General features: G+C 31.8%; 3 protein-coding genes across 3 annotated transcripts; 2 read left to right on the forward strand and 1 right to left on the reverse strand.

Annotated features, from left to right (window-relative positions):
• Positions 1 to 14,218: 14,218 nt before the first annotated feature.
• LOC136987946 (alpha-tocopherol transfer protein-like) lies at positions 14,219 to 40,274 on the reverse strand. The gene is made up of 6 exons (XM_067285713.1): positions 40,037 to 40,274; positions 28,546 to 28,648; positions 27,187 to 27,429; positions 18,165 to 18,358; positions 14,733 to 14,846; positions 14,219 to 14,554 (listed from the first exon to the last, which is right to left on the reverse strand). The coding sequence occupies exons 2-6, from the start codon at positions 28,640 to 28,642 to the stop codon at positions 14,219 to 14,221; spliced, it is 984 nt and encodes a 327-aa protein (XP_067141814.1). The 5' UTR covers positions 28,643 to 28,648; positions 40,037 to 40,274.
• LOC136987947 (uncharacterized) lies at positions 32,521 to 33,375 on the forward strand. The gene has a single exon (XM_067285715.1). It carries the CDS (start codon positions 32,521 to 32,523, stop codon positions 33,373 to 33,375), a length of 855 nt encoding a protein of 284 aa, XP_067141816.1.
• Positions 40,275 to 51,534: 11,260 nt separating the features above from the next.
• On the forward strand, positions 51,535 to 56,270 carry LOC136987976 (alpha-tocopherol transfer protein-like). Its single transcript, XM_067285746.1, has 5 exons — positions 51,535 to 51,649; positions 52,402 to 52,644; positions 52,791 to 52,984; positions 55,589 to 55,702; positions 55,859 to 56,270. Exons 1-5 carry the CDS (start codon positions 51,562 to 51,564, stop codon positions 56,192 to 56,194), a joined length of 975 nt encoding a protein of 324 aa, XP_067141847.1. The 5' UTR covers positions 51,535 to 51,561; the 3' UTR covers positions 56,195 to 56,270.
• Positions 56,271 to 72,089: the final 15,819 nt, after the last annotated feature.

The following is a 72,089-nucleotide window of genomic DNA, read 5'->3' on the forward strand; positions in this document are numbered from 1 at the left end:
AATAATGTTATAACAAAAAGACAAAGTTTAATATATTCTTTCTAATTATTAATTTGCAATAATAAATTTTACAATTTGTTCTAATATAGAAAGTAAATTAAAACGGGACAACTTGAAATAATAATATAACAGTAAGGCAAAGTTTAATATATTCTTTCTAATTATTAAATTAATTTGCATTAATAATTTTTACAATTTGTTCTAATACAGAAATAGTTCAATATAATAATTATTTAAATTATATTTCTTACTTATTTATTAAATACCTATACAATGTATTCATTTTGAAAATAGCTATTTTTTGTTTAAGAATTGTTCGTAAGATAGAATATTGCAAAAAGAACATTTCTTTTTAAAATATTTGTGGTAATAACAATTTTTTAAAATATTATCCAATCTTAGACATCCAAAGAAGTTCGATGTCTAAATAATTGTATTTGCATTAAGAGAATAAAAATTTCTATCTGTCCATTTTTTGCCAATATTTGAGGATTTAGGTACTCCCAACTTTTCAATGTCAAATGATGGAACTTTTTATGTTATATATTGTTTCGGTTAAGTTTAAAAAATTAAATTTGCCCTCTCTTGTATTATATCGTACTTTTTATATAAATTAAATAAAATTTCATATACCTTACTATGAAAATTTCCAACATCCAAAATTATATTTTTTGTATGATAAATACAGCTCATGAAATTCACAAAATTAATTTTTCGAGTAAGATTACAAATTATTATTTAATTTAATTAATACATTTTTATAATTTAAGTACATTTCGAGTAAATTAAGATCACAAATAATTTTTCAGGATATAAATAATTTGTCGTGTAATAGTTTTATTGTCAATACTGAAATTAATTTTCTTGATTGATATTCAGGTACACAAAATAATATAACATTGAAATTATTTTGAAAAGGTTTTTAGGTTACAGTTTATTTAAGTGTTTCCACTGTTTTCTTCAGTTTATCTAAAGTAAGACATATTTCTGCATGTAAGTGCAGGAATAAAGTTTCGCGACGGCTGATGATAATTCTCGATTTAATTTTTGATATTTTGGAACTCGTCAATAAATTGTTGGTCAGGTTTTTGGTAACCAGAAACAAAATTCCAGTTTAAGTAATCTTGTAATTTGCTTAGAGTTGTGGTTTTTAATTTTTGGTATTTTAAAACCTAACTTGGTATTTTATATCTAACTTATGTATGAAGAGGATAATAAAATTATCTGAAAGAGGTTGGAATTTGGCAACTTTATTCCAATTAAATTTTAAGTAAATTAATTTTTCAAGAGAAATCTTGATCACAAAATTAACTTTAGATGTCCATTAAATTAAGATTACAAATAATTTGTGGTGTTTAATTTTTTTTTCAGATTATAAATTATTTTCAGTTCAGAAATTTCTCGGGTAAATTACAATTATAAATAATTCTATTCTCAAAAAACTACTCAACCTGTTTTTTTAGTTTTCATATTTAGAAAACTTTTCACTTCATTTCTTTAGTTTTCATGTAAAATCTTGTACCAGTGTAACAGTTAGGCAAAGTTTAATATATTCTTTCTAATTATTAAATTTATTATTATAAAATGAATTTGCATTAATAATTTTTACAATTTGTTCTAATATAAAGAATAAATTATAACGCGACAACTTAAAATAACATTTAGCAATAAGACAAAGTAAAATACAGAAATAGTTCAATATAATAATTATCTAAATTATATTTCTTACTTGTATAATTAAGAATTGTCCGTAAAATAGAATATCGCAAAAAGAACATTTCTTTTTAAAATATTTGGGGTAATAACAATTTTTTTTAATATTGTCCAATCTTAGACACCAAAGAAGTTCGATGTCCAATTTTTGAGGATTTAGGTACTCCCAACTTTAATGTCAAATGATGGAATTTTTTATGTTATATATTGCTTCGGTTAAGTTTAAACAATTAAATTCAATTTGTTTTCCGTTGTAATAAATTATATCGTACTTTTTATATAAATTAAATAAAATTCTATATGACATTCCCAACTTCCAAAATTATGTTTTTTATATGATAAATGCAGTTCATGTAAAAAATTTTCCAAATTTAACAAAATTTTTTATCTCGTGGTGATAAATTATCAAAAGTGATGAATTCATTAGCAGTAGGAAAATTCCCTGTTCCTGAGGGGAAACTATCGGCATATCATTCTGTAATTTTATATAAATAAAAAATAGGATTAATATTATTTTATATTTAATAAGAAAATAACGAAAAGATTTCATACATAAACATTTCTTACCGACCATATAGAATGTTCATTGATGTACAGTACCAAATGTTGTCTCGTCTTCCTATTTTTGATATTATATCACTATTATATTCAATTATTTCATCCATTTTATCAAATTGTTAATGTGAAATCTATAAAAATATAATTTTAAAAAATTTATATTGTAATTGAATTGAAATGAAACTTGTTTTTAAAATTTACAAAATTTAGTTACTATAATGAAATGAAAGTAGAATTAAAAGATATATTACAAGAATTTTACTCAAATTGTACAGTAGCAATAATGATAATAATAATATTACAAAATGGTCTTTCTTCAAACCAAATTTATACTGTGTGATCCAACTTATTAAACTTTGAATTTCTTTGAAATAATATTTATTTAACTGATAAACTCTAATTAAAGTTATTAAATTTATAAAATGAAACTGTGATTATATACATTTTTTTATAAACTCATTTCATCTCAATGAAAATTATTACATATCAACGAACTTTAAGAATAAATTTTACAACAGTAAGGTGGTTTATTTTAAAAACAACTTATTTAATTAAGCTAACTAAAAACATAATAAAATTGTAACACTATCTGTATTAGTTATATATTATAGTATGTACAATTAGATTAGTTTTAAATATATGTAAAAAATTCATATATAATATGATTACATTTATTTATTTAATATTAACTTATTATCAATAACATTATCATTTTAATTAATTTCTATACATTTAAATTTATATTACTGAGTATTTATTTAAATATAATTAAGAAACAGTTTAAAGAATATTAAACTCCAAGAAAATGAACCTCTGATTGTAATTCCTAAAAATTTGTTTTTTACATGATAGATATAAACCCTACAAATAATTGCTGAATTCTTATGTCTAACTGTTAACTTTTTAAAAATAATGGATTCGTTATAAAAATGAATTTTGCTGAACTTTTCCCTTCAGTTTATCTACAACATGACATATTTCTGCAAGTAAGTGAAGTAATTAATTTACATAAAGTCGGCAAAAATTTTTCATATTTCAGAAATAAGTTATATAGTACTTTTAAACTCTATCACTTAGCGCCTACTCCCTAAAATTTTGTTTCTCATATGATACATATAAACCGTGCAAATAATCTACAGATGAAAAAAAAGAAATTATAAGTCATTTGAACAGTTTATAATAAATTTTATTTTAACAATAAGTTTAATATATTGTGTTTAGCTATCAAATTTATCCTAATGTCAGAGTAAATTAAAACACGACAATTTCAAATAATATAACACCGAAATTTCTTTAGCTATACTAATCATAAATCTTATTGTTAAAATAAAATTATTTTAATTAAGGCAAAGTTTAATATATTTAGTTTAATTATGAAATTAAATTGTGCTGATTTGCAATAATAATAATAATTTTTAAAACAGCAATTTAAAATAATATAACATTAAAGTTTTGTTGATTGTAACAAAAAATTACAGCTCTATTTATACTTAAATTCATTAGATATTGACAGGTTTTTTTACTACAATAGTTATAGAATGAAGCTAATAAAATTGTTTGTGGAATAACATGGTTCATCTGAGTTTCATATTTTATAAACTCATCAATATAGTTTAAAATTCTACCACCTTCATAAATTGATGTTAAACTTGTGAATTTTTGAAAGATTTACTTTTATCTAGAAAAATGTCTAAGCCAAACTTTTGGTCTAAGGCAAACTTTTGCTTTTTCAACTCGTGATTTTCTATATTTCTAGGTTTGGCCTCGTTTATTACTGAAAATTGTAAACGAAGATAATATCTATATCAAAAACTATATTATAATACACTGTATTAATTTTAATGCAGGCCATTTGGGAATTTTTGAGAGTTGAAATCTAATTTATATTAAAGTATCTCAATTAGATATAGTCATACGAAGAAAAACGATATTTATTATAAATTATTTTAATACTTACTACAGGAGAATTTTATAGTACCAGAATATATTTTGTCTAACTGTTAAAATTTAAAAAATGATAGATTCATTATAAAAATGAATTTTGGTGAACTTTTCAGTATATCTAAAACATGATATATTTCTGCAAGTAAGTGAAGTAATAAACTTTTGCTGACTTTAAGTAAATTATTCGTAATTCAGAAATAAATTATATAGCATCTCGAAAACTCTATAGCTCTCTAAAATTTTGTTTCTCATATGATAGATATAAACCACGTAAATAATTGTCAAATCTTACCAATTTTTTATGTCTAACTGTTAAATTTAAAAAAATTAATAATAGACTCATTATAAAATTCAGTTTTCCCGAACTCTAGAATATCTTGTTACAATCCTAAACTCCCAGAACTATGTGTTAACAAAGATTTTCATTGTGAAGCGCAAATGTCTCAAAATCAATAATCACACATATTAAATAATAATAATAGTAATAAATACTTACCTTCAAAATTTATTAAAACAGAATTCAATATCACATGAAACTAATTCAGTAATATTTCAAAATAAAAAGTTATAGGAAAAAAGTTATGCATATATTAAAATAATAAGTCAATGAACTTTACTAAACCTCTAAAAGACGTATTTTAAACATTTACACAATTGTCTAAATGGTCGTACATTGCATTAAATTTTACCACCTTAAATTGATTCTTTTATATTTCTCGATGTTAAACTTGTGAATTTTTCGAAGATTTACTTTTATCTAGAGTTAGGTCTAAGTCAAAGGCAAACTTTTAAATAAAAATACTTACCTTCTGAAGAGGATGATCTTGTATAAGAGGTTCTTGCAAAAGAAGTTCTCGGCGAGGTATTGAACCAGTCTCTTATAACCAGTATTTATACCATCTCTTAATGCAAAAACAGCGGAAAAAGGATATATCAAAATTAGCAACTTTGAAAAACAAAAGATATATAATATTAATACAAAAATGAAATTGTTTTATTTTTAAATTATTATTGGAAATTAACTGTTTTTGATTCATTTTTATATTTCCTGTTTATCAAGGTATGGTCTAAAAATATATATATATGTATATACCTTGTTTTTCAAAGTTGCTAATTTTGAAATATCCTTTTTCCTCTGTTTTTAAATTAATATTAGAAATTAATGTTTTCGATTCATTTTAAAATATCTTGTTTTTCAAAGTTGCTAATTTTGATATATCCTTTTTCCGCTGTTTTTGCATTAAGAGATGGTATAAATACTGGTTATAAGAGACTGGTTCAATACCTCGCCAAGAACTTCTTTTGCAAGAACCTCTTATACAAGATCATCCTCTTCAGAAGGTAAGTATTTTTATTTAAAAGTTTGCTTTTGACTTAGACCTAACTCTAGATAAAAGTAAATCTTCGAAAAATTCACAAGTTTAACATCGAGAAATATAAAAGAATCAATTTAAGGTGGTAAAATTTAATGCAATGTACGACCATTTAGACAATTGTGTAAATGTTTAAAATACGTCTTTTAGAGGTTTAGTAAAGTTCATTGACTTATTATTTTAATATATGCATAACTTTTTTCCTATAACTTTTTATTTTGAAATATTACTGAATTAGTTTCATGTGATATTGAATTCTGTTTTAATAAATTTTGAAGGTAAGTATTTATTACTATTATTATTATTTAATATGTGTGATTATTGATTTTGAGACATTTGCGCTTCACAATGAAAATCTTTGTTAACACATAGTTCTGGGAGTTTAGGATTGTAACAAGATATTCTAGAGTTCGGGAAAACTGAATTTTATAATGAGTCTATTATTAATTTTTTTAAATTTAACAGTTAGACATAAAAAATTGGTAAGATTTGACAATTATTTACGTGGTTTATATCTATCATATGAGAAACAAAATTTTAGAGAGCTATAGAGTTTTCGAGATGCTATATAATTTATTTCTGAATTACGAATAATTTACTTAAAGTCAGCAAAAGTTTATTACTTCACTTACTTGCAGAAATATATCATGTTTTAGATATACTGAAAAGTTCACCAAAATTCATTTTTATAATGAATCTATCATTTTTTAAATTTTAACAGTTAGACAAAATATATTCTGGTACTATAAAATTCTCCCGTAGTAAGTATTAAAATAATTTATAATAAATATCGTTTTTCTTCGTATGACTATATCTAATTGAGATACTTTAATATAAATTAGATTTCAACTCTCAAAAATTCCCAAATGGCCTGCATTAAAATTAATACAGTGTATTATAATATAGTTTTTGATATAGATATTATCTTCGTTTACAATTTTCAGTAATAAACGAGGCCAAACCTAGAAATATAGAAAATCACGAGTTGAAAAAGCAAAAGTTTGCCTTAGACCAAAAGTTTGGCTTAGACATTTTTCTAGATAAAAGTAAATCTTTCAAAAATTCACAAGTTTAACATCAATTTATGAAGGTGGTAGAATTTTAAACTATATTGATGAGTTTATAAAATATGAAACTCAGATGAACCATGTTATTCCACAAACAATTTTATTAGCTTCATTCTATAACTATTGTAGTAAAAAAACCTGTCAATATCTAATGAATTTAAGTATAAATAGAGCTGTAATTTTTTGTTACAATCAACAAAACTTTAATGTTATATTATTTTAAATTGCTGTTTTAAAAATTATTATTATTATTGCAAATCAGCACAATTTAATTTCATAATTAAACTAAATATATTAAACTTTGCCTTAATTAAAATAATTTTATTTTAACAATAAGATTTATGATTAGTATAGCTAAAGAAATTTCGGTGTTATATTATTTGAAATTGTCGTGTTTTAATTTACTCTGACATTAGGATAAATTTGATAGCTAAACACAATATATTAAACTTATTGTTAAAATAAAATTTATTATAAACTGTTCAAATGACTTATAATTTCTTTTTTTTCATCTGTAGATTATTTGCACGGTTTATATGTATCATATGAGAAACAAAATTTTAGGGAGTAGGCGCTAAGTGATAGAGTTTAAAAGTACTATATAACTTATTTCTGAAATATGAAAAATTTTTGCCGACTTTATGTAAATTAATTACTTCACTTACTTGCAGAAATATGTCATGTTGTAGATAAACTGAAGGGAAAAGTTCAGCAAAATTCATTTTTATAACGAATCCATTATTTTTAAAAAGTTAACAGTTAGACATAAGAATTCAGCAATTATTTGTAGGGTTTATATCTATCATGTAAAAAACAAATTTTTAGGAATTACAATCAGAGGTTCATTTTCTTGGAGTTTAATATTCTTTAAACTGTTTCTTAATTATATTTAAATAAATACTCAGTAATATAAATTTAAATGTATAGAAATTAATTAAAATGATAATGTTATTGATAATAAGTTAATATTAAATAAATAAATGTAATCATATTATATATGAATTTTTTACATATATTTAAAACTAATCTAATTGTACATACTATAATATATAACTAATACAGATAGTGTTACAATTTTATTATGTTTTTAGTTAGCTTAATTAAATAAGTTGTTTTTAAAATAAACCACCTTACTGTTGTAAAATTTATTCTTAAAGTTCGTTGATATGTAATAATTTTCATTGAGATGAAATGAGTTTATAAAAAAATGTATATAATCACAGTTTCATTTTATAAATTTAATAACTTTAATTAGAGTTTATCAGTTAAATAAATATTATTTCAAAGAAATTCAAAGTTTAATAAGTTGGATCACACAGTATAAATTTGGTTTGAAGAAAGACCATTTTGTAATATTATTATTATCATTATTGCTACTGTACAATTTGAGTAAAATTCTTGTAATATATCTTTTAATTCTACTTTCATTTCATTATAGTAACTAAATTTTGTAAATTTTAAAAACAAGTTTCATTTCAATTCAATTACAATATAAATTTTTTAAAATTATATTTTTATAGATTTCACATTAACAATTTGATAAAATGGATGAAATAATTGAATATAATAGTGATATAATATCAAAAATAGGAAGACGAGACAACATTTGGTACTGTACATCAATGAACATTCTATATGGTCGGTAAGAAATGTTTATGTATGAAATCTTTTCGTTATTTTCTTATTAAATATAAAATAATATTAATCCTATTTTTTATTTATATAAAATTACAGAATGATATGCCGATAGTTTCCCCTCAGGAACAGGGAATTTTCCTACTGCTAATGAATTCATCACTTTTGATAATTTATCACCACGAGATAAAAAATTTTGTTAAATTTGGAAAATTTTTTACATGAACTGCATTTATCATATAAAAAACATAATTTTGGAAGTTGGGAATGTCATATAGAATTTTATTTAATTTATATAAAAAGTACGATATAATTTATTACAACGGAAAACAAATTGAATTTAATTGTTTAAACTTAACCGAAGCAATATATAACATAAAAAATTCCATCATTTGACATTAAAGTTGGGAGTACCTAAATCCTCAAAAATTGGACATCGAACTTCTTTGGTGTCTAAGATTGGACAATATTAAAAAAAATTGTTATTACCCCAAATATTTTAAAAAGAAATGTTCTTTTTGCGATATTCTATTTTACGGACAATTCTTAATTATACAAGTAAGAAATATAATTTAGATAATTATTATATTGAACTATTTCTGTATTTTACTTTGTCTTATTGCTAAATGTTATTTTAAGTTGTCGCGTTATAATTTATTCTTTATATTAGAACAAATTGTAAAAATTATTAATGCAAATTCATTTTATAATAATAAATTTAATAATTAGAAAGAATATATTAAACTTTGCCTAACTGTTACACTGGTACAAGATTTTACATGAAAACTAAAGAAATGAAGTGAAAAGTTTTCTAAATATGAAAACTAAAAAAACAGGTTGAGTAGTTTTTTGAGAATAGAATTATTTATAATTGTAATTTACCCGAGAAATTTCTGAACTGAAAATAATTTATAATCTGAAAAAAAAATTAAACACCACAAATTATTTGTAATCTTAATTTAATGGACATCTAAAGTTAATTTTGTGATCAAGATTTCTCTTGAAAAATTAATTTACTTAAAATTTAATTGGAATAAAGTTGCCAAATTCCAACCTCTTTCAGATAATTTTATTATCCTCTTCATACATAAGTTAGATATAAAATACCAAGTTAGGTTTTAAAATACCAAAAATTAAAAACCACAACTCTAAGCAAATTACAAGATTACTTAAACTGGAATTTTGTTTCTGGTTACCAAAAACCTGACCAACAATTTATTGACGAGTTCCAAAATATCAAAAATTAAATCGAGAATTATCATCAGCCGTCGCGAAACTTTATTCCTGCACTTACATGCAGAAATATGTCTTACTTTAGATAAACTGAAGAAAACAGTGGAAACACTTAAATAAACTGTAACCTAAAAACCTTTTCAAAATAATTTCAATGTTATATTATTTTGTGTACCTGAATATCAATCAAGAAAATTAATTTCAGTATTGACAATAAAACTATTACACGACAAATTATTTATATCCTGAAAAATTATTTGTGATCTTAATTTACTCGAAATGTACTTAAATTATAAAAATGTATTAATTAAATTAAATAATAATTTGTAATCTTACTCGAAAAATTAATTTTGTGAATTTCATGAGCTGTATTTATCATACAAAAAATATAATTTTGGATGTTGGAAATTTTCATAGTAAGGTATATGAAATTTTATTTAATTTATATAAAAAGTACGATATAATACAAGAGAGGGCAAATTTAATTTTTTAAACTTAACCGAAACAATATATAACATAAAAAGTTCCATCATTTGACATTGAAAAGTTGGGAGTACCTAAATCCTCAAATATTGGCAAAAAATGGACAGATAGAAATTTTTATTCTCTTAATGCAAATACAATTATTTAGACATCGAACTTCTTTGGATGTCTAAGATTGGATAATATTTTAAAAAATTGTTATTACCACAAATATTTTAAAAAGAAATGTTCTTTTTGCAATATTCTATCTTACGAACAATTCTTAAACAAAAAATAGCTATTTTCAAAATGAATACATTGTATAGGTATTTAATAAATAAGTAAGAAATATAATTTAAATAATTATTATATTGAACTATTTCTGTATTAGAACAAATTGTAAAAATTATTAATGCAAATTAATTTAATAATTAGAAAGAATATATTAAACTTTGCCTTACTGTTATATTATTATTTCAAGTTGTCCCGTTTTAATTTACTTTCTATATTAGAACAAATTGTAAAATTTATTATTGCAAATTAATAATTAGAAAGAATATATTAAACTTTGTCTTTTTGTTATAACATTATTTCAAATTGTTGTGTTTTAATTTACTCGACAAATTTTTATTTTAAAAATTACCAATGCAACTTATTTTCTAATAATAAAATATTATTTCAAATTGTCATGTTTTAAATTTACTGAAATATTCTCAACCGCGATATTTTTAAATTTAAGTAAAAATAAAAAGTAATTTTTCATTAGAAGTTTCAACACGATGAATTGCAAGTATATATCTAGTTGATATATTTTAAAAAGAAATTTAGTTACCAGCCTGCAAAAATTGAATCATTTTAACTTACTCAATAAATTTTTATCCATTTAATAATTAATACAGAAACTTTACCTTATTGTCAAAATAAAATGAATTTAATTCAAATTTGTAATTAGAAAATTAATTTTGTGATCAAATATTGTTAAAATAAAATTAATTTAATTCAAATTTATAAAAACATTTAATAATTAATTTAAATTTGTGATCAGTATGTCTCATGAAATTAATTTTGTGATCAGTGCTACTCAAACCACTACTACTGACATTTCATCTGTTTTATCTGAGCACAGGAGCTCTTATATACTTACTGTGAGTAAGTTGCTGCATAAGATCTGTTCAGTGTTTGTCACCTGGTCCTCTGTTTATACGCGGATTCTGTTTAGGCTGTTTTACGGTCATTATAATTGTCAAAACACATTGACTCATCTACTGAAATGTTTTTTTTAGTTGATGTATATTTTCGCGTTTTTGTTTTTTTTGTTTTCTATATTTTTATTTTTTATTTCATTATCATTCACATTGTCGCTTCTTATGCTCAAAATGTAACACTAATGTATTCCATGTATTTCTACCCCGACTGTGCCTAGCGGTGTCGGGAGAAATAAAGTTTATTTTGTCTGTCTATTTGTCTGTCTGTCTTTTTTTTAGGAAGCGGTGCAGGTAGCATTTGAAGGTTAGGAATTTTAGTACATCGGAGACAATAGTCAAATTGTCAATCGGTTTCAGGTGAAGCATTCAATGTGTCACCTTCAACAAGGAAATAAGTCCGTGGGAAACAGTTTTAATTGTCTCTAATACTTTTTTTCCCCATTTTGTCTCCTTAAATTTCTCTCTCGAAAAAAAAAATTAAACAAAATATTTTCACCTCTTTTGGCTCTCACATGAATATAAAATTACTAGATTTAGTTTCAAAATTAAAAATAACAATGTTACACATTTTTTCGTTTATATATATAGAAAATTTACATAATAAATTCTCAAAACTTGTCATCACAAATGCACTGATTTCGTCAATAAACAATTGTAAAAAGTCACCCCTCAGAGTTTTTTAATAATAAGTACTATTGTAAATTATTAGACATTAATACTTTTTTGTTTTTATTTTTATGAGGTATTTTTTTAGTTAAATATTATGTCAGAGATGATTCTTCGTATTGTAGAAGAACAGTTTTTTAATAATACTTATTACAGCAAACATTTTTCAGGTTTCACCCAAAATAAAATACGAGAAAATTCATAAAACTTTTATATTAAATTGAAATATAATTACACTTTTGACTATGCTTGTAAGCCATATTCTCATATTGAACAATTGATTTCCTTAGGTAAATAGGATACTTCTGTTGCAAATGCAACAAATGTAATTCGTGCTATGATGCTTACCTTCGACCTCATATTAAATTTTCATCGAACTCAGAGGTATGGTTATAATAACGAATGCTAGTGGACTAACACTATTACATTTTCTGCAGACGTCAACAAGTTTTATCAATTCATTACTGAACATTCTATTGGTAAGAAATTATTGATTAACATTAAATTTTGTAGTCTGTAATATAGGCCTACACGTAGTAAAATAAGTTATAATGGGAACACAGCTCAATTTTTCATGTACTTAAAACACATATATTGAAAATTCAGTGGCATAGATTATTTTACTATGGGAATAAGTCCAGTTCTTTTATTTCATAATTACATTTAGTAACGTATTGCAGAGTTTCTTAAACGGAATAAAGACAAAATATATTCTCTTACAGACAATACATGTTAAATGTGTCTTTATGAAAAATCTTTTTTTTCTCTCTCTCTCTCTCTTTAAATCAGTCTTAACATATGTCCTTCCAGACCGAAATGGACCGTTTTCAATTACAAACTTATTGTTCCCCCAAATCATTTAGGAGATAATAAGTTTCTCAATAGAAGTCTTCAGAGACAAATAAGATTTCTCTTCTGTCAACGAGATGTTGTTCATAACTTACTTTATGATAACATTACTTAATTATTCATTTTATTCTAAACAACATGAATAACAAATGAAAGTGCCTTTGTCTCGTTGTCCGTTTGGATGAGCAAGGCTCTGAAATAAAAATTTTGGATTAAAATCACGTATTTTCGGGTCCAGACGAGAAGTTAGTTAATCGTGGCCTCCGGCGTCCAAAGTTTCTATTTTTAAATAACTAACTTCGTTCTCGAAAGTGAGTGGATACGCATGTCTTCAATTTGAAAACTGCAGCGCAATAATACACCAGTATAGAGGTGCAAAACAATAGATGCGGTTATGGGATAAACATACAGAAAACACTCTCAAAATTAATTCTGATATATAAAAAACAAATAATAATGTAAAATAAAGGACAAGTAACAGATCTGTGCGCCAAACATGTGTATTTTTTATATTCACAGCTGTATATCGATTTTCATCGTCATAAATCATGTATTCATTTGGCTATTTGTAAAGCAATTTAAATCACAAAAGCATCACTTAAAATTTAAATTAATGGAATTCTTTTTTGACTTTTTTGCAGCGAAATCCTGTAGCTACTACACATTCTTCGTGGTGCCACAATTCAAAACGTAATTGTGGTGTTTGAAAACTTAACACGTTGCATAACTTTAGGTTTCAATTAATATAAACACTAAAATAATAAGGTTGAGATGAAAAATTATAGTAATAACATTATAGAGCTTACTACCAAAATATTACGTGATGATTATTTTAAACGAGACCCACTTGCTAGGGTATTTCTAGATGGTGATGAATGAAAGTTGAACAGCAGGTAACAAAGAATTTATTTATTTGTTATCAATTCCATTGTAGGTTGGACTATACGGGTGACAAGAGACATGGTCCAAAATAGCCGAGACGAACAATCACAAAAAAATTTTACAAAACAAAATGTCAGCTTTAAGATTTGTGTTAGTGGATTGACGATGTAAGAAAACGGAACACATTGGTGATCTGCCAATGGGATAATTTCTAACAGGACTTCCTATGTGTAAACTGCATTTTGTTAGACACATAAAAAAAACGTCAAAACACAGCATGGTGGCCAGCCCATTGATCAGGCACGAACGAATGACCAACTAACAGTGTTTAATGGTTTTATTTAATCGGCTACTGGTATACTTGATTTATGTCACCGTATGGAGCCCTTTGGGAAACCCTGTAGATGTCAACAGTGTGATGTACGAAAAATCTCTTGTGAAAAAGAGGACTACCTGTGTTTTTACTTCATTACGCTTGATAAATGCAGTAAGATTTATTTGTTAAATTCTTTTAATTAATAAAGAAGTATTTAAATATTATTTCCACACATAAATTAAAGTGACGATACAATTAAGAATTATCTAATTTTGTTAGTTTAATTACAACTAATTTGAGAAGAAATCTTCTACCTTAAAAATTATCAATATCAAATTTGAAATTCTCTTTCATACAAGCCATAAAAGCTTCGGGATTATTAAAATGGTATTCAAATATTTCTTCCGTCTTATTAATATACTCGTCAATCTTCACATCACTGTGTGAAGATGTGTCTTCATTGTAATCTTTAATTGATTTCTCGTATAATTCCACGTATTCTTCGTTCCTTCGGAATAATTCTTCATTAGATTTAAGCATTTTATTAGCTTCAACCGGGTCGAATGGTGGCAAATTTCCACCAACCTGTGAAGGCAGACAATCTGGACTGATGAAATCGGCCAAAGTTTTGATATCAGAATGTAAATGGATCTGAAATTTACATTGCATATAAGAAATTGGGAATAATGCTCACAGGCAAAAATGAAATTACTGAGCTTTTATGAACAATTAAAGCAAACTAAAATAATAGAGAGCCTTAATTCAAATTAATGAAAGTACAATATTAATCACACATTCATATATTAAGAACGAAATTGAAAATGCTCACCGTTTTCTTGGTTTCTTTTGGTAGAAGTGGAATGATAACACTTAACATTGCTTTGAATATGACATTCATGTTCACGTAATGTATTTCTTTAAATCGTAATGGATAAGAATCTGTCTGTTTGAAAAAAATATAGAAATGATTAATAAAATATTTAAAATGTTAACAATAGTTATTGTTCTCAACACAATTTCTTTATTATTAAATACGTTTAATTATTTTTTCAGACTATGAAAAGCCATGTAAACGAAGGCATAACAGAAATTCAGATAAGCCTTATAATAACTAATACAGTATAATACTTAAGACATTAATACAAATGTTTAACTTCAAATCAGAATAATTTCCCTGCATAATTAATGAACTCCAACAAAGAAATACTCTATATCAGAGATGGGCAATTATTTTAAGTATGTCTGCCAATTTTAAGCATTTATTACGTTGCCAATCAAAATTCTTATGAAAATATTGTTATTTGGTGTCTAATAGATATTCAGAGATCTTTTCCAAATAATCAAAAATCCACATATATAAATTTATAAATGCTTTACGGAAAACACACAAAAAATCTAGAAACGAGTAACTTAACTTTCCCGGCAGTATTTAAAACCGTGTGTGGGGCACCATTTGTTGCCTCACACACGGTTTTAAATGCTGTCGGGATAGTTTATTAAACAACAACTTTTTGTAATTTTAATTACCATAAAATGGCCAAAATGCTTGATTTTGAGGCTACGGATAGGTTTTGTAAAATATTGTAAACGCTAATAACGTGTAAAATCGTCTTTAGATCCGACGATACTCGATATATGACACACGACCTCCTTTATCTCTCCATCTTGTCGATCTTTCATCGCCAAAATTTAATTTCAAAAATCCCTCTGACAAAGAATCCTGCAAAATTTCACAAATTTTTGACAAAAAGCACAAGAGTTATTAAGCTTCAAGTAGAGTGAACAAAATAGTGCAACCCTCAAACACATACATAAGCATCATATATACAGAAAAAGTCCAGGAATTTTTTTTTTTTTTTTTTACATATTTCGACGTTTCAAATCTCCCGAGTGAAAAATGTAAAAGTGTTAGGGGTCTTGTTTTTGACCGATTTCCATTCTTATTCTCAGTTATATATAACAGAGCTGGAATTGAGGATGAAATGTGTAAATAAGGATAAAAAGCGGAAATGGTTATCAAGAAAAATTTGATGAACTGCTTAGGAAGGTTTTTGTAATTAACAGGCAATAGCTGATGTTATTGAAATTTAAAGTTCATATAAAGGATATATTTCTGTAAGTAAATGTGGTTCAGAATCTTTACTCTTCCTTATATTACTGATATAATTATCTTATATAATGCATTTTTGTTGTACATCCTGAAAACAAAGCGCACATTTCTGTATTATACTTTACATCATTTATTCATCTAATTGAGCTGCAATTTGAAAAAAAAAAAATTGTAGAATTATAAATTCCCACTGTCGTCCGTCTGTTTGTCTGTCTTTCCATAACATCAAGAAAGGAATTAGATGAAAGTCGAGACCGGATATTTCAATAGCCACCTATGCTTTTTACAAACTCCTTCTGTAAACTTTACAAAGCTCAGGGCATAAGGCCTCCATTAACCATATACGATTAGGCTATTTTAATTCAAAAATATTCAACTGAAAGAGTTACATAGATGACCAGCACAACTCCATTTTTAATAGGAATGTGTGATATACCGGGGTAAGACACTACAAATTTCAGGTGAAAAACATTTAACTTAAATTAAAAACAAAATTGCAGCCCTGCATTGTGAGGATGTCACAATAAAATAAATGCTCGTAAACACTTCTTTAAACATCTATTGGCATTTACAAATTTTTATAAAGCCCAACCCTATCCTCAAAATTAAGCTTTTTGCTATTTTATAATAGTTAACAAAAATTTTAATAAAATATAACAGATGGTGCCACAAATGTTGTCGCGAAAAGCTAAGCAACTCGTTGCTTGATTTTATTTTCCTACAGTTTCACACACCGATAAATAAATACGTTTATTTATGTGACGACCGGGTAAAACCGACCAGTCCGTTTTACATTTGATTGTTCAAACCCCTCGGGAGATAGCGATCAAGATTCAAAGGATGTGCAGTCTTCCGCCGGCAAACTCACTTCCCTCCTCCCCGGATCTAACCTCTGAGTCAAGGAACTGGACTCATCCCCTCCGTCGCGATTGGTGATCGCAGCGGATGAGACCGGGAGTATAAAAGGGGGGGGAGAACGCCGAGAACGAGGTCGCTGAAGGTCCGCACAAGACACCCGATCCGTAGGATCCGTCCCGATAAGCGAGGGCCGAGACACGAAGTCACCGAAGCCCGTCGACGACGAGCCGCCGACCGATCCTCCTGCTTACCTCCACGACCAGAGAACTGAGAAGATTAATCCTACGATTACAGCTAATCCTACAACTAATCCTAGGACGAGGTATGATCCCCCCTAAATTTGTAAACTCTCTCTCTCGCGGTTAGAAACGGAACGCGTTAGAGCATTTTGTATCTGTTTACCGTCTAAATAAATCTTATCTGTGTTGTCCTGTTACTGCGGTTATTGCCGTTTTCTTATCGACGACCCCACACTTCCTCCACTCGACCTGACAATTAATTACCGATCCCGATAAAACGGGAAATTACGATAAATTTAGCCATCCTTGACAGTGGGGTAGGTCTTGCCGACCTATTCGCCAAGAGAAAGGAGGTACGACTCCGTCCTACCTCCCGGCGTTTCCCACATTTACATAAATTTATTGCATATGCCTGTGCTATATATGTTTTTTGGAGACCTCCTGTAACCCATTACGAACGAAAGAATGAAAGCGTAAGTAGATACGAAAGAATGAAAGCATAAGTAGGCATAAACTCTAGACTAGGGCATATAATACCGTTCTATCACCTGGATAAGATGACATCGGATCACAAAATAAATATAGTCTACTTATATTAATTTAATCATGTTTATTGAAGTAACAGGCTTGTACGATACTTTCAGTTACAACGCCAGTCACCTTGTAAATAACAGTTCTACATTTTCTTAGATTATTCATTTAAATTCAAACTAAAGTTGATGTGTTTTCTCTCTATAATTTATAAATCTTGGTGTAAAACTATAAGGAACAGAACAAGAAAAAGGCAAAGAAAAACAAAAATTATCACATTACATAGAGTGATGGCTGCCATGACCATATTACCTACACAGCAGTGCGACATCGTTATTTTAACATGCTACCTTAATTTTTTCTTCTACAGCAGTGATTAATGTCCCTGCTCTGTGCATTCACTCAACGACAACGTAATTTGCAAATACAAGCATCAGAAAGTGGCCAAAAATTCACGCCATTTCGTATACTCAATTCATTAAACTTAACGTATATAAGTTTCACAACACAAAGCGCTACTCACAAGAGCAATTGTGGCGAAAGCACTCATGACTCTTGGCGTAAAATTTTGGAAATGTGACAGAGATAATCCCTCGCCGTCTACGATACAAGTGATTTTCTTTTCTTGAGTTCGATGTAAATTTAATTGAAGGTCCCAGATAAGCAGTATATGACGTATTACATCAATTCCATTTGCAACAGACGTATCCCAATTGGCTGTGAAAGAAATTAGTTTTAAAAATAATTCTACACTAATATTATCAATAATATAATGTACAAAAAATTAATTAATTAACCTAATAATTTTTGTAGTAAAAAATTAAAGTAAGAAACTACAACAGTGTTTTTTTTAATTACAACTTGACTTGTAATCGAACAAATGAAAAAAAAAATTCCAAAATGTTTAGAAATTAACAAATATACGATGAATCATTTCATAAAGTTGTAATGAATAATAAAATTTCCCGTACAACAGTTTACTAATAATTTATATACCCACCTTTTATATGGTGCTTCACAAAAGTATAGAACCGCTGTAAATTTATTATACGGAGGTTAGGGGTTACACGTATCTTACCTATCTCTACCTATCTTATATTATTTAGGATTTATTAGAACTCATAGTTTCCTATATTCAGGAAACTTCAGAAATTATAAAACTGATTTTGAGCACCACAAAAGTATAGGATCGACTAGTAAATAAATGCAAAAAGAATTATATACTACAAAATATATTAATTTATTAGTTTATTTCCGCACTTTATTTACTGATAAAATCGATAATGCACTTTGGCATGCTATCAACAAGATTTTATATGCTCGATGCCTAAAGGGAGTTTCAAGCAGTGACAATTGCTTGTATTAAGTGTTCAGCGTCGATATACTGATGATTTTGTTCATAAATTCCGTCAACCGAGACCCCCAAAGTCTTCTATAGAGTTGCAATCAAGAGAATGAACTGGACAATCCGTTTATTTTCAAACCAGTTTCGTGTCTTGTGATACATGGATATGCATTTTCGTGTTAAAAAATAACAGGAATTCTTCTGAATCTATGTGTTTATGGCAGCAATTTTGTTCTTCAGAACTTGCTGATAGTTGGCACTGTTCATTCGACAGGTGACAAATGCCAAGTCCAAGTTTATCAATGCAGAAATAGCATCCAAACCATAATACTACGTTCGCACACAATCCTCGACTAACTTCGATCTCGATTTACCTACAATCTGGATTGTGACTGTCGCTATTCAAACGTCGTGCCGTTCGCACAGGTAATTCGCTTGAGAATAACCCGGCTATTGTAAGCGATGATAAAACTGGCATAACTACTCGGTAAGTCACAAACACCAACACACAAAATGGAAGTTTTGATTAGAAATAAATACTTTATCTTGCCATATATCTAATAATAGACAGATGTCATCGTCTCTCCAAACATCTTTTTTATTTCTTTGCCGATAGCCCGACACGTGTTCTGTAGCCATGTTGTATTTTCTCATGCGCGTGGGATTGTGGGATCTCTCTTATGACTGGATCTAGTTTCAAGAACTCTCTCCAGTCAATCGCGATTGAACGTCGTTTCAGTCGAGATTGAAACGGTCGAGGGTGTTCGCACCAAGGCATCATGTCGACAGGTGACAAATGCCAAGTCCAAGTTTATCAATGCAGAAATAGCATCCAAACCATAACACTTCCAACACCCACCGCCGAAGTTCCTTTAAGAAAAGTACTTGGGCTTTCTTGTAAATCATTCCAGTAGAACGCTAAACCATCTGGCCCATCCAAATTAAAGTTTTTTTCTTCTGAAAAGATAATCTATACGAAAAAAAATTGTTATTTCTTGTGTTAGCACGATAGGTCAAAGGAAAGAAAAAAATTGCCTTATTCCATTGAGTAGCCGTGTTTTTCCTAGCAAAATTGAGTCAGGCAGCTTTCTGCTCGGGTTTAAGAGCAGGGGCACTTCTCATTCGAGACCGAATAATGTTGTTGTTGCTGTGTGAAACCTTTTAACGGTTTAGTGATGTACTCGAATACTTAAATTGTCCCAAATTTTAGGAGTGGACACTGTTTAATAAGAAACTGCAACTGCGGTCTTGCAGAGTAAGCATTGAAGGACATCCACTTCTACGCTTTGGTCCATAATTTGCAGGATTTGACAAATGATGTTGAATGACCTTTTTCAAACACTTGATGCTGTTTGCTACTGCCCGATGACTTAAACCAGTGCTTCTCAAAGCTACAATTTGTTATTTCTTAAAGTCCGTTAAATGGGTACCATGAGGCATGATGAAAAAAAAAAAAAAAACACTTTCGTTCTTCAAACTTGCAAGTGAGATGGAGTTTCTACACTTATTGACACCCTAGCTATTCCGCAGTCAGTCACAAATTAGTTTCCTAAAATTATGTTTCAATAAGTTAGGTGCTGAATTACGTTTCAAAAATCTATTTGTATCTATCAGTTCATGTTCTAACCTTAACAGACCAATTTTTTCAGCGGTTCTATACTTTTGTGCAGCACCTTACTTTCTGGTTCTTTTTAACAGAAGGAAAGTACGGCGATTAAGTCACAAAATGAATCACCCCCAACATTTTTATATTTTTGGACTTGGGTCCTTGAAAAAAAATAATAAAAAAAAAATTACGGAGGGCTTTCGATATTAGGGTGTGAATGTGGGGTCATATTTTGTCCACTCTGTCAAAAATTGTTCTTTCTGTCAAAAATTTCTGAAAGTTTGCAGGAATGTGTGCGTTTTGATACTATTAAATTTTGGTGGTTAAAGGTCGATAGGGTAGGGTGATAAAGGGGGATTCGCATGTCTTACCTTGAGTAGGGTTATACTTTAAATGACGATTTCATAGGTTACTAACATTTACAATTTTTTAAAAAAGCACTTCTCTATTCTCAAAATTAAGCTATTTGCTATTTTATAATAATTAACAATATAAAATTATAACAGATGGCGTCACCAAAATTTTTAATTTTGTCGGGAAAGTTAAGCCACTCGTTACTGAATTTTTTACAATTCATTTCAGGGTTTGATTACAAACAGGGAATTTCTTGTATGCAATTACCATGCCGATCAGATCTGAAATGAATCAATCAACTAGTGAGAAATATAAAACAAAATGTTAACTTAAAAGGACTTGGATTTGCTTGAAATTCAATCCAGAAACACTAGAATGGCTGACTTGTGCGTTAACGTATATGCTGCACTCTACCTCAAATTAGTAGTGCGTTGTCTTTGTACATCATAATTTCCTGCTAGCAATGGAGTCGTGCCGGTCATCTATCTAATACGTTTCAAGAAAAATTATTAAATTGAAATAACGTTCAATGCCAATAATTTTTCAAAGCGGGAGTTTCTATATAGTTAACCCTGGGCTTCATATCCCGTCGCTTTCCAAATCTTGTTTTGCTTTTCATTTATCTCATACCGTTCTACAGATGGAGGATGAACAGACAGGCAAACCGTCGGACAATAGCAAAATTTTATAGGTCAGCAATTTCTTTTTATATATTGCAGCTTAAAAATACAGAAAAACAAATAAGTCCAACCGGAAACACTTAACATTAACAATCAAATACTTTTATCGAAAAATACAGTAATTAGTATAGCACTTATAGAAAATTCTTATGTCCACATGTTACTTTAAAGTTAAACACTGCAAATATACAGAATTACAGCAGAGATTTGCTGTTACATGTACTACGGTTTCGATACTGTCTTCTAATACTGGATGTTTGTGGTGTTCTATTTTCATATGGCTAGCTGTTCACGTGGAGTATTTTTTAAACTTTCTTCACGTTTATAATAAGTAAATAGATTTTTCTAGAAAACTCTGAAAAAACTTCCGTCAACAAATCATTTGAGGGTCGAGGAGATAAAAATGTTGCGTGTCATATCTCCAGAAGGGTCAAACCTAACGAAGATTTTCATCCTTATCGGCATTTACACTTTTTTCTCTCTTATAAAACTCATCTTTATCCTAAAAAAGTAAGTTTTTCCGACATTTTATAAGAATTAATTATCTATAATATTTTGAATAAAATATGTTGAATAAAATATCATAAAAATGTAAACGAGAAAGTTAAGAAACTCCTTATTAAATTTTAATGTTAAATTAGAAGCAGGATAAATTTACAATAAGTACAAAACAAGTATTGAAGTGTAATGAATATATGTACTAAATTGGATTGATAATGAATTAAATTTGTTTTCTATTATTCATTAACATTTTTGCATTATTCGATACTTGTAAAAGATGTGACACTTCCAGTTTTACAGCAACTGTAATGGCATTCTCATTCTCACCGTTTGTTTTTATTGCTAACAATTCAGAATTGACAATGGTTTATCTTTGATATTAAATTTTTATTAGACACAATTACATGTATTACAAAATTTCATATAAATCGAAAAAAAACGACATTAATTTTAAAGTAATTTTTCAAAAAAAGGCGAAAATTTTCAACAATGTTCTCGATGTAACAATTTCGAATAGTTTCAATTGTTGAAGCGAAGTGAAGAAAAGTTTCGTTTGCTATTTTCGAGTGAAAAAATGAAGAAAAAGAGGTAAATTTAATCAAAAGTAATATTTACGAATGACATTTGTTTGATAATTATTTAAAATTTCATCAATTCAGTTATGATAGAAGTGATGGCGCTGAACCTGACAGTCAGCAAAATCAGAATTATTGGATTAATAATGTAAGTTATTCAATTTCATTTATGAACTTACAAATAAATTTTTTAATTAGAAGTCAATTAATAAGTCTTCACTCGATTTTGAAACATGTATTAAGAATAACAAATATTATTATTTTGACTTTTCGTAGAAATTTAATGATTTCCCTGCCAATGAGTGTTTCTCCGCTTACAAAAGAGATTCACCATTGCAGATGAACAAAGCCAAGAAAATTGGACGATTTTCAATTTAAACTTGAACGTTTAAACAATACAAAAGAGAAGTACGAATTCCAAGAAATTGGTAACGGAACTTTTGGCACAGTCTATTTGGGTCGGTCTAAAAAATCCGACGTAACAATCGCTGTCAAAGCCATCAAAAAACAACGGATTTTCCTAAAGCAGGTCAGCATTGAGCCTTGTTTTCGGTATTATTTCTATAAAAAAAACAATACAATGTCTGTATAGGAATTGGTAGAATCCAACAATGTACTACTTTATTTTATATTATATCTTTTATTTAATCTTTATAACATTATCGGAAACCCAAGCTAAGACGATCGGTGCACAACTTGCTTCGGCCATCATTTATATTCACGATAAAGGTGCTTTATCTAAATATATTCATACGTATAAAGTTCCTTATGTATATATACACTGTGTGACAAATTATTTTACTTTCTCCGATAGAAATTATTCACAGAGATATAAGCTCTAACAACATCATAATTGATAAAAATAACAAAGCCCGTTTGATTGACTTTGGCCTGTGCACAGTAACTACTGTACATCTCTTACTGTTTTTCAACTGTACTTTTCTTATGACGTGACGATTTTATTTATTACTTTTTTTCAGTTCGAACGCCGTCCAAAAGAGTTCTGTGGCACTCTGTTTTACAGTGGTGCCTCATATAACATACTTAATCCGTTCCAGGTGCACGTCCGTTAAGTGAAACGTCCGTTATACGAAACGCATTTTCCCATAGAAACACATGTTAAAACATCTAATTCGTTCCGCAGCATAAAATAACCGTACTGTATCATTAAAAAAATGAACTTGGGGTGCGTTCTTTTATGCCTCCGCGTAACTCTTCGCGAGCGACATCCGTTTAAAAACTCCTGCGGAACGCGTTCCTAAATTCCGGTGGGAGTGCGCGCCGTCGAACGGCAAAAACGGCCGCTTGTAGCAGTAGTTTATTGTGGAAAGCAACATGGCGTCCTCCATGGCTCAGATAGTTTCGTTTCCGGGTCCATTATGTGGTTTTATGAATGAGAATTTAGAAATTGCGAAAGCGCGAGTTAGCGCACGCAGTGATGTAAATGTCTTTACGAATTTTTTTCGAGGATATTCAACAATTTGAATGCTCTTTCAACAAATAATCCATTTTATGGTTAAATTTTACAATTGGGCCCCTTCTTTTGCCTTTTAAAGTTCATATTTTAGAATTATAGATTCTTCCATCACGATACTATTGATAGCGCGGGCGCCGCTATCTTTCTTTCTTTCACCATCGTTCCTAAATGCCTACAAACAGCAGCGCACTCCCGTAGTAGCGGAGACGCAGAGCGACCGCTATTAAAGAACGCACCCATGGAGCAGTCACCAATTATGCGGGAAAGTCCGTTGTTCGCAGCCAGTCCTTTGCTCGAGTCACGTAACGGCCAAACAGAAAGTCCGTTGTTCGCAGCGTCCGTTATTCGCGGCGTACGTTATACGAGGCACCACTGTATTTATGCCCAGAAATTCTTCAACAGAAGGAATACGGTAAGAAATGTTATTTATTTTTAATGGCTTTCTTTTATTGGTGAAATCAATATATGGTTTACAGACGCTTACTGCGATTGGTGGGCGTTTGGAGTTGTATTATACGAAATTTTGGTTGGAAAAACTCCAATGAACATTTACCTGGAAGAAATTACGACCATTGAAGATTTCCTGTCATTGCCGGTAACCGAAAAAGTACAAAGTAAGTATCAATTCAGAAGTCGTTAATACAGGAAACGAGGATTAATACGAAAATGTCATTGCAGTTGCTGAACAAGTGGAGTTGACGTATCCTTTAGAACTACCGCAGGATGCGGTAGTTCTAAAGGATACGTCAACTCCACTTGTAACAATCGCTTTGTAATCTAAGAAGGGATTTTTCGAAAGTTTATTATGCATTTTTTAATATTTCTTATATCTCGTGTTGTTTTATTTCTATATATTACACGTTTTATATTACCTTAAACCGGACAATCTTACATGTTTTATACTTAATGTGAAATGCAATTGTTGGTTTTATGAGACAAATGATTTTTAAAGCATTTTTAGATTTTTAACTGAATCACTTCACTATTAGTTAATTACGTTAATTGTACATTGAATTTCAATTTTCAGTAACTGACTTAATTACATTTTAATCATTGATAAGAAATTTAAAAAGTTATCGACGTATCACGCCTTACTTGTTTGTTTCATTGCAATTTCTCTGATATAGTTTAAAAAGACGAAAGTATGATAATTGAATAGAGAAGTTGGAACAAGTATAATTAATTATTGTTATTGTTGTTCATTTCAGAATCCTGAAGAACGTCTCACAGAAAGAAAAATCGAAAATCACAAATTTTTCGATCATGTGCCGTGGCCTATAATGCCGAAGACTTCAGTCATTATTTAAGAGATGCCACAGAATTATTTGAAAGGATTATTTCTGTCCTTTCATTATTTTTATTATTATTATTTTAAGTATAATATTCACATTGTATATACACAATGGTTTTGTTTTAACTTCATATTTTATTTGTTATGAATAAAGTGTAATTAATTACTAATGGTGTCCGCATTATGTTACCTGCCTGACCATGATGTCATCCGCATCTTAAATATATTTTTATAAATGATATGTAATTAGGAATCGCTGAATGACTTATGAATGAAAAAGGGGTTTCGAAAGAAAATCTTATAAAAAGTATACGAGTAAAACGAGCAATTATTTATTGTGACATGATCACAATGCCGGTGTGCGATTTTCAATTATAATTTTAATTTATTTTATTTAAAATGCATACTTTTCACCACAAACGCCAGTGTATATCATATTTTTTCTCTAAAAAAAAGTCGTACCGGTCATCTATCTGACACCTTTCACAGGAAAAATGATGAAATTGAAATAACATGACATCTGGTTCGCATGTATAAGTAATTAGGGTCTCCTGCCACTTACGTTTCCATATCTGATCTCGTCGTCGTTCGTCTATGTAACTCCGTTCTCATGATTTTAGAGAGACAAACAGACAATCAAACGGACGACCAACGGTGGGAATTAATACCTACAATTTTTTAAATTGCAGGCCAATTAGCTTTACGAATTCATGCTGGCTACTTACTTATGGTTGTGAAAACTCGAAGAATTTAGTGCATTTTATATGAGTCAAATTTTAGACCCAGAGACAAAGAGAATATGACAATTAGTTAATAGATTTAACACGTTGTGACACTAGTTAAATGAACGAGCAATTATTTATTCTTGACATCATCACAATGCTTGGCTGCAATTTTTAATCGTATTTTTTATTTATTTACCGCTTCAGTCATTCGTGCCCAACACTCCTCGAGACAATTGTGTTTCTGAAATAACGATAGAAATAGGCTTCTATTTGTATATATGAAATATACAAATAAATTGTATTCTGCCTGCCTACGGCTTATAAGCAATATGACCCTCCAATCGAAAACATTTGGCGTTAGCTCCGTAAACGAATCACGGTTAATTGTATGGTTATTGACAATTAAAATGTTAAATTTATATGTATAATCAAGACGAGTTGATAATAATAATCAGAGCAGAGCCCAAACGGTTAGGAGTTAAAAGTTGAAATTTGGTACAAAGTTAGGGTACGTCACGAGAACGCACACTAAGAAGGGATTTTTCGAAATTCCTCCCCACGGGAGAGAGGGACAGGATTAAGTCTTAACGCTTCCATCAACAATAAAAGTGTTATGTAACAATGGAAGTGTCAAGTAAAATGGAAATGTTAAATAACAATGGAAGTGTTACGTAACAACGTTGTTAAGAGAAAGCGACGTGCAAGACGCAGATGCAGTTTTTTTCCTTTTTGCGGGAAATCGAACCCATCGAAACCTTTCTAGACCCATCTAAACATTCTCTAATTAGTCTGAAAACAGGGGATCTCAATTCTTGCATTCTGTGAAAACGGGTAAGGTTGACTATAATGTAATAATCTTAATCTTCACTATCATTAATTTTGCCTGACAACGCCGGGCCCACCCGCTAGTAATATATATATATATATTTAACATTTTATATATTTTTCTGTAATTCTGAAAAAAATAAAAGGAAGGAAAATTCCTACTTACCATATCGGAAAAAGCAAATATAGCTTCCGTTCTGATCAAGTTTTGGTAAAAATTGAAAAATATTCATGTTCAAAACATCTTCCATTTTGGAAGGAAGAAGATTTTTAATGTATTGCGGATAATTTACTCTCGTGTTATAATAATTCTTAAGCAACTGAAGAGAACTTGGCAAATCAAATTCCGTAGCACGTAGAAATCCGAGAAGGAAAACGTCATCCATGAGACATGTAATGCGTTGGTCTCCTGATAGGAATCAAGAATATAGATATTAGTTCATTATGTTTTCATAATTTGGCTGTGTATAAAACATATCAAATTATTTTCAAAATATTCTTTAAATTAATGTTACGTTTTCACATATTTTTGAAAAAAGATGTCACAAACATGATGCTTATACTGTACATTGCTACTATAGGAAGAGAAATTCACCAATCCTTGAATACAGTATCATGAATAACGAGAGCGTAACATGTAGAAAAGTATTATAAAAAGTAATAACATTGGAAAATGTAATTAAATAAAGAAGTAACAATATAATAGTCAACCTAGATCAGCGTGTAAAGACACCTTTGTAAAATCTTCAATTATTTAAGAGATTTTATCTTTTTATACGAGAATATTTTAAAAAACCTTATGTTACGATTTTTTAGTGATACTTTACGTCTGTGTTAGTGTCGTATTAATTGTAGACAATAAAAGACCAGTAAGTAATTTTATCTTAAATATCATTGTCGGATAGAATACTGATGTTGTTTAAAAAAAAAAATAAAAACAACTTTTAGGAATCGTGATAGAATATTTCAAACCTGCTGAAGAACGGCCTTCACGTCCGAAACACAGTGTGTAAGCAAAATACAAGATATTTTGTGTTGACTTTTGACAAAGATCTCCTCTGTTTGCTTAACGCAAACTACAACAGTTTAATAAGTTCTATTAAAAGACATTGTATAAGTAGTCAAGCATACTAACAGTTATTTCGAAGAGAACATAGAGGATAAATGGTTTACATCATTAATTTTTTTCACGTAGGATTAAATTGAATATCGATAACTTTTTCTCCAGCCTGGACTCCCACAGTCAACAAAAATGTCCTATCGTATGTTCAGATTGAAGACTTTTGGTTAGATCAGTGAATAAGACATTGGAGTGAAATGAAGGAGCGTAGAAAGTTCCTTCCTTTTTTTAACAATGTGTAAAAAGATAAATGACTATAGGAAATCCCTAGTAACGTGACCGTTACGGATAGAATAGTTTAGATCTAAACTTATGACCTAAGCTTTTCGCAAACTTAAACTACGAGCTGTTGATATACTAATATTAAAACGTGTATTCTATCAATGAAAAAAAAACTCTACTTACTGATAAGATTTTTGAAAGATTTCAAGGCATTTTTGTCCCAAGGAAATTCTTCTTTCTCTTTCTCAAATATCGAATCCTTTATCGTCATTTCACTCATTTTGGGCTATCAATTTAAAAATACAAGTATGTTAAATTTTTACTTCATGATCATACAGATTTTTCTAAATAAGAATCTCTTTCAGTCATAAGGAACATATTTCGACTAAAACTACACCCGCTTTCTGTTCAACACCCTTTGTGAAATATAAAATAATACATGTTAAATAATCCCACATATAATTGTAATAAATAATTAATATTAACACAAGTCAAACCTTTCTACTTACGTATTCCTTTAGAAAAGTGACTTTAAATTAGGATTAGTAGCTATAATATCTAGTTATATCGAGATTCTCATTCCATTGGATGTTATATCTTATATATCTTTCTAAGGGCATAATTACGTGTCAATCGGTTATTTTCATATACACTTTGCGTTATTTAAACTAAATAATTCGCACTTATATAACAGATGATTTATAAAATGCAAAATATTATATAAACTGATATTCTGAATTTACCGGCATTTCAATGAAAAATTACAGATCACCTTTTATATAATAGAGTACAGGCGACCCACGACTTTCGCACATTCTACTTTCGCACAATTCTCTATTTCGCACATTTTTAAAAATTCAACTTGTTTAATGTTTTTATGGATAAAAAAAAAATTTGCTTCCATGCAGAACACTCATACACTACGAAGCGCGGTAGCTCTCTCTACGTTCTCGGACACACATTACTTCCTACAATAGCGGACTTCTCGGAATCCTAATCATTACTGTGTTGTTCCGAGCAAGAGTTCAAAACAGTTTCATTCATGAGTTAGGGCGTTCGGCAACGTGTTGTGTGTTTTGCCAATTTATTTGTTTATTTTTAAATATTTCGTCCTTATAAATTGATAATCATGAGTGAGAAACGGAGAAACTGCAGTGTTGATTCGAACAAAGAAAAAAAAAGTTAAGGGCTCATAAACTTCATACAATCGAGACAAAGATGGAAATAATTAAACGTTCTGAAAACGGTGAATCTTTTTCTTCAATGTTATGTAACTGACCGATCGCTACACTTTTCTGTTATATATAACAGCCGGAAAAGTAAAAATTATCGAATATATATATATTGACTATGTCATTACGTAGAGGAGTATTTTAGGTTTGGAATAAAAAAGTTTGTACGTTCTATCTTTATTAGAACTATATTTATTGAAGCTCATATTCTGAGGTCACGTGATGACGTCATAATTTTCGGGTCTACTTCTAGCAGGATAAGTGTTAACAATTCCTCCCTAGACAGAGTCGTGTATAAAGCCGGATGCACACATGCGGCGCGGCAAGGAAAAGCGGCAGAATGACGTCACTTTTTCTCGCCGCAGAGGTCTATTTCGTGCCGCTTTCTCATGCCGCGAAAGTTGGTCGAATTCTATCTTTCGCGGCAACCGCCGCCAAAACGCGTTTCTATCAGCCAATAACATTTCGTCTGGCAGTCACGTGGGAAAATACAATCACGTGGTGTTTTAATGGCGGAAAGTTTGACGTGGTTAACCGAGATAACTAACATCAGAATGAAGAGGAAAGAATAATAAATTTAACACAAATTCTACACAGATACAGTAATCATTTATTATTTAATTCAAAGAACAAAACAACCGAATCTTACTCCAAATAGTATTCTTTATCGAGAGATCTTAATCGAAGAATATGCCTATTTTGTACATCAGTTCTTTATCGATCCAACAAAATATCTCGGCAAGATTCTTGCCAATACGATATCTCTAATCCAAAATATTCATTCGAATCTTCGACGAAATCTTCTAGCTAAATAAAACGAGCCGTACAAAACAAAATTTGTAAACACGTGGATAGCAGAGTGTCGATATCGTTCGCCATCTTGAATACTGAACGCATGCGCCGAAATGTAAACGGATTGCCGCTTGTGTGGTCGTGCTGCCGCGCGGCGAAGACGCGTTTGCGTCACCGCATTTCCTTGCCGCGCCGCATGTGTGCATCCGGCTTAAGTCTACCTATTCCGCAACTCTGGTTTCAACAATTGTAAAATTTATATTTATTATAACAGAAAAATTGTTATTAATATTTCCGGTTGTTTTTAGTGCGTAAATGTTTTTAAGCTCGAAGTACACATTCAGCATTGAAAATTAAATATATTTTCTCGAAGGACGAATTACCTCTTCCAACTAAAATTTAAAATAGATATTTTATTTATTTATTTTGTACACAGAAGAAAATGTCAGATAGCAATTGATCTCCACCCTTATTTTATATAATAAAGATGACATTTTCCAATAGATCGTTACCATTTATATGAAGTATTGGTTCTTGATAAGTCAGCCAACCATGGTAAATCGAAATATAATGTTAAATGGTAATTGGCTTACATGTTACAGAGGAATCGTTGTTTTATTAAATGTATTAAGTATCAGGATTTAATATTTGTTATTAATTAAAATGTGTTTAATTCCTATTGCAATGGTACATTTATTTAATGAATGCCTCAGGTTGGGAGTTTTTCCCACAAAATGGAAACAGGCAAACATAAAATTGATTCCGAAAACTGAAAACCCCAATAAACCAGACGACTATCGCCCCATCAGCCTACTACCGGTGATGGGGAAAATTCTTGACGGGCTCTTAATTAAAAGAATAAACTGGCACCTCTATAAAAATGGACACATAAACAAAAACCAATATGGCTTTAGACAAGGAAATTCAACAATACAAGCTGCAACAAAAGTAAAAGAATTCGTTCTCAGGGCATGGGGGAAAGGCCAACACGCACTACTAATAAAAATCGATTTCAAGAAGGCGTTTGACAACCTCTGGTGGCCTTCAATTTTCAAAAGACTTAACGAAACGCAATGCCCACAAAATATAAAGGCCATAATACAAGACTACCTAGATGACCGTCGAGCAGATTACCATAACAAAAGCTTTAGCATCACTAGACAAATCGAAAGAGGTTGCCCACAGGACTCCAGAGCCGGACCAGGCCTCTGGAACCTTGCTTTTGATACATTATTGGACGAAAACCCTGACACTGATAACACACGAATTCAGGCATTTGCGGATGACCTGCTGGTTATGGTGGCACACCAAAACTGCGACAGGCTCAAAGAGGAAGCGAACAAAATATTAGACAAAATTAACGAATGGAGTCAACGTAACAAACAACCTATTAACCATCACAAAAGTGAAGCCATTGTCTGCACACGGAAAAATGAGAGAACACAATTAGAAAAGTCAATTAGCATAAAAATAGGAAACAACAACATCAAGAATGTTCAAAATATCAACTATTTGGGAATTTACTTCGATAGGGCGTTGAGCTGGAAGACCCATATAGAAGAGACCTACAAAAAAACAATCGAGAGAGCCAACTGGTTAGAACACCTAAATAGAAACACATGGGGGATGAATACCAAAAGCACGAAGCTCATCTACAAGGGGGCGATCGAGCCGGCGATTTTATACGGCGTCCAAGTGTGGGGGGAAGCAATAGAGAAAATTCATAACAAACGTCGCCTTCTAGCCATACAAAGGAGAGCAGCCATCAGATGTTGCAGAGCTTACAGAACCGCCCCAACAGATGCCCTATTAATCTTGGCAAATATCAAACCAATTCACTGGAAGGCAAAAGAATTAATCTGGGAATGGAATCTCAAAACAAGCAATCTAATGAAATTATCAGAGGAAGAAAAACAAAACCAAATCAAAAATGGCGCTCTCCCCAATGAAAAACAACTGATTGACAATATCATCAACTACGATACAGAGGAAGTTGAGAAAACGAAAGCGATAGTGAATCCAGCACAAATCGAAACATACGAGATAAGTCTCGGCAATCAGAATAATAATAAAAGATAATAATAACAAAACCAGATACCAAGCATCAATCCGGCTCGAGAGGCACTGCACAATTATGCAAGCTGAGATGTTTGCCATATTCAAGGCCCTTAAATACATACAACAAAATAAAAACCAGTACAAGAATCCGATTACGTTATACACGGATAGTAAGGCAACTCTACATATACTAGAACAAAAACGAAGAAACTCCAAACTGGCAAACGAACTAATTAACCTAGCGGATCTTTTGAACGAACACCAAAAGATTAACTTCAATTGGATTCGAGCCCACCGAGGTAATGAATATAACGAATTGGCCGATAAACTGGCCAAACGGGCTACAACATTAGACACAGAAACTGGTTACAAAAGGCTCCCGCACAAAGAAATAAAACGGAAAATTCAAACCATCACGACCAGTCTTTGGCAAGAGGAGTGGACACACTCACAAACGGGTAGACAGTGCTACAAATTTTTCCTAAACATCACGGAGAGAATTAAAAACAAGCACTTCAACCCATCCTTTGGAATAACTCAGTGCCTTACACAACACGGGAACTTTGGTTCTTATCTCTTCCGATTTCGGAAAATTGACAATATGTACTGCGAAACAGACGAGGATAAAGAAGACAACGTGTACCACTACTTATACGAATGCAAAAAATACGAGAAAGAAGGGGAACAATTCCAAATGAAGTGCCTATATGCAGGATTCAACTGGCCTCCAAAGGAAACAGAAATTGTGAATAAAAAAACCTTGTTTAGAGCACTCGAACAATACATTCGAGACACAGAAACTCTCATACGGCCATATCATCGACAGAAGATTCGGACACAGGATAATACTCGTGAAACCGAACAAAATACAAGCGAAGACGAGGAAGGAGAAGAACATAGCACAAACTCAACAACTGAGGACAGCGACTGAAAGAAACCCGCCCCACGTAGTCTGCCCAATAAAACAAAAAAAAATAAATAATAAAAAAAATAAATAAATAATACTAGAAATTCTGCTATAAACAAGTGTGTCAAGTACAGTTATCACTCACATCAATTGTTTGGTCGACTGTCCCCAAACTGCCCCATTGTAAGTCCAATTGTTGGAACCCGCGACTGAGTGATCTCTCAAAAACCCAAGCTGGGTTTCATATTGTGAATATTGTAAATATGTTTTGTTTGCGAAAGGGGAATAAGTTCTTCCACAATTACTCTACAATTGTATTTTTGTTATTTTGTAAAACACTAATATTACTGTACCCTTGGTATTTTGCATTCGGAGACGCAGGCGCCCATAAGTTTCATGGGAGCCTCAAGGTTGCTTTTTTTTTCCAACTTTCCTATCTTTCTTTATTTCCTCTTCCATCTAATCCCCTAACTCCTCCCTCTTCTTTCCGTTTCAAACTCAGGGCTAAGTCCTTTGCTAGGATGAAGGACAGCCCTCTATTATCTTTGCAACTAGTATGTCACGTTGATAGGGTCGTGTTAAAACAGCTTAGTCCTGTATAGCAAATATTAATGATTCAATACTTGGGGCTATTTGTTGTTTTTAATCCACTCAAACGCACGCTCTCTATCTATATTGCCCTGATCTAATACTTTTTAAGAAAATTGATCATGTAACTGTTTGCTCCATAAATCATTATGCCACTTTACTATCGATATTTTAATTTCTTTATCTGTATTTCTAATTCCTCGTGCTAAATGTAATCCACCTTCTATCTGCTGAGCTTCCTTTATTATTGAATCCCTACCTATATCATGCTTTATTATTACTTTGATCAGATCATCACATTCGGCTTTTAGGTATTGGTTGTATTTAACTATTTGTGCTTTATACATATACCCTATATTTAAAAGTCCTTTTCCTCCCCGATTTATCGAAAAGAATGAAAACAAACTAATACACGTAAAAATAACAGAATTAACGTGCAATTATTATTGTTACATCTTCACAATGCCAGACTGCAATTTTTAATCACATTTATAATAATTTTTAAATTTCCAATATATGCTCTCCAACTCAAATTAGTAGTGGCTTGCCTTTGTTTATCATACTTTTCCTTTAACAATAGAGTCTTGTCGGTCATCTATCTAACACCTTTCGAGAGAAAATATTTGAATTAAAATAATACGACTTGCATTGGAAGCTTATGTATCGTTTATCGGGGTCTGCTATTTCCACAGTTTCCAGGTATTGTCTCCAGTATAATCTAACTATCTCCTTTCTCGAGTTTAAGTAAATACAGGCAGACAGGGAAAAAGAGGGAATTTACAGGTCTACAATTTTTACTTTTGAAAGGGATCCAGCAAAAAATGATTCTTCAGATTTTTACACTTTTGGGTTTAGGACATTTTGAAACATCTACAAATGCAAAATATTCGGGGATTTTAATAAATAAATGGATGTTTGTGTGCTACACACGACACAGGAGAAATATTCTGCTATACAATGTCAAAGACTTAATACTTCCTGTATTTTTTATTGAAAATTTCTGAAATTATGCATCCAGGTTTGTGTATTTGGGGATTCATTTACAAATTTTTTAAATACAATTCATCTCTAGCTTCAAAATTAAGCCTTCTGCCATTTTATAATAATTAGTAATAGAAAACAAATTTAAAAAAACACATAACAGATGGCACAAAAAACAATTTTAAGTTGCTGGGAAAGTCAAGCAAATCGTTGCTAATTATTCTAGTATTCTAGTTTAGTCTCTGCATGTTATAGAAGAACAGAAAGGGAAATTGGTCGGAAATTTTATTATATGTATAATAATGGCAATTTATAAAACAATCTTAAACTCCTGTCTTTTTTGAACTAATTTTACACGTTATAATAATTTAATTTATGAAATTATATGAAGTAAGTAATTTCTTATTATGCTTTTTTTGTGTCTTAGTGTCTGTCCAGATAAAGAAATTCAATTTTCAACAACTTCGCAATTTCCAATCTAATTGAAATTTAGTATACGTGTTTACTCCTTATGACAATTTACACTTTCCAAAAGTTTTTAGCATATAACAAAAAATTAGGAAAAAACAATAATATCTGTAAATAAGATATGATAAGAGATAGCGCAACGTGTCGTTATTCTCACCTTTGGCTTTATTGTCTGTATTAAATGATATCTCATTTATCAACTTCCGAATTAACAATTCTGTAGAGTTAAACATTCCAAGAAATTAAAAGATCATTCGTATAACTTATCCCTTTTCACAGATTTCGGGTACAGAACAAAGTTACACAATGGAGTGTACCTTTGTTCTCAGGCTTTTCTTCCTCTCAGTATTTAAAAAATATTTATGGGCGCCTTTGGATGGCTACAAAGAGTGCTATCTTGTTCCATCGTCAAATCCTTGTGTAAATAATAGTAGTACGTTGTTATTGTTATTTGTAAATGACACTTTGACCATCACTAACGCTTTCCCAGAACGATATTGACGTAACCCAACGTGATGCTGCAATAGTAATTTAATTAATTTTTGTATCGTAAATTTGCCTGATTGTTTAATTTTTTTAATTTTTAAATTTAATCGAGTTAACATTAATTGAACTGTCTGGCTGCCTAGTCGAGAATAATGGTGCACGTGTATAAAATGGTACCGGAAAGTAAATAAACAGTGCTACTCTTGTTGACTATGAACACAACATACTGCTTACGACGATCACTTGGCTTTTCTTCTCCCTGTTATTTAGTTGAGACAAGCATTACGTGCGTATGTAGCTCGTTTCGGGCCTAATATGCCCCTCTTCAATCAACTAAATATTTAGACGATGATACTTTACCAATGTTTCAGGCAATGGCACTTTACTACTAATGTTAAGAACGTTGGTTTTAAAAACTTTTAACTTTAAAACTTCGACTAAAATCAGACTGTTGCTTCGCGGCACTTCAACTGTCGTGCTCATTAGCATATTCTTTCGTGTCCGAGGTTAACTGATGCGGAGTTGGATTTTTGCAACCATGAATGAAGATTTTAGTGTATATTAATTCTTTTAATATGTTCTATAATATTTTTAACCAATTTCCATTTATCTTAACGCCTGGATATTTATTAATGCTGTTCTGACTCTTAAAAATTTCGACACTTTCTTTAAACTTCCTATTATATGCTTTAGGTTCTTTATGTAAAATTTTTATGTTATTTTGATCAATGTTACAACTGTTTATCGTGCAATGCTCGAGGAACGCTGATTTAATTCTACGATATTTGAGATCTGCTACGTGCTCTTTGAGTCTTATTTTCATTTGTCTCTTTGTTTCATCTATATAAACTTTTTTGGTACTGCATGTACTGTACATGGGATTTGGTAAACTATATTTCGCATTTCTTCTATTGGTTGTGCTCCTTCTTTAACAGTTTGCCTAGCTTTGATTCTGGCCGATAGCTTGTCGTACTTGGGTGCTAATTTGATATTAATTTTTTGTGTTTCTTTATTCATTTCTTCGTATAGCCCTTTAATGTATAGGAACGTAACGTATTGGAGTTTTAAATTTTCTTTTTTACTTATAGTGATACCCGGATTGTTAAGCTCTCTCTCCCATGCGACAAGTAATAGTCTCGGATAGCCATCTAAGATGAATTTGTTCTTTAGCTCCAATATATTTTTTGCGTTTTAATTATTTTACTTCTTCTGTTTCTGATTTTTTTGTATTCCATGGTAAAAATATTCCTTTTTATATGTAAAGGGATATTTGAGCTGTATTTTATGGTTGTATTTATTGCGCACGGTTATTTATAAACTTCAAACTCGAGTTCATTTTCTCTTCGTTTTATCGTAATATCTAAATACCTCAACTTGTGCTCTGTGTTATATTCTTCTTCCACTTTAAATTGTATAGTTTCGCTTATATTATTTACAAACTTAATTATTTCCTCTATCTTTACTTGTGTTTCATTATATATAATCAAGATGTCGACGACGTATCTCCTGTAAAATTTTATTTCGTTTATATTATCAATCAGTTTATCAATGTCTATCATTATCAGCTCGGCCAATTTAGGTCCTATAACAGACTCCATGCTGATACCTTCGACTTGTGTGTAGTATTTATCATTTATTTGAAAATAGTTACTACGGTGACAAAATTCTATTAAATCTATTTTTTTCTTTTTTCATGTTAAGTTGCGTGAGTTTATTTTCGATTATATCCCATGTTATCGACGGGTACATGTCCACTATATCTAAGCTGGCGATTTTATATGTTTCCACAATGTTAAGTTTTTTCAGTTTATGCAACAGTTCATCGGTGTTTTTAACGGAGTAATACGAATTTTGATATTGGCTCAGTTTATGTTTAAGAAATTTTTCTAGGTTATACAATGTGGAATTCCTAAAATCTACAATTGGCCTGACTTTCTCACCAATCTTGGGAGTTATTAATTGGATATTCAGTTTAGGCGTGCGTTCATTATCCTCACTGAGTATGAACCATTTTTGTTTATCATCTAATTCTTCTGGCTTTTGTAACAGTGTAACTCTTTTCTTTAATTCCAAAAAAATGACTTTTTTTCGGATCTATTGGCAATTCTCTAAATTTCCTACTATTTCAAATTTTTTAATTTTAGTCCATTCCTTGGTTACTATAATTATTTGTTTAGATTTATCAGCTTTAATTATATCCAAATTATTATTATTTAAAAAATTATATAATTTATGTATTTTGGTTCTATATTGTAAATAACTTTTGTCTATTATAACTGTCTTCCCTTTACTTCTTGTCACATATTTCGGTTAATGTTACCTTAGGATCCAAAATGGCGGCCGGGGAAATTTTTCCCTACTTCGGAGACTACCACAGGGAAAAAATTTTTCCCTAGAGTCGAATCGTTGACGACGTGGGAATTTTTCCCCGTTCGGTTTCTACCCTGCGTTCGACGTTGCCGAGTATCCTGTAACCTAGAAACGGTGACGGTAGTGTGTAAATTAGCGACGGTAGAGGGAGCATTTTCGTGACGTCTTGCTAGAGTAAAATCAGCGGGAAATTCGTAGGGGTGTTACAAACGAATATTCAAATACATGATCTGCGACGAGATTTCTGTTCATTTCTGGGCAATTTTATGCAAATCGACTAATTTCCAGTTGGAATCGTTTACTGCTGTGTTGCATCGAATTGCGTATATTGGATTAATTGCTGTGTATTGTTTGTAACGATATTTCATTTACACACAAATTGCTATTGGTGAATATCTAATATTATTAATTTTTCCAGTTTTACTAAGTATTGTTATTTCGTTTATTACAATTTAATTCTAAAAGTTAGAGAAACTAGTAATTAGAAATTAAGGAAAAAACGTGTTTTTTTCCTTTTGTGTCCCAACATCCCCTCGTTTAGTTTATTGCCAATTGTTCCGTAATGAGCGGTTTTGTGGAATTGAGTTGCAACGACGAATTTTGGTCGAGATGCACTTCCCGTGATTTCTACAAGTTGATGGAAGACGACTTTTTGGAGCTTGCATTGCCTCCCCTTATCGATAACGCATTTAAATTTGCTGTGAAATTAGGCATACAGCTGACCGAGTCCGTTTGCATTTATTGTGATTCTGTATGCAAATTATACTATCGGAGTAATAGAGAAAGCTGTTTCCTGCGATGTAGTAAGTGCCGGACGAAGACTTCTGCCTTTGAAGGAACATTTAAAAGTAAATTTGGCAACATTATCTGAGGTAGCATTCTTTCGTTTATATGGCACTATCTTTGTCGGGAATGTACTGCGACGACCTCGGCTATTGCTGCGTCTCAAAGTATAGGAAGTAGTAGGCAATCGCCATCGAAAAGTGAGTAAAAAACTACTTTTTCTGTTTTTTTAATTTCTTTTATTTCGGTTAAAATCTGCGGAGTCTGCAGAGAAATTCAAGATGGCGGCCTGAAACCCGGCCATCTTGATTCAAGGGAAAAATTTTTTCCCTGTGGTAGTCGGCGCGGTAGGGAAAAATTTCCCCGGCCGCCATTTTGGATCCTAGGGTAACATTAACCCATATTTCTTTATCTTATTACTAAAATTTATCTGAAAAGAGTTCGATTCTGTTTCAGGCATGCCGTTGAGTATGCGATCTAGATTAGAGAGCATGTGTATTACTTCCCATTTGTTAGGGCCGTTGAAATCGAGTCCGTCTTCTAATATTTCGCGTATTTCTTCAAATATTGTAACCTGTGTTTTATTCAAAATTAGCGATTTTTTTCGTTCCTGCATTTCCTCTATTGTCGGATATTTAAACTTTTCTATTAGTTTTTTATGTTTGTTAACAGCGTACCTTTTTATATTTTTTTTATGATTCCTGTTATCCTCAATTTGTATGTCGTTGCTTTGTGTACTGGATTTTTTTAAGGATTTTCTTAAGGTTCGTTTTAATCTTCTAATTTTTATGTACTTAAACTTTATGGCAGATCTTAATATTTTAAAATTAATATTTATTCTATCTCTTGTGGGTATAACTTCTGAAATTGCTTGTCTCAACTAAATAACAGGGAGAAGAAAGCCAAGTAATCGTCGTAAGCACTATATTGTGTTCATAGTCAGCAAGAATCAAGCGCGACACGGTTTCAAGTCATTAATTAACACAGTGCTACTCTATTAATCTTTTACCTTGAACGTTTAGGGGAGATACGACGATGAGGACTGGATTGGATAGTTACTTCTGTCTCTGTTCTTCTCTGTTTTTCTCTTGTACTTTTTTTCGAATTTCTGTTGATTATTGAAGATTACCCCTTCTTGGAGGCTAGAATTACTGCTATTGGAATCTTATTTTAAATTTGATTGGTTTATACGTCTTCAGAAACACTCGTACACAATCATACGATAGTGTTATCTTCATCTTTCTCCTCTTAAAAATATCACAAGAAAAGGGTGTATTTATGATTACATGACATATATATCAGGGATAAAAGTATCTGTAAAGGTTTGATATTGGTAATTAAACAAATATTATCATCAATTGTATTATCTAACATTTAAAAGTAACATTGTATGACCTTTGAACCGAAGTAATCAACAGTTTCTGCTTTTCGAGATAGCCCGGAACACCCTCTAATGGGCGTACTAGCTGCAGCGGTGTCATTTCGTGGTATAAATAATAATTTCATATCAGTATTATATTCCTATTACAAATAAAAATAATAATATACCGGTAATATATAAATTATAGTGTGTGAGAGCCGGACTTGACGAAATTTTCCAGGGAAGTTTGACTGTTAATAGGATTGATGTTATTTAATTTTGGTGGTTAAAGGTCGAGAGGTAAAAAGATAAATGAGGTATGATTAGTGGCGTCAGATTTTATGACAATTTTACTCGTTAAAAACATTTACAATTTTTATATAAAACTTATCGTACTCTCAAAATTAAGCTTTTTGTCGTTTTAAAATTGTTATAAATATAGAATAGTGATTTTAATAAAATGTGATGACAGATGATATTAACAAAATTCTAAATGTTGCCGGGAAAGTTGAGCAACTCGTTGCTCGTTTATTTTAAATTGCAGCTCAATAAAATTAATTAAAGTTTTTAGAATTAAGTATAGATTCTCGGCCCCAAAACGAAGTCTTAAAAAATAAAACTTACAATTTTAGCTATATTTCATGCATAAAATGCCTACAATTCTACAAAATACGCTAATTTCTACAGGATATGCGCTTAGCAGCGGTTACATATAAACTCCTATGGAGTGGAACAACAAAAGTTTTTATTTAGTTCGCGATGCGTGTGCTTGACTTATTGACCTATTTCTGACGCTAATCTCGCGGAGAGAGAGTTGACAAAAATCTACAAATACTTCTAGTTTAGTTATTCGAGGATATGACGTTCGCTCGATCAGAGGGAGAATGATTCGCAGTGGATTGGCAAACCTATGACGAGTTTTCTCCTCGTCGATTTGATGGCCCGGATCTGTCCGTTTATGGATGTCCGCTGAATTTCGCACCTTCTCGTCGACTATTTCTGGGCACTTAATTAATATCTTCTATAAGACATTGCCTTCTTTCTGACTTTGTATGGGCCGAACGCCAGGAACTTTGGTGTCTCCACCTGTTATGCTCTTTGCCTGGGAAAATAATCATGTGATCGACTGTTGACAGAATCGTCGGTTAATTCCCAGGTGCGAGCGTAGTTTCTATCGATGACGCTTTATTGCAGCTGTCCCTCTTTCACAATCGGATGTTATCCTCTTGAAACCTTGTTGTTAAAATTCCCATACGCTTGTTTACAATGAACATCCATCCATTCTGGTGCAATGTATTTTCCTAAGGATCACTGGAAGAAATTTACTTCCGTAAATTTGCACGAAAAAAAAGGAAAAGGCTCGCGCTTATGCCCGCTGGCTCACACCTATCTTGACATTCCAGAGGGAGTCTAAAAGACATACGAGTTGGGTCATTGTGTAGAATGCATTGTTGGATGTTTCCATTGTTGGCGCCGTTTAGTTGGAGTAAAATAACAAGTAAACTTCCGCTTTATTTTACTTATAAGTAAACTTTAGCAAGTAAGTTATGACTTTTGATTTATAAGAAATCAAGATGGGATAACTGGCGATAGAATGTTTAATTCTAGCATGTTTTAAGCTTTAAAGTTCAAACTTTAACACGTCAGATTGTTTTAAAATAAACTAACTTACCAAATTATAAATAAAATTTAATGGGCAAAAGTCATATTTCAGTTTAAATGTCATAATACATACGTCTTTTAGTTTCCCCTAAGCATTAAATTTCGAGTAAGTTCGAGAGTGAAGACAGGTAGGGGTAAAATGAGAACGTCTCTTAGGAACCCATAAAAAATTAGATTCTTCAAAGACAAAAATTCTTCTTTTGTCAATTGCAGTTTAAATACTAGAAGAGCATTAGACGTAAGTAAGGGTTAACACTAGTCGTAGCTAAAACGGCCGAGAGGGTAGCTAAAGTATAGCTAAAGGAAGAAACGGAACAAAGAGAAACTTTCTTAGGTTTAACGAAAGAAACTACAAAGGAATCTCAACAACTAGATCTCCAAAGGCAAGATCGGCGAATAGCATTTTACCGGGCTTGCCTAGAGAGAGCAGAGACATGAAGGACCACTGACATAGAAGAAAGAGGGAGAAAGCACTTGAACAGTCCAACCCAGATACTACTAATATACAAGGAGGAAGAACAGCAGAGAAGCGCGCGCATCAAATACACCCAGTTGGCGAGGAAGAAGAAAAAGGCATGGACGACCCATTGTAGACTTGCAATAAAAAAGGAAACTTCCTATTGTTTACATCTTCTATATACATAAAGAAAAGGGAAAAAATGTTTATGATAATTCTACAAATATGCTTTTGTGATGTGAATGTATATTCTTAAAGTAGAGGTTTACATAGTATAGTGTTATTATTTCATTTAAGTTACAAAAGCATGTCATTAAATTATCATATAGTATATCATATATTGTACTTACCCAATTTTGTTATCAGTGCTGAAATACGTTGAAAACCGATTGATGTAAGACACATTATGTATATTCCAAGTACTGGAGAGCGTTATTGCAATGACGACTGTGAACACCTAATGATCATGCTTGCCACGAGGTAACGTAAAACCAATCTTGGGTAAGTTGGGTAACAAGTATTGAAAGAAAAAAATTTATGTTACGCGTGGTCGTACCGATAAAAATGCTGCATCCGATTTTGTGGCAACATTTTCAAAAACGCCGGAGTCCTATGAGGCCCTAGCAATACGCGAGCTCACGTGTTAAAAATCTAAAAAAAAGGTGTCAGGTGAGGAAGGAGATCAAGCTTTGATTCTAACACTCGTTAGAACTGATAGAAAACGTAAATAATAACAGGAAACAATGAAAATTTTTTATTAGAGCGAGAGAGAGATAAAAATAAACCTTATAAAGACTATCTAGCAGAGATTACGTTTCAGACTTTCAAGAATTCGATCGTAAAGTATTACTAAAAATGAGCGGGAGTTTGAAAATTTCATCAACTTCCCTTGACCGAACAAAGACGCGGTATCGAATTTGACCCATCGTGGCCCGAAATGGTCTGTTATCTACCTGGATACAATCGAAAAGCAAGAGATCCAAAATGAATTCTTTAATTAAACTCCTGATCTCAAGGACAAATTCGGACTTTCCTCTGTCTTATGAGTTATCCAACTAGTCTTCAGTGTTTTACGTACGGACTCTTCATCCCTAACATCAGTATTCCTCTTTAAACTATTGTTGTTTCTACATTTTGCCGCAGGACTTTCTGACACATATAGAAACTTCTCGACCGACGCTCCGAGGCCATCGACTTTACTACCGACCAGCTCCAACGGTGGACGACACATTCTATAAAATATAAGATTCAACGTTAATAAACGGGTTTATTTGTAACTGCAGGTGTCTGCATCGCTTCCATTCACTCCACATCGGATAAATCCGGACATTTGTTTATCCCAAATTCGGCTTTCTCACATAATGGATTTTCAAGTTTTCATGAAACAATCGAGCGAATTCTTAAAGAATATTATTCAAGTGACGGTAGAATAAACTAAGGAGATTCTAGGAACCGTGTTTTTGGCTTAGTGGGATTCCATTACTGATTCAAATCTTTATAAGGCCCTTACAGCGGCGCGCGTAGACTACGAAAAAGGAGCAGGAGCTATAAGAAAGGGCATCATACATTATGCAAGGAACTTCAAATCAAAGTTATGATTCAACGTGGATCAGCGCTCTCACAAAGTGGCTGTGCAGTCAGGACTAACTTGCCGCCGAAAACAAGGGATGGGGTTATGGTCAACATACGAAGTTGCATGAGTCAATGGACAAGTATCGTTTATTTGTTTCTGTTATATTTGCATAACGGGCTTGAACACACGAATTTTCTGTTGTTTGGAGTCCTCTTGAGGATTAGGAAAAAGTAACCGAGACGAAGAGAACGACACGTTCACCAAATGCCCCAATGTACAGTACATTAAATTTTTATATAAAAAGTATTGGCGTTGTTGGTGCTCGAATATATCTGTGAATTAAGAGATATTGGCAAATTTTAAAAAATTTCATTATTTCAATATTGTTTTATTCAGGAAACGATATGAAAGGAAAGATTTTTACATCAAATTGTGAAGAATTACATCACTTTTATGTCATGTTCTGTTAATTGGGTATGCACTTCTAAACGTTGCCTCCTCTTTAGATTTTCTTCAAAACTTTTTATTTTAAAATTTTTTTTACAGAATACAAACACGAAAAAAACTTTTGAACGACAGCGCTCAATAGAAGAATCGTATTGTAAAGTAAATTTACCAAATTTTTTCATTAACACAATTTTCAGAAGCACTCTATGCAGGTCGTCAGTGCTAACGAGATGTGCACACATACCTCAGCAGAATTTGAGCGTGTAATGTTCGTTTAACATTTGTAAACAAACAAGGATATTCTATTTAAAAATGTCAGTAGTTGCCAGATGATTCCAGTCTGAGGTAAAATATGTAAAGAAGCTGTAGCTGAAGTCTTGAAATGGAATATACTAACCTTGGAATAACGTGGATTTTGTTTCCCCAGGAAAATTGCTGTGGAAATCGTTCCTCTGACGTATTTCACTTTGTTTGAGGAGCGATTTTAAAAGCATTTGTGTGTTGCGATTTACCGATTTATTTAATATTACGACTAGTTCAAACAGTTCAAACAGGTGTATTCATATTTATTATTGGTGCAGATTCAGTATAATATAAACAAAACTTTGTATTATTTTAAATTTCTAGCCTCAGTATTAATCATTAATAATGAAGGTATTTTCCTCCAAATTGTGTAATCAGGCAACAAGTTGAATGTATTTGCAAATATACAGGAATTATTTTCGATAATTTTGTGATGACTGCAAAGAAAAAACAATGATGACACAGTCTTACGTCATTAAAGACTTTCCCCCTTTACACATCGTCATCAGTTGTCACGTACAGTACATATGAATCTCTGTCTCCTGTAAACCGCAGTCGTTATAACAGAATAACCTTATTACTGTGTTCGCCTGAATTAAATATATACTTATTATTAACGTAATTATTTATGTATTTGGCTAGATGTCGGTCAATTCAATGATAAAAGTAAATTCAGATTGAAAAAACTTTAGCTGTCGTGCCATATCTTGTCGATTACTAAATTTCAGCAGCATTATATTATAATAAAATATATTATTTTACTTTATATTTATTTGTATATAGAAATAATATGCTAGAAGATTACGTTAATAAATTGTTTGTCTTATTACAAAGAGATAGCTGCTATACTTTTTAGTTTTATTTTATTTTCTTGTAGAACTAGAAAAAGTCACCTCTCATTTAGCAGAACCGTTGATTACTTTTGTTCAAAGACATACAATTTTAGTTTTAAATGTTAGAAAATACAATTGACAATAATATTTGTTTAGTTACCAATATCAAACATTTAAGATACTTTCATCCCTGATAAATGCCACGTAATCATAATTATATTGTTTTCTTGTTATATTTTTAAGAGGATAAAGATTAAGATAGCACTATCGTAAGATTGTTTTTGATAATTTCCGAAGACCTCTAAACCAATCAAATTTCAAATAAGAGTCCGAAAGCAGTAATTCTAGCCTGTATAAAGAGGCAATCTTCGATAATCAACAGAAATTCGAAAAAGTACAAGAGAAAAATAGAGAAGAACAGAGACCGAAGTAACAATTTAATCCAGTCCTCATCGTCATCTTTACCTCACCAGTCCAAGGTAAGTGATTAATAGAGTAGCACTGTTTATTTTTTTTCTGGTACCATTTTCCCACGTGCCGTTTACGATTACCTTTATTCTCGACTAGATAGCCCGACAGTTAAATTAATGTTAACTCACTTAAAATTAAAATTTAAAAAAATTTAAAAACCAGGCGAATTTACGACACAAAAATTAGTTAGATTAGTATTGCAGCATCAAGTTGAGTTACGTCATTCTCGTTCTGGAAAAGCGTTAATGATGGGCAGTGACTTTGTGACGGACAAAGTATCATTTCCAAATAACAATGTTTTAAATACTGAGAGGAAGAAAAGCCCGAGAAAAAGGTAAACTCCATTGTGTAACTTTGTTCTGTACCCAAAATCTGTGAAAAGGGACAAGTTATACGAATGATCGTTTAATTTCTTGAAATATTTTACTCTACAGAATTGTTAATTCGGAAGTTGATAAAAATTGAGTTATATCATTTTATCCAGACAGAAATACCCTATTCACACTATATTTTAAGCCAGCTCAAATGACCAAGCCAGCTTAAAGTATAAAATATGAACGGAACTGACTTAACGTTAAACCGGTTTAACTACCAACAACCGGCTCAGCTTATATCGCTTTCTCAAAGAAGCTTAAGTCGCTTCAAGCTTTCCCCGAGATCCGCCACATTTTCAAAAATAATGGCGGAAGCAGATGTACAGTACAGTTCAGATGTTCGAACAAACCAAGGTCCTAGAACCTTGCGAACAAACGATACTCTTCTCTGTTAGCATGCATATGCAGCTTCTGTACAAGAAGTTTAAATAATAATATAAATTTCTGTCAAAAATCCATTCTTATCACAGTTCTATCACTAAAGTGATATAAACATCGAGAGAATCGTGCTACCAACGACAACGACATCACTGATAATAAATGTTAATTATTCCTAACTGACGTCTTATGCATTTTAAATAAGTTATTTATATTTTAAATTACTAAATGTAAATTAATTTATGATGATTTATGAAAAATAAGCATAATTTTTCTTTTATTTAAAACGTAATATTGAGTACACCCACTTCAGGGCTAAGCGAATAATTCGCTTTAATTACCTAGTGTGAACAAGTATTTAATCTTGATTTCGACAATGCGACTTAACTTAATTCAGCTTAAATCTTAATCGCGCTTAAAATGTACAGTGTGAATAGGGTATAAGACTAAAGGTGAGCAAAATGACACATAACGCCATCTGTTATCGGACTTTATTTACAGATTTTATTTCTTCTGTAATTTTTTGGTATTTGCTAAAATTTTTTGCAGTCTAAAAAAAGCATATTATCATAAGGAATTTTTAGACGTATGCAAAGTTTCAATTAGATCAGAAATTGGGAAGTCGGTTAAAATTCAGTTACTTTATTTGGACAGACATCCAGACAGACAAAAAAAGCATAATAAGAAATTACTTACTTTATATAATTTCATAAATTAAATCATTATAACGTATAAAGTTAGCTCAAAAAAGAGAGAAATTTAAGGGTGTTTTATAAATTGCCTTTATAATATAAATAATATAATTTCTGACCGAATTTCTCATTTCTATTCTTCTATAACAAGCAGAGTTAGGTTGCATTCTAAATGTAAATAATAAGCAACGATTTGCTTAATTTTCCCAGCAACTTAAAATTGTCTGTTGTGCCATCTGTTGGAACAACAGACAATTTGTTTAAATTTGTTTTCTATTGTTATAAAATGGCAGAAAGCTTAATTTTGAAGCTATAGTTTAGTTTCATTAAAAAAAAAAAAAAAAAATTGTAAACGAATCCCAAATACACAAACCTGGCTGCATAATTTCAGATATTTCATTGAAAAATACTAGAATTATTAATCTTTCACATTGTAAAACCGAATATCTCTCTTGTGTCGTGTGTAGCAGACTAACATCTATATAGGTATCTATTAAAATCCCCGAATTTTTTTTTTTGCATTTTTAGACGTTTCGAAATGTTCTAAGCCCAAAAATGTAAAAATCTGAGGAGACATTTTTTGCTGGATCCCTTTCAAAAGTAAAAATTGTAGACCTGTAAATTCTCTGTTTTCCCTGTCTGCCTGTCTTTACTTAAACTCGAGAAAGGAGATAGTTAGATTATACTGGAGACAATACCTGAAAACAATATTCAAACAGCTAGTAACAATGAACAATTCAGTATAATAAAACAAACACAGAAATATTGCCAATACAATTTTATTCGATTCGAGATATTCTCAAACTACATTCAGAATGAAAATTAAAAACATCCAAAATACTCACTAGTCAATACGAATCGTTAAGTCGATATCATTAATCAAACACGAGAAAAAGGCAACCATTCTCCGACTCCCCTCAGTGTTTTCATTCACAGACCGAAGATCTTTAAAAACAAGTAATATAAAAAAAAAATTTTTTTCAAAGTCAATTCCTACTTAAGTCAACAAAGAAAAATTTTATTCTAGTTACTTTTTATTAAATAATTACAATTAATCTAAATATGTATATACATATGCTAAATATTTTATATAAGAGACATTTTTTTCTCTCATATAAAACTAAAATTAATTAATTAAATTTAATTAATGAACTAATATTTGAAAAAAAACTGTATTAACATCAAGTGTCATCCACTACAAGTTTAAAAAAATGTATTTGAACTTGAGTGGATGATTGAAAAGTATTTTATTAACGATTGAAAATTTGAACAAGATATATATATATAGGGAGAGTGTGAACTAATAGTAGGAATTTAAAAAGCGGGGGGGAGAAATGGCTGCTTTTTACCCCCTACGAGTCTTCACCCTCGAACCTACGTGTTAAATAGACTTTGATCTAAATCTAAAAGTTTAAAGACGTTAGAATTAAGCATTCTATCGCGAGTTATTCCATCTTGATTTCTTATAAATCAAAAAATCATAATTTATTTAATTTTCGAAGTTTACTTATAATCAAAATTTTTCCGACAAATCAATAAAGCAATCCGAGTTTACTTGTTTTTAACTCTAACAAAACGGCGCCAACAATGGAAATTTCCAATAATGCATTCTAATAATTGGTTACTTTTGATAATTACGTGACACACGTTATGTCATAATATTAATCGATTTGACAAGATTTCAATACTCTTCTCTTGTTTTGTGTGCACGAAACATCAGTGAAAATAAAACGCATTTTTATCCAGCAGTATTCAACACAATTAGAAAAGAAACAATATGGAAAAATTAAAAATATAATCGTAATTTTAGATGCGATGCCGATAATTTCACTATTTAAAAATAAAAACTGCTCTCGGTAAGACACAACGTGACCCAATTCCTATGTCTTTTAAACTTCTTCTATAGAGTCAACACAGGGATCGGCAAATCAAAGCTGTCCGGTTTAATTTGTCAAGTGAAATTTTAAATATTTCTTACATTTTTCTGTTAATTTCCCTATTGATTGCATAACGAGATAATATAATATTATATTACACGTGTAGGCATTTCTATATTTATAAGTCTTATAAAACGCAAAAAGCTTATTTTTGAGAGTAGGAATGAGTTTTATAAACAATTGTGAATGTTAATAACAAGTAAAATCGTCATAAAGTTTGACCCTAGTAGAGATGCACCCGACCTCATTTATCTTTTTACCCTTCGATCTTCAACCACAAAAATTTAATAACATCAATCTTTCTAATAGTTAAACCTCCCTGAAATGTTCAAAACTTTTCCACAAAAAGCATAGGAGTTATTAGGATTCAAACATGGTGAAAGAATTCGTGCCCCGTGCACACACATACTAATATTCAAATATAGAGATATTACCACGAAGTTTTTTGAATTTCTCGACATTTCATGGTGTTCTAAGTCCAAAAATATAAAAATCTTAGGTGGTCATTTTTTAACCGATCGTCATACTTTCCCTGTGTTCTATATAACAGCCGAGAAAGAAGAAAAATATTTATTTTAAAATACAGTAATTAAACACCTTCTACCATTAGTTAAAATATTTGAAAAGAAAATAATATTTTTCAAAAAGTTGTTTTAAACATTTGTTAATGAATTCATAATAAATTTGAAATACAATTTGTCAAAAAATAATAATAAAATTTATCGGTGTCATTCAATTAAGAACGTGCTAGGAAAGCATTTTGTATTCAGTCGTATCTAACGTAATAACTGATTGAAGTTTACCTTGAAAAGAAAAATCTTTTTTCTACAAGGAAAATTTTAATTGGATTTAAAATATAAAAAACTACCTTGTAAACAATGCATCCTTGTATAATATACACGTGATTCACTCATTTCTAATCCTACAGTTTGTGTGAAAGTCGGTCGAGACACGTGAAATTATTGTTCTGAATCATTCTCACATTTAAAAAAATGATGTAACATTTTTTATGGTTACATGATTTGTATCTATTGCGGGAAAATGAAATATATTATTTAATAACAATAACCCGTATTGTGAGTTATTGTTATTGTAATATTCTGTTCAACACTCGTGAATACTACCGCATATTTATTTCTTATGTTGTAACTTAAATCTAAGAATCTGAAACAGAAATTTAAATATAAGCACACACACGATGTAATATTTGTTCTTAATTAAATACTTAATATATTTAATAAAATAACGGCTCCTCTATAACATGTAAGCCAACTATTATTTAACAGAACCAATACTCCATATAAATGGCGACGTTCTATTCCAAATTGTCATCTCTCTTATATAAAATGGGGGTGGAGATCAATTGCTATCTGACATTTCCTTCTTTGTACAAAATAAATAAATAAAATATCAAAAAATAGATCTGTTTTTTTCATAATTGGAAGATGTAATTCGTCCTTCAAAGAAACATGTTTAATTTCGAATGCTAAATGTGTACAAGGTAAGCATTCAACACAACCGGAAATATTAATGACAATTTTTCTGTTATAATAAATATACATTTTAGTATTATCAAGCAGTGTTTTCTTTCTAAAAATATTTACACCAGATTTATTAATTCATGCCAATGCTGTTTAAAATAATTATTCTATTATATACAAGATAATTAGTACTTTCTCCATTGAAATAAATTCAGAATGTCAGTTTATATAATATTTTGCATTTTATAAAAAATCTGTTATAAATAAATGCGAATGAAAATAACCGGTTAGCAGGTAACTATGACCTTAAAAAATATATAAGATATAACATCCAATAGAATGAGCATCTTGGTATAACGAGAAATTCTAGTCTCGACAATTGTACTTCGAAGTAGCTTTTGCAAAGGAAAACGTAAGTAGAATTGTTTAACTTGTATTATTTAGTATTTCACAAAGAGTATTGAACAGAAAACGGGTGTAGTTATCGTCAAAATATCTTGTCTATGAGTGAAACAGATTCTTTTTTACAAACATATCATCATTTAATATATTTGTAAATTGACAGAATGAAGATAAAGGATTCGATATTTGAGGAAGAGAAAGAAGAATTTTCTTGGGACGAAAATGCCTTGAAATCTTTCAAAAATCATATCAGTAAGTAGAGCTTATTATTATTATTTTTTTTAATTGTCAGAAGATAACACATAAAATCGATTAGGTGTTAAAATTAGTATTTTTGTTTCAATTTTGCGAAAAAATGCTTTAAGCCATATGTTTATATCTAAACTATTCTATCCCTATCGGAGGACCGGTCACGTTACAGCGGATTTCCAATAGTCATTTATCTTTTCATACTCTGTTAGAAAAAGGAGAGAATATTCTACGCTCCTTCTTTCCACTGATTCCTTGTTCATCGATTTAACCAAAAGTTTTCAATCGCAACATGTAGTAGACATTCTTCTTAATTGTGTAAGTCGATGCTAAAGAGAAAGGCTCTGATATTCAATTTTAATCCTAGGTAAAATAATTAATGATGTAAGCCGTCTATACCTTAACGTTCTCTTAGAAATTCCTGTTAATATCCTTGTCTAGTTGTACCTTGTTTTTTAATAGGACTTGTTGCACTGGTGCAATTTCTAATTAGCAAATAGAAAAGATTTTAGTCAAAAGTCAAAACAACATATCGTTAATTTTGTCTCTACCCTCTGTGTTTCGGACTTGAAGGCCCTTTTTTGCAGGTTTACAATATTCTATAACAATTCTTACAAAGTTTCCAAAGTTTTTTTCCTAAAATATGTGAAAAAGTAACATTAATTTAAGGAGTATTTTTAAAATAATTTGGAATGTTTCACAACCTAATTATGAAAACATAATGAACTAATATCTATGTTCTTGATATTTATTAGAAGAACAACGCATTACATGCCTCATGGATGACATTTTCCTTCTCGGATTTCTACGTGCTACGGAATTTGATTTGCCAAGTTCTCTTCAGTTGCTTAAGAATTATTATAACACGAGAGTAAATTATCCGCAATACATTAAAAATCTTCTTCCTTCCAAAATGGAGGATGCATTGAACATGAATATTTTGCAATTTTTGCCAAAACCCGATCAGTACGGAAGCTATATTTACTTTTTTCGATTTGGTAAGTAGGAATTTTACTTTCTTTTATTATTACTTTTTTTAGAATTACCACAGAAATAAAAATTTATTAAATTATTAAGGTAATTAATTAGTTTTCGACATTATATTATGAATAATTATTATTTTTAAAACTAGTTTCTTTTACAGCCAATTGGGATACGTCTGTTGCAGATGGAATTGATGTAATACGTGTTGTACTGCTTAACATGGACCTTCAGTTAAATCTGCATCGAACTCAAGAAAAGAAAATCACTTGTATCGTAGATGCCGAGGGATTATCTCTGTCACATTTCTACAATTTAACGCCAAGAATCATCAGTGCTTTCGCCACACTTGCTCTTGTGAGTAGCGATTTGTGTTGTCAAACTTATCTACGTTAAGTTTAATGATTTGAGTATACAAAATTGTGTGAATTATCGGCCATTTTCTTATGCGTGTATTCGCAAATTATGTTGGACGGTGACGTGAAGGGACGTCAATCACTGCTGCAGAGGGCAATAAAGATAACACGTTAAAATAACACAGGTCTACAAGTAAAAATCTGCATAGGATTTTTATACATTTTCTTTAAAACATATACAGTCAAACCTGTTTTTGTGCGGTGAATAGGGACCGCATAAAAAAAGTCTCACGTAGAAAATAACTCGAAACCGTGCGAAATAACTAGGAATTGCTTTTTTAACTCCTTGGGCCTTTTTCTGCAACACCTAATGAGGAAAAAATCCTAAATTTTAATTTTTATATTAATTAATTATTTCCACTTAAATACGAATCTAACATTAAAAAGTTAAAAATAATCGTTAAATAATGATTTTATTTGATAAATATAGCTGCTGGAAGTGTTATTTCATTTAACAAGGCGTGAAATTTCACACCTGCAGTCTAAAGCTGGAGGGGAGCTAACTTACCGCATCTGTTCAAATATAACATAATATTTTTGGTTTTTATGCTATTAAAATAAGAGGGGACCGAAATAAACGTATGAGAAAAAAATTCTACTGAATAAAAAATGAAAAAACCTGCTGATGTCATAGAAAACAACCAATAGAGTTTTTAAAAATTTTACAGGAGTCAATTATGTTCCAATTCGATTGAAATTTTCATATACCGCACAAAAAAATCGCACAAAACAAATCGCACAAATAAAAATCGCACAGAAAAAGACCGCACAAAAACAGGTTTGACTGTAATTCAGCAAAAATATCCCATGCAGCTGGAAAAATAATTTTTTTTTTTTTTTTTTTTTTTGTCGACCTGTCTAATAATGCGTCATTGCTGTTTAGGTAATAAGGTAAACTGTCATGGCAGCTATCGAACTCTTTATAATGTGACTATTTTTTCTTTTTATTATTTTTTCTTCCTTGTTCTGTTCTTTAAAGTTTTACACCAAGTTTTATAAATTATAGAGCGAAAACACATTAACCTTAGTTTGAATTCAGATGAATACGCCAAGAAAATGTAGAACTGTCTTTTACAAGGGACTGGCGTTGTAACTCGAAGTGTAGTACAAGCTTCAGTTACTTTAATAAACATGACTAAATTAATATAGACTATATTTATTTATTTTGTGATCCGATATCATTTTATTCACGTGATAGAAGGGGATCATATGACCTAGTCTAGAGTTTATGCCCTATTTACTCTTTCATTCCTTCGTTTTTTTTAAATAATGGGTTGCAGTAGGTCTCCAAAAATCATATATAACACAGGCATATACAATATATTTATCTAAATAAACGTCGTTGTGCATCGGCGTGTGAAACCGTAAGAAAATAAAATCGAGCAACGAGTTGTTTAGCTTTCCCGACAACATTTAGTGGCTCCATCTGTTATGTTATTTAATTAAAATTTGTTTTAACTATTATAAAATGGCAGAAAGCTTCATTTCGAGAGTAAGGTTGGGCTTCATAAATGTTTGTAAATGCTAATAGGTGTTTAAGGAAGTGTTCACGAGCAATTATTTTATTGTGACATCCTCACAATGTAGGCCTGCAATTTCCAATCAAGTTTATAATTTATTTAATTTAAAATAAATGTTTTTCACCTAAAATTATTAGTGTTTTGCTCCTGTATACCATACATTTCCTAATAATGGAGTCGTGCCGGCCATTGCCGGGAGTTGGCACAATTTCGTTCACCTGTTTGAAGGTTAGTAACTCCTGCGCTTTTTGTGGAAAATTTCTTAAATTTTATAGGGACGGTTGTGTATAAGAGGAATTCATTTAAATTTTGCCGGTTACAGGTTCACGAGATGAAGAGATAAAGGAAGTCGTGTGTATCTTCAGCTGGGTTGGACTTGATGACGATTTTACTCGTTATTATCATTTACAATTTTTTTAATAAAACTTATCCCTAGCTTCAAAATTAAGCATTTTGCCATTTTATAGTATTGTGTTTAAAAGTATAAAAAGTTATTTTTTAATAAACTTTTATAACAGATTGCACCACATACGCCATTTTAAATGTTGCCGGGAAAGTTAACTTACTCGTTGCTGAAATTTTTTCTGTGTTTTTCGTAAGGCATTTATAGATTTATATATGTGGATTTTTGATTAATTGGGAACGATGTCTGAATACTTAAAAAAAAAACACCAAATAATATTATTTTCTCAAGAATATCGATTGACAAAGTGAAGAAATTTTACATCATAGATTTAACGATATTGACAGACATACTTAATATGATTACCCACCCCTGATATAGAGTACTTCTTTCATGGGGTTTATCAATTATGCTGATTTGAACTTAATACATTCGTATTCATGACTTAAATATTATACTGTATTAGTTATTATAAGGCCTATCGGAATTTCTGTTATGCATTTGTTTACATAGATTTGTATATTCTGAAAGGTAATTAATAATAAAGTATATGTATTGAGAACAATAAGTATTGATAACTGTTTAAATATTTTAACAATGATTTTAATATTTTTTCAAACAGGGAAGTTCTTATACTTTACGATTCAGAGCAATACATTACGTGAACATGAATGTCATAATGAGAGCATTGTTAAGTGTTTTCATTCCACTTCTACCAGACAAAATCAAGAAGACGGTGAGCATTTTCAATTTTGTTATTAATTTATCAAAGTATAATTAATAATGTCTCAATTAAGGCTCCGTTTTCTTGCTTTAATTGTTCATAAAAGCTGAGTAATTTCATTTTTTGCCTGTAAGTATACCAATTTCTCATACGCAATGAAAATTTTAGATCCATATACATTCTGATATCAAAACTTTGGCCGATTTCATCAGTCCAGATCGTCTGCCTTCACAAGTCGGTGGAAATTTGCCACCTTTCGACCCGTCTGAAGCTAATAAAATGCTTAAAGCTAATGAAGAATTTTACCGAAGGAACGAAGAATATGTGAAATTATACGAGAAATCAATTAAAGATTGTAATGAAGACACATCTTCATGCAACGATGTGAAGACGAAAGAATTTATTGAAAAGGTGGAAGAAATATTTGAATGCCATTGTAATAATCCCGAAGCATTTATAGCTTGTGTAAAAGAGAACTCCAAATTTGATATTGATGCTTTTTAAGAAAGAACATTTCTTCTAAAATTAGAAAAATATAACTTATACTACAAAATTAGATAATCCTTAATTGTATCGTTAATTAAAACTATGTTTGGTAATAAAATTTAAATACCTGTTTATTAATTAAAAGAATTTAACGAATAATAATAGTGGATTTATCATGCGAAATAAAGTAAAACACAGGTAGTCCTCTTTTCTCACACTTTTGATATCTTTAATTGTGCAACTTGAACACTAACTATATAGTGTATTTACTCGGACACATGGTAAATTTCATCATCATGAAATTTGCCATGTGTCCGAGTAAATACACTATATAGTTAGTGTTCAAGTTGCAGAATAAGTACCGGCACGGTTTCATAAATACTTCAATCTTTATTTGGTTAACAGCCGGATTGTTTACGGTTGAAAGGTTACAGTTTACCATTTTGGGAGACCTGAAAACGAGTATGAACGGGTCAAAATCTCAAAAATTTTCTGGTGATTGTTCGTGATGTAATATATAGTGATTACATTATAGAACTTAATTTTTAAAATTTTTCATTTCTAGCCTAAAATGTATTAGTCGTGAATTGTGTAGAAGAAACTTCGAGAAATAAAAAAACAATTAGCAAAATCAATTCGAAAATAGTGATACTATTTGCGTTGGATTGATTTCGAAACATGGGTCTGTACCGCTCTTCACGGAGAAATTCGAACGGATACAATTTTAGTTTTTATATTAATCGAATCCTAAGGGTTTTGGGCGTGTTAAGTTTTCAAACAGCGCAATTATGTTTTGAATTGTAGCACCACAAAGGATATGTAGGAGCTTGATTTATAAAATTACTTTTATATAAACTCGACAGATGGAGCCATGCGTTAATTACTTTTATACATGCGTATAAAATTATGTTATATGCTAATTATTACACGATAGACTGTGTTATAATATTCAAAGGCATTGACTTTAAGTAAAAAATATTCTTAAACGGAACACGAGTGGATTGTTAAACTATTTCATCGTGATAAATAATGGAGATTTTGTATTACAAGTAAATTTTTGTATAATTTAACGTAAATCAACCTAAAATGAAGAACATTCGATTAAAAAATTTAAAGTTTTAATTGCTAATAAAATCTTTAAAATATGTAAAAAATAAAATCGTAAAAATATTAGCTGCAAAATCACCCAATGTTGTATTTTTGGCGCTAAAAGTTATAAACCTTTTATCTATACAAGAATCTTATGATGGACTGAAACCTTAATTATGCAGTAGATGCTGTCAAAACTGCCCATTCTAAAATTGTAAAACCTGAATTCGATTACCAGTATGTTCACTAACAGAAGTAGTTGATCCTCTGTGATGCTTCTCACATGAAGTGTTATACCGTCTTTGAAATCTGCCGAATTTGCACCATGTCCTCCATAAGTCATACTTTAAAAATTACCCCGCAAATAAAACTGCTTTTTTGTTGCTCGCAACGCCAATCTTTTCTTGGTGGTGAGATCTGGTACTAATGTTTATTTATACGAAAATGTTAATGACATATTAATGACATATTAATGTTAATTACATATTAATATACCGAATATGGTTGAATTTGAACTGCTAAATATCTTATGATTATTATTATATTTTTTTCGGTTTCCTTTTTGTATATATCGGGTTTTCTTGGTTTGTACCATGTCGCGTCGATTTTTGTGATGATGTCACCATAGTGTACGTGAAGAACCTCCTGATTGGTCCAGAGTGGGACAGTAAATGCAGCGGACTTCTGGAGAGCGGGAAATATAAAAGGAGGAACTTCATGTTTTAGGACACTTTTTGGTTCCTGGTTGCGGTGTTCTGGCCACGTGTGGACACGAGATCGAGGCGCCGAGTGCGGGAGGTCCGAGAACGGGAGGAAGACGAGATAGGAAAATCCGTTCGCATCCAACTGAGGACAACGCAACAGTGGAATACAATTTAGTCAAGAGATACACGACTGGTGGAGGACTCGTCCAATCAGATTAGTTTTTGTTTCAATTATATGTATGCGGTGTAAAATTGTCGTGAGTAATATTAGTTTGTAATTTTCGTTTTCTTTTTGTTACGCGCCATTCGTCGCCCTATTTTTCCACTTGTTATTAAACTTCCCGAAACCCGAAGGAGGAAAGAGAGGAAGCGTGTAAACGTGTGTGGCAATTGATTATATACTCGTATATCACGTGCTCCTTGTAAAAATTGTGATAGTCCACGTTGTATGTAATTATCATTATTGTATTAAAACTAATTAATTTAAAAGACAAATACTTGTTAAGCCGACTTGTTCGTTTTTTTTTTCTTGTCTAGCCCTGCAGACTTCGTTCTACAGGGGTATTTACATTGGCGTCCGCGACAGGATTGTTTCTGTAAAGTCGGCTCGGCTTGCTTACGCTTCCTCCTTTCATTCCGTGTGTAAAAATTATTCGCTCGCGTGGTGTAATAACTTGTTGTTGGCCACCTTCCCTGTTATGTTGGACATTAACGAGGTTAGTGGATCAACAGGGGAAATATGTAACGTTCCAATAGTTACTGGGTTCATGGGTATGATCCCATGTTTTTCGAACCTGCCCGGTGATATTTTAGATGTAAGTAGATTTTTCCAAACCGTCGAGAACGTAGCGTCGTTGGCAAGCTGGGATGAGACTGTGAAGGTCACCGTAGTTCAAGCCCACCTAAAAGGTGAGCCCTTGTCTTTATTTTTCGACTTAAAGGACCAGGGTGTCATAAGCTATGACGAGATAAGGAGGGCTCTTATAAAGTGCTTTGGTCGTAAAGAAAAGGAACAAGACCCGTTTGATCAGGTATTAAAGATCTCCCAGAGAAGAGGGGAGAAAGTTTGCGAATACGGGATGAGGATTAAATCGTTGTTTTCACGAGCGGTGACGCGCAATTCTAACTTAGCGACGCTTCGCGATAATGCGGTTAAGGACTGCTTTATAAAAGGTCTACTAGCGGAGATTAGGAAACAGGTGATGCAGAGGCGGCCAGACACCTTGGATGAGGCGATAGCAAAGGCAGAAGAGGAAGAGGAAATCGAATTGGCCTGCAACAAACGAGGTGGGATAAGTGAGGTATGCGCAAATGTTGAGCATGAAGGGGTTTTTTTTTTTTTTTTTTAACTCTTTCCGCCCTGTGGGCACTAAGAGGGCCTCTTTTAGTAGGCCCATTATGGGTTCGGCCAGGCCCACAATGGGGCGACCGGGTGGTGAGGGACGGGGGCCCGACATATCCGAACGGACCACCCCCGAAAATATTGAGCATGAAGGGGGTTGGAGAGAAAGGAAGTACTACAAATGGGTAAGCGTGTAGAGGAGTTGGAGACTCAAATAAGGAGTTTGACAGAGTCCATGACATCTTTACTCGGGTACGTGAATGGGAATAATAAGAACCGCGAAAAGTGGGGAGAAGAGCGCCGCTGTTACACGTGTGGTGAAATAGGCCATATTTCAAGGAAATGCAACAAGAGAAGAGATTTAAAACTAGTCAGAGGTCATTTGAAAGGTCAGGCGAATGACCCGTTAGTTAAATTAGAACTGACCAGAAAGATACACTTGTCAGACCGGGGGTTACCGATTGTAAGAGGTGTAATCCTAGAACGCGAAATTTCTGGCCTAGTAGATACAGGTGCAGAAAAAACCGTAATTAAGAATGAATTGACTGAATATATCAGGAGAGAAAATAGGAATTGGGTGGTCCCGAACGATTCATGTATTAGTGGGATGTCAGGAGCACTCATAAAAAGTGATGAGTCCGTAGCAATCGAGTGCTGTTTCCACGATGGGAAAAAGGCATGCACGACAACACCAAGTGTTGGGTTTCCTGAAGGGGCAAATTACGAGATGATCATCGGGATGGACATTATTTGCCAGCACCCTGGGCTGTTGGTGGGGATCGAATCGGTGGTTAAGGCAGATAAGCAAAGTTGTGAAGGGAGATTTTGTATTAATATAAATAGTGAGGTAGAGGTAGCAGAGGTAGAAAGAGAGGTGTGGAGGCTGGATCACCTAGATGACCCGATTAAAGAAAAAATAATAAATATTTTGAGCAAGTATCCAGACGCTATTGCTAGCGAAATTGCCGAGTTATCTGGCACTAGCAGACATATGCACTCTGTTAGCCTGACGTCGGAACGTCCGGTCAATGTTAGACAGTACCGAATTCTGTACAGTTACTTACCTGGCCTTAAAAAGCAAGTTAGTGAGTTGATAAAAGCAGGCATATGTGAGGAGAGCTCATCGGAGTGGAATTCTCCTATACATGTTGTTCCTAAATGCTCTGGTGAGATTCGTATCACTTTGGACCTGCGAAAAATTAATGATATAACGGAATCCCAAATATTCCCGATGGCTCGAATAGACGATATTTTATCCCAACTTAATGGGAACAGATATTTCTCGGTATTGGACTTAAAATCCGGGTATTTCCAGATTCCCCTAGATCCTAAGGTAAGGCACATATTTGCGTTCTCCACGCCATGGGGAAAATATCAACTCTGTAGAATGCCTCAAGGTGGGAAGAATAGTGGGAGGTTCTTCCAATACATTATGACGAAGATCTTAGCAAAATTTGTCGGTAATAGCTGCTTTGTGTTTCAAGATGATATTGTATTATTTTCTCAAAGTTTGGAGGATCATCTTGAGCTTGTTGACCGTGTAATTAGCACATTAAGGGATGAGGGACTAAAATTAAATCCGAGTAAATGCCAAATATTAGCAAAGGAGGTGAGATATTTAGGACATATTATTAATAGCGAGGGTGTGCGACCTGATCCCAACAATGTTGAGTCGATGAAGAAAGTGGAAGCACCTCGTAGTGTAAAAGAGGGCCGCAGTTTTCTCGGTGTGGTCGGATTTTTTCGGAATTTTATTCCGTCGTTTTCCGATATCGCTGCCCCACTAACAGAACTCACCAAGAAAGGGAAGAGATTTTTATGGAGCCCAGAGTGTCAGAGAGGTTTTGAAAAGTTAAAGGAGGCAATAGCAAGCCCACCAATTCTAGCTCATCCGGATTTTAATAGACCATTCTATTTGCACACTGACGCTTCTGACAACGCGGCAGCTGCGGTGCTCGAACAACGGCACGAAAAGGGAATGGCTCCAATAGGCTATTTTAGTAGAAGATTTCAAGGGGCAGAAATCAATTATTCCACAATTGAGAAAGAATGTCTAGCAATTATTTTAGCCTTAAGACACTTCAAGTTTTTAATTCTACGCCAAAAAACGATAATACTCTCTGACCACAAACCCCTTGTGTTCCTTAGCAACATTCAAAATGGGAGCAAGCGTCTGACTCGTTGGATAATGGAGATTATGGACTACCATATAGAAGTCCAACATGTAAAAGGCGTTGACAATAAGGTAGCGGATTTCCTTTCGAGGAATGTTAACGGGGTTCACCACTTCGATGTAGAACCTACAAGGGCTGTAATCCCTAATAGATATGAGATTGGCTTATCACAGGATCGCGATGAAACTTTTGGCCCCATAAAAAGGGATTTACTGAAAAGCCCCGGGAATAGGAATATTGGAAGCTATATGCACCAGTATGTAGTAATAAGCTAATGCCTGTATAGGAAAAGCCTCTTGAAGTCCGGTGACAAGTATGTTAGCCAATTATGCGTAGGGGAGGACCTTGCTAGGAAAGTGATTAAGGCTGTTCACGAAAACAATCTGTCGGGACATTGGGGCGTGCGGAAAACTATAATTAACATCGAGAAGCACTATTATATTCGGAATTTGAGAGAAAAGGTCGAAGGGGTCATTAAGACATGTGAAAGGTGCCAGAGGCATAATATACACAAAGGAAAGGCTCCGTTCCAAGAAAACGAGACGGCTGAGGCACCTTTCCAAAAGATTGCTGTGGATATAGTAGGACCTATCCGCACATCGAGCAGCGGTAACCGGTTCATCCTTGTAATAGTAGATATTTTTACTCGTTTCGTCGAAGCACACCCTTTGAAGGACCAAACTGCATGGTCCGTGAGTAATACAATATTTAATGAAATCGTTTGTAGGTATGGTGCCCCAGAAGTAATTATTTCCGATAGAGGTACCAACTTTCTATCATCCTTATTCTCGGACTGTTGCAAGTTGTTGGGAATTAGGAGGAACGTTACCACCGCTAATCGACCTTGTGCGAATGGAACGTGCGAACGGGTGAACAAATCGTTAGTCGAAATGATCACTAAATCCTCTGACAATGGGGGAGTCGAATGGGATTAAATGATACCTTCTGCATGCTTTGCCTATAACAATTCCCACCATACTGCCATAAATGAGTCACCTGCCTTCATCTTGTATGGTGTTGATCCCCGTACCCCTAATATCGAATACCTGCCTGATGAAATGACTACCGATGAGCGTAGGGCATTTCTAGTCACGAAACTCTGTGCATTACGGGAAAATTCGAGTATCCATGAAATCACAACAAGAAAGGAAGGGATTATCGAAGCAAAGGGAGAAGATTAGTAAGTTTTTCGGAGGGGCAGAGGGTTTGGGTGAAAAAGAAAGGTGTTAAAAGGGATAAGTTTTCTTATAATTATAAGGGACCCTTTCGGATCACCAAGGTAATAACCCCAACTACATATCGTGTGGAGGGTTGCAATATGAAAGATCAGGAAACTGTCCATGTCGATCGCCTAAAACCTTGCTATGGCGATCCGATTATTAATAAGAGAAAAAGGAAGGGGGCTAGAGGAATTGTACCGGAGGATGATGACGAAGTTCTGGATGATCGGTTGGTGAGGAGACGTGGGGTGGTTACTAACACGCATGGTGACACAACTGGTGTGCAGGAGTGCACTGACCTTGAGGTGTGTAAGAAACCTTATAACCTGCATGAACGCAAGATTGATTTCCGTAGTTTGCACTACGGGAAGTGAGTCGCTTGGGGGGGAGATATGTAGTGCTACGCGACTATGTATTATGATTATTATTATATTTTTTTCGGTTTCCTTTTTGTATATATCGGGTTTTCTTGGTTTGTACCATGTCGCGTCGATTTTTGTGATGATGTCACCATAGTGTACGTGAAGAACCTCCTGATTGGTCCAGAGTGGGACAGTAAATGCAGCGGACTTCTGGAGAGCGGGAAATATAAAAGGAGGAACTTCATGTTTTAGGACACTTTTTGGTTCCTGGTTGCGGTGTTCTGGCCACGTGTGGACACGAGATCGAGGCGCCGAGTGCGGGAGGTCCGAGAACGGGAGGAAGACGAGATAGGAAAATCCGTTCGCATCCAACTGAGGACAACGCAACAGTGGAATACAATTTAGTCAAGAGATACACGACTGGTGGAGGACTCGTCCAATCAGATTAGTTTTTGTTTCAATTATATGTATGCGGTGTAAAATTGTCGTGAGTAATATTAGTTTGTAATTTTCGTTTTCTTTTTGTTACGCGCCATTCGTCGCCCTATTTTTCCACTTGTTATTAAACTTCCCGAAACCCGAAGGAGGAAAGAAAGGAAGCGTGTAAACGTGTGTGGCAATTGATTATATACTCGTATATCACGTGCTCCTTGTAAAAATTGTGATAGTCCACGTTGTATGTAATTATCACTATTGTATTAAAACTAATTAATTTAAAAGACAAATACTTGTTAAGCCGACTTGTTCGTTTTTTTTTTCTTGTCTAGCCCCGCAGACTTCGTTCTACAGGGGTATTTACAAGATATTGTGGCTGATGTGCCATGTGCCAAACATGGCGCTCCAATGTTTGTTTCGAGACAGACAACTATAGGGCGATTATAGTCTGTCTATGGAAAGAATCAACTTGGGTGTTAACCAATGGGCATGAGCCATTGATCGGCGATTGATTAGTTGTGGCAAGTTACTTCGTCATTTGTTCAACACGTCACCACCATTAAGTTTTACGTCCTGATATTAGAATACGAGCGAGTTTGCTATAGTAGCAGTTAAACTCTTTACAGTTAATGAATGCTATAAAATATTATAATTAACAGAAAAGTCGTTCTGCCGTCTAGTGAGTAAAAAATAAAATAAAATTTACATGTCGCCTGATATATTAAGTGAAAAGCGCTGACATCATTAGGAAACTTGCTGATTGATTTAACTGAAGTGACTTAACGCATGACGTTGCTTGCAAGTTCAATCCTTTTATAAGCAGACTACAGTGTATGTTAACGTATTCTAGTGTACGCTAGGACTCCAATCTGAAAGTTACTTTAAACTGCATTTTCCTATTTCTATAGATAATAATTACTCCACTATAATAAATACAAACATTGTCCACCATTAAAGAGACGACGAAGTTACAAAGACGTTATAAAATTTGAAATCCCGTTAATATTTGCAATATTATTCTATTTATTTTCAAGAGCCTCCTAGTTAATTGCTGAAATCTTGAACTTCTATGACTTTTGTAATCATATTTATATTTAGCAATGTTTAAAGTACACAATCTTACCGCAATCTTTTCAAATCCGTTTTGTAATTTTGACAAATTTTTTAAAGAAAAGTTAAGAAGAAACCTTCAAAGTTTTGTAATATTTGAACTATTTTATTAAAACTTTTCTTTTGTTTTTTTCTGCACTCCGTTAAAATCACGCCAGGGAATTTAATGAAATATTTTATTTTAATTCATGTTTAAATTATTAATTCTTATTTAAGTTTTTTGTTTTATCCTATTTGTAATTAATTATTTTTCCTTGTATCCGCGTAAAAAAAATTTACCCTGAACAGAGATGTGTTACAAGATGTGTTTGGTATTGTGTTTTTCTTACTGATGAACCATACAATTGCAAACTAATCAAATTTTAATATTCGCCACACGCTTATTATTCTATCTATAATAAATGTAAAGCATTTTAATTGTTTATAGGCATTTCTAATATGTCCATAGTTGTCTCCTACTAAACACTGTTCCAACTCATTGTCTATCTCATAATTTTGATAGGAAAGAATTTTCACTTAATTTTCTCAATTTTAATTTAATTTAATGTTTTAATCCTACCAGGTATGATATTTTCTGTAGGTTATAGAAGAGTTTGTCCTACCACGACATTTGATTCTGTTTGGTTTACAGTGAAACCTCTGTAAAAGTTGTGTTTTACTGGGAACCATTGGTTGTCGCAAAGTAGGGTTTTACTGTATGTAATAAACATATCGTTAATAAATAGAAATATTATACAATTCTATGCAAGACTTTTATTTAATTTCGATATACAAAAGCTTTAAAAATCGATCTAAAAAAATATTTAAATTACGCAAATTATTAGGAAAACGCCGCAATTGAAGAATTGCAACAGAAAACCTTATTACAATAAAACAACCTCTTTTTCTATTGGATGTTGCAGTTAATATAAGACACATTTTAGACGAAAGAAAAGACTCGAAAGAAATTTCAATCTCTGTATGAGAAAAGAACACTTTTAAAAGGGAAAGGTGAGCAGAAAAATTCAATTTCTGTGCTTTAAATTAACATTTTAATCACTCAATTACTAGAATTTTCTTCTGAATATTTTTTAAATGTTCGGATCTTTAAACAGTTAAATCGAAATATGACTAATATTTTAGTGTTCGGTTAATGTTACCTTAGGATCCAAAATGGCGGCGGTGGGATTTTTTCCCTACTTCGGAGACTACTACGGGGAAAAAATTTTCCCTAGAGTCGTGACGTCGACGCCGTTGAGAATTTTTCCCCGTTCGGTTTCGACCCTGCGTTCGACGTGGCCGAGTTTCCTGTAACTTCGAAACGGACGGTAGTGTGTATTTGCGACGGTAGAGGGAGCTTTTTCGTAGCGTCGTGCGAGAGTAAAATCGGCAGGAAATACGTAGGGGTGTTACGAACGAATATGCAAATGCATGATCTACGACGTGATTCTGTTCCTTTCCGGGCAATTTTATGCAAATCGACTAGTTTCCAGTTGGAATCGTTTGCTGTAGTGTTGCGACGAATTGCGTATTGGAATAATTGCTGTTTTATTTCGTTACGATATTTCATTCTTGCACAATTTATTATCGGTAAACGTATAGTTTATTTGCAATTGTTCGATAATGAGTAGTTTTGCAGATTTGAGTTGCAACGACGAATTTTGGTCGAAATGCACCACCCGTGATTTCTCCATGTTAATTGAAGACGACTTTTTGGAACCAGGTTTGCCTCCCAGTATCGATAACGCATTGAAATTTGCTGTAAAATTAGGCATACGGCCGACCGAGTCCGTTTGCATTCATTGCGATTCTTTATGCAAGTTATACTATCGGAGTAATAGAGAAAGCTGTTTCTTGCGATGTAGTAAGTGCGGAACGAAGACCTCTGCCTTTGATGGAACATTTAAAAGTAAATTTGGCCACATTTCTTGGAGTTGCATTCTGTCGTTTATATGGCACTAACTATGTCTGGAATGTACGGCGACGACCTCGGCGATTGCGGCGGGCAAATCCAGGTCCAATCACATACGGTTGGTATTGCTTATAGCTTTGAGTAATTTGAGATCGTTTAAAAGAGGAATGCCGAATAAAACGGTGGAAATCGACGAGACCGTAATATGTAAAAGAAAGTACGAGAAAGGGCGTAATTTTAAAAATACGTTCGGAAAGGAAAAAAAGATAGGAAGAAGCAGGCAACCACCATCGAAAAGTGAGTAAAAAAATTCTTTTTTTTTATTGTTTATTTCGGTTAATATCCGCGGAGTGTGCAGAGAAATTCAAGATGGCGGCCGGAAACGCATCCATCTTGAATGGAAGGAAAATTTTTTCCCCGTCGCAGTCTCCAACGTAGGGAAAAATTTCTCCCGCCGCCATTTTGGATCCTAGGGTAACATTAACCTAGTGTTCCTTGCATTTTAATGCAATATTTCTTATAAAATTCAATTTTATAACCATAGTTTTTAATGTTTCTAAAATCAAAATAATAGCAACATATAATAATTACCACTACGGAGGGATGAGGAATGAATATGCAGACAGTCACTTATGATTGGAAAATAGAATTAAATAATTTTCTAACTTAAAATTTTATATTTATTGTAGTTTTTATAAGAGTAAATTTATTTACAAGTAACCCCACAAATTTTGTTTAGGAAATTCAATTTTAGTATATTTAGTTACATGATTATTTTTCATAACAAATTAATTGGTTTACGTTGGATTAAAAGGCTACAGCAACGCAACACATGGGGGATCGGCCAAATGTTAGTGCTTCCGGATAAACATAAAAAGTCTTTTTAGGAGACACTCACACTTGGCAACAATACCCGGAAAACTATAAGAGGCAAGTCCATTGGTGAGGCATGAACTTACTTCATACATAAACACAGAAGATATATTCCATTATACTTTTTAATGGTAAATTATGTTTCTCCCAAAGTATTTTTTTACAAAAAGTGCTGTGACTGTATTAAACTTCTAATTAATTTTAGCTTCTATTTAGATTTTCATCATGTTTTCTTTAAAAATAAAAAAATTAAAACGATTTCTGAAAGCCTAGTTACACTCCACTTTCCTTGTATAATTATACAGATCAATGCTAATACCACGACGATATTCGGTAATTTTATCCACTCAACCAATTATGAGCTAAAATTAATTAAAAGTTTAATCTTTGAAAACATTTATTTAATGCCTTAATAAAACACAATTCTTAATACGTAAAGAATCCTAAGGTACAAGCTTGTTATGCTTAGTTCTTTCTGAAATTATACTATTTGCAACATTTAAATAAAAATGAATTAATGATTTTATGAATTAATTAATTATTAAAGGTTTAAGAATAATAATTATAATTTATTAAAAATTACAGTAATATATAACCAAAATGAATATAAAAAGTTCAATATTTGAAGAAGATAAAGAAGAATTCCCTTGGGATAAAAATACATTGAAAGATTTTAAAAATCTTATAAGTAAGCAACTTTTTAATATTATTATAAAATAAATATGTTTGTATTTTTTTATAAATTATGAAAACGTAGAGTTTATACCCGATATGTTTTTCGCAATTACTTGTACAGTACGTATTTTATTACGGTACATGTTTGACCTAGTGACACTTCATGTAAATGATGTTCAAGATAATTAAATCGAATCAAGGAAAATGAAGCAATCGATGTTCTATGGAATATTAGGTCAAAAACCACTTTTACGTCGTAAATCGTAGTCTTTTTTTGAATTTATTTTTATTACACGCAACGAAGACAGAAAATAAATAAATAACGAGATAATAGATCACTATATTTTTAATTTATCTGTTTTTCATTCTTATTAGGAAACCAACGAATTACGTGTCTCATGGATGACATTTTCCTTCTTGGGTTCCTGCGTGCTACAGAATTTGATTTGCAAAGTTCTCTCCAGTTGCTTAAGAATTATTATAACACGAGAGTAAATTATCCGCAATACATTAAAAATCTTCTTCCTTCCAAAATGGAGGATGCATTGAACATGAATATTTTGCAATTTTTGCCAAAACCCGATCAGTACGGAAGCTATATTTACTTTTTCCGATTTGGTAAGTAGGAATTTTACTTTCTTTTATTATTACTTTTTTTAGAATTACCACAGAAATAAAAATTTATTAAATTATTAAGGTAATTAATTAGTTTTCGACATTATATTATGAATAATTATTATTTTTAAAACTAGTTTCTTTTACAGCCAATTGGGATACGTCTGTTGCAGATGGAATTGATGTAACACGTGTTGTACTGCTTAACATGGACCTTCAGTTAAATCTGCATCGAACTCAAGAAAAGAAAATCACTTGTATCGTAGATGCCGAGGGATTATCTCTGTCACATTTCTACAATTTACCGCCAAGAATCATCAGTGCTTTCGCCACACTTGCTCTTGTGAGTAGCGATTTGTGTTGTCAAACTTATCTACGTTAAGTTTAATGATTTGAGTATACAAAATTGCGTGAATTATCGGCCAGTTTGTTATGCGTGTATTCGCAAATTACGTTGACTGGTGACGTGAATACACTGGGCAGGGACGTGAATCACTGCTGTACAATCATACGTTAAAATAACAATGCTCCATTGTATGTAGTGTGACTATATTTTGTCATATTTATTTTTTCTTTGTTTTGTTCTTTAAATTTTTACATCAAGTTTTAGAAATTACAGAGAGAAAAAACGCATTAATCTCTTAGTTTGGTTTCCCGTGAATATTACGAGAAAATTGAATAACCGTGGGACTATAGACTGTGCTTGCCGCGCAGACAAGTGTTACAACTCAAAATGTCGTACAAGTTCTAGTTATTTCAATAAACAGTACTATGTGTGACTCTTCTGCTCCATGAACCAGACGTAAATCTCCAACAATTTTTAGCGCGAGACCTAAGATACACATTAAAATAAATAGCCAACATCTTCTTATGTATTTTTTCTTAAAGAATGTATCGGGTTTCTGATTGGAAAGGTTTTCTAAATACTTAGACACCAAATATTAATATGGTCCCAAAAAGTTTGGTTGAAAGTAAAGGAGTTCATTAATCATGGAAATAAAATCATGATAAATTGTTCCTAATTAATACGTTCTTCTTTATGACTTAAGTATTACATTAGTTATTATAAGTCCTACATGAATTTCTGTTAATAATGTATATTTTTACTTGGCTTTGCATAGACGAAGAAATAATATAAAGTATTTATTGACAAATATTAATAGAAATCTTTCAGAAGAATAAGTTTCAAAAACATTACAAATATTTTAATGATGTTTTCAATATTTTTTCAAACAGAAAAATTATCCTATACAAATCAAGTCAATGCATTACGTGAACACGAATGTCATATTGAAAGCTCTGTTAAGTGTTTTCATTTCACTTCTGCCAGACGAAATGAAGAAGAGGGTGAGCATTTACGATTTTGTTATTAATTACTTAATATCTTATTCATTCATTTTACCTAAAAACACTATTCAATTTCAGATCCATATACATTCTGGTATCAAAACTTTAATCCATTTCTTCAGTCCAGATCGTCTGCCTTCAGAACTTGGTGGAAATTTCCCACCTTTCGACCCGACTAAATCTAACAAAATGCTTAAAGCTAATGAAGAATTCTACCGAAGGAACGAAGAATACGTGAAATTATACGAGAAATCAGTTAAACATTGTAATGAAGACAAGTCTTTATACAACGATGAAAAGTCGAAAGAATTTATTCAAAAGGCGGAAGAAATATTTGAATGCCATTCTAATGATCCAGAAGCTTTTATGTCTTCATTGAAAGAGAATTCTGAATTTAGTATTGATGGTTTTTTAACGAAAAAGATTTCTTCTAAAATCAATTTTGACTGAAGCAAAGAAAATTAGATAATCATTTTAATTTACTTATTTGTTCCATCGTCACTTAAAGCTATGTTTGTAAATAAAATTTAAATATATTTTATTAATTAAAATTACTTCACGAATTATGGTATTGAATATTATTAGTAGTAATTAACAACAGAGAAAGAAAGTTCTCTATAAGTAATAATTAACAATAACAGTTATTATTGTAAAACAATGATGGGTGGATTTTTGTATTAGTATAAACCCCATAATAGTATGGTTGAGATTACAGGTCGATCTCAATTTATATTATCAAATAAAACACCTTTTCGAAAGCAGTAATTATTGAATAAGAACACAATTGTCAGTGGTTAAAGACTAAATTGAGATTATCCTGTAATCTGAACCACACTTTCATAGTGTTTATACTAACTGAACGAAAGTCCTCGTTTTTGGACAATTGATCTTTTGTATATCACACTTTAGTATCTCTAATTCATTGACCGGCGGATGGCCAAGTGATTAAAATGTAACTGTTTAACGTTTTGGAGGATCCGGGCACGAATCTGGACAAATATATCACTAATATATCGGACTCTGTTGGTCGCCACTCACCTAGCGAAAGTTTCGTCATACAACTTACTTTTTAGTGCCAGGCAGGGCGGAAATTATAACTCTTAATAAGTTTTCTTACTGTGTATCTTTTTCCATAACGAATAGAACATTAGTAAAAATCGAATTTCTGACGGTATACATTGGAATTCATCTTCAAGTTTATTTCTGAACGGCCCAGTTGTTCGTAATTCTATAGGTGGCAGGCGTAATGGTTGTGAAAATGGCTACCCGTGAGTATCCTCATCATTGGTACAGGAATAATAAATCTCCGTTCATTTTATACACGAGCACATAACTTTTATTATGATTAGAGTATTATCACAATAATCATAGCAAGATGTTTCCACCCATCCTGTTTATGATAATTAAATAATGCCATAATAATTATTATATTACAGACATTTGTTATAATGTTCAAATGCATTAACTTTAGATCAGAAATATTGTTAAATAGAACACGTGTGGATTGTTAAACTATTTCATCGTAATAAATAGCATAAATCCTGAAAAATAAATTTCGAAATTAGCTCATGAAGTTAATGCTAATTAATAAGTTATAAGTTCTGCAAGCAACAAACAATTTCTTTATACAAGAAACTTATAAGAGACCGACACCTTACGATGCAATAGATGCTGCTCAACGTGGCACCCATACTGTAAGTGTAAAATCAGAATTCAATGAGCAGTGTCTATAACGTCCGACCGTTGTTGATCCTTTGCGATGCTTCTCACATGCAATATTATCGAATCTTTTAAGTCAACCAAATGTGCAACACGTCCTCGATAAACCATACTTTGTAATCAAACTGTTTTCTTGATGCTCGCATGGACTACCACGGAGTTACCGAAAGCCAAAAACATTCCTTATTTTCCCGAAGAATGTAATCTGTCTAATCTGCCATAATGCCAACCAATTAAGAATTTCTTTGAATATTAGGCATAAATAGTATAGAAGAAAAGTTGATGGGCAAAAAATCCATACAACTGATCCGAAAAATTAGACTTTCACTTAAAAAATTGATACGATAATTATCCAAA

Source organism: Centruroides vittatus, unplaced genomic scaffold, assembly GCF_030686945.1.
Source record: "Centruroides vittatus isolate TY-2023 unplaced genomic scaffold, ASM3068694v2 scaffold_2931, whole genome shotgun sequence".
Taxonomy (NCBI): Eukaryota; Metazoa; Arthropoda; class Arachnida; order Scorpiones; family Buthidae; genus Centruroides; species Centruroides vittatus.

Excerpts from the sequence above, each read along its gene's own strand:
- LOC136987946 (XM_067285713.1), bottom strand. The coding sequence starts at position 28,642 with ATGAGTGAAATGACGATAAAGGATTCGATATTTGAGAAAGAGAAAGAA. Across the intron at positions 14,847-18,164 it reads CTTTCGCCACAATTGCTCTT|ACAGATTCTTATCCATTACG; the intron begins GTGAGTAGCGCT and ends TTTTTCAAACAG. Across the intron at positions 14,555-14,732 it reads CAAAAGAAACCAAGAAAACG|ATCCATTTACATTCTGATAT; the intron begins GTGAGCATTTTC and ends TGTAAATTTCAG.
- LOC136987947 (XM_067285715.1), top strand. The coding sequence starts at position 32,521 with ATGCAAGCTGAGATGTTTGCCATATTCAAGGCCCTTAAATACATACAA.
- LOC136987976 (XM_067285746.1), top strand. The coding sequence starts at position 51,562 with ATGAAGATAAAGGATTCGATATTTGAGGAAGAGAAAGAAGAATTTTCT. Across the intron at positions 52,645-52,790 it reads TATTTACTTTTTTCGATTTG|CCAATTGGGATACGTCTGTT; the intron begins GTAAGTAGGAAT and ends TTTCTTTTACAG. Across the intron at positions 52,985-55,588 it reads CTTTCGCCACACTTGCTCTT|GGAAGTTCTTATACTTTACG; the intron begins GTGAGTAGCGAT and ends TTTTTCAAACAG.